This window comes from Bos mutus, chromosome 19, assembly GCF_027580195.1.
Source record: "Bos mutus isolate GX-2022 chromosome 19, NWIPB_WYAK_1.1, whole genome shotgun sequence".
Taxonomy (NCBI): Eukaryota; Metazoa; Chordata; class Mammalia; order Artiodactyla; family Bovidae; genus Bos; species Bos mutus.
This window is the reverse complement of record NC_091635.1, coordinates 24,353,936-24,424,934: the sequence shown is the minus strand read 5'-3', so window position 1 is coordinate 24,424,934 and position 70,999 is coordinate 24,353,936. Positions and strand designations below refer to the sequence as shown.

Sequence of the window (70,999 nt, the reverse complement as noted above, 5' to 3'; positions counted from 1 at the left end):
ACCCAGATAATCATGATGGTGTGATCACCAACCTAGAGCCAGACATTCTGGAATTCGAAGTCAAGTGGGCCTTAGGAAGCATCACTACAAACAAAGCTAGTGGAGGTGATGGAATTCCAGTGGAGCTATTTCAAATCCTAAAAGATGATGCTGTAAAAGTGCTGCACTCAATATGCCAGCAAATTTGGAAAACTCAGCAGTGGCCACAGGACTGGAAAAGGTCAGTTTTCATTCCAATGCCAAAGAAAGGCAATGCAAAGAATGCTCAAACTACCGCACAATTGCACTCATCTCACACACTAGTAAAGTAATGCTCAAAATTCTATAAGCCAGGCTTCAACAATACATGAACCGTGAACTTCCAGATGTTCAAGCTGGATTTAGAAAGGGCAGAGGAGCCAGAGACCAAATTGCCAACATCTGTTGGATCATGGAAAAAGCAAGAGAGTTCCAGAAAAACATCTATTTCTGCCTTATTGACTATGCCAAAGCCTTTGATTGTGTGGACCACAACAAACTGTGGAAAATTCTTAAAGAGATGAGAATACCAGACCACCAGACCTGCTTCTTTAGAAATCTGTATTCAGGTCAGGAAGCAACAGTTAGAACTGGACATGGAACAACAGACTATTTCCAAATAGGAAAAGGAGTACATCAAGGCTGTATATTGTCACCCTGCTTATTTAACTTCTATGCACAGTACATCATGAGAAACACTGGGCTGGAGAAAGCACAAGCTGGAATCAAAGTTGCTGGGAGAAATGTCAATAACCTCAGATATGCAGATGATACCACCCTTATGGCAGAAAGTGAAGAACTAAAGAGTCTACTGATGAAAGTGAAAGAGGAGAGTGAAAAGTTGGCTTAAAACTCAACATTCAGAAAACTAAGATCATGGCATCCAGTCCCATCACTTCATGGCAAATAGATGGGGAAACAGTGGAAACAGTGACAGACTTTATTTACCTGGGCTCCAAAATCAGTGCAGATGGTGACTGCAGCCATGAAATTAAGACACTTGCTCCTTGGAAGAAAAGCTATGACCAACCTAGATAGCATATTAAAAAGCAGAGACATTACTTTGCTAACAAAGGTCCATCTGGTCAAAGATATGGTTTTTCCAGTGGTCATGTATGGATATGAGAGTTGGGCCTAAAGAAAGCTGAGTGTCAAAGAACTGATGCTTTTGAACTAAGGTGTTGGAGAAGACTCTTGAGAGTCCCTTGGACTGCAAGGAGATCCAACCAGTCCATCCTACAGGAAATCAGTCCTGAATATTCACTGGAAGGACTGATGCTGAAGCTGAAACCCTAATACTTTGGCCACCTGATGCAAAGAACTGACTCATTGGAAAAGACCCTGATGCTGGGAAAGGTTGAAGGCCAGAGGAGAAGTGGACAACCGAGGATAAGATGGTTGGATGGCATCACCGACTCAATGGACATGAGTTTGAGTAAACTCTGGGAGTTGGTGATGGACAGGGAGGCCTGGCATGCTGCAGTCCATGGGGTCATAAAGAGTCGGACACGACTGAGTGACTGAATTGAGCTGATTTTTAAAATTAACTTGATTCGTATTCTGTTATTTGCAATCGGAGTCCTAGATGACACAGAAAGGAACATTCAGAGTAGGGTTCAGATCTCAGACCTTGAAAGATACTCTAAACTTGGCTGAGCTGGGCAGAGGGGTGCAAGAAGAATATGTGACCACAGAAAGGGAAGCTGATGGTCTTTACAATGTAGTAATGAAATGATTAGTTAAACTCTTCCCTGGTGTCTCTTTTCTTTTTTTGGTAGTTTCTTTTTTTAATTAAAGCATAGTTGATTTACAATGTTGTTTTAGTTTCAAGTATATAGCTAACTGACTCATATATTCTTTTTCAGATTCTTTTTCCATTATAACTTCTCACAAGATATTGAGTATAGTTCCCTGCGCTATCTAGTAGGCCTTTGTTGTTTACCTATTTTATATATGTTAATCCCAAACTCCTAATTTATCTTCCCCGGTATCTTTTGGTGCTCAATCCACGTGTTAACTGAGACCAAAGCTTCAGATAACCTTATAGCAAAACAGAGTGTGGTGGCCATTGTTTGTGGACTTCAGTAAGGTGCAGGGCATCTCAGGTGGCGCTAGTGGTAAAGAACCAGCCTGCTAATGCCGGAGACTTAAGAGACTAGGGTGCAGTCCCTGGGTTGGGAAGACCCCCTGGAGAAGGGCATGGCATCCCACTCCAGTATTCTTGCTTGGAGAATCCCCTGGACAGAGGAGCCAGTCCATAGCCTCACAAAGAGTCGGACACGACTGAAGAGACTTAGCACACAGGCAAGGTGCAGCCAGAGACAAGCTGTTATCCAGCAACAGTCCAATTGACAAAAAATGGTAAAATCCAGGGGGACCTGAGGTTGTTGTGGTCACGATCAAGAATTAGCCTTGGGGGGATTCTCTGGGGCCCAGTGGTTAGTACTCTGCTCTTTCACTGATGAAGGCCCTGGTTTGATCCTTGGTCAGGGAACTAAGCGGAAAAGGCAATGGCACCCATTCCAGTACTCTTGCCTGGAAAATCCCATGGACGGAGGAGCCTGGTAGGCTACAGTCCATGGGGTTGCTTTGAGCCGGACATGACTGAGCAGCTTCGCTTTCACTTTTCACTTTCATGCATTGGAGAAGGAAATGGCAACCCACTCCAGTGTTCTTGCCTGCAGAATTCCAGGGACAGGGGAGCCTGGTGGGCTGCCGTCTATGGTGTCACACAGAGTCAGACATGACTGAAGCGACTTAGCAGCAGCAGCAGCAGGGAACTAAGATCCCATAAGCCAAGTGGCTTATGATAAAATATGTTAGCCTTGGAATGGGAGTTTGGGACTAGCAGAAGCAAACTATTATACATTGACATATAGGATGAAAAAACAAGGTCATATTATACAGCACTGGGAAATATATTTAATATAGTAGTTTATGACAAACCATAATGGTAAAGAATATGAAAAAGAATATACATATATATGTATAACTGAATCATTTTGCTGTACATAAGAAAACACAATATTGTAAACCAACTATACTTCAAAAAAAAAAAAATTTTTTTAAAGAGTCTCAAATCCTCCTGAACTGTTGTGTCAGATTTTCTGATTCTCTATACTTCACCAACTCCCAGGAATGAAGTTAGAGCATTAATTAGAAGAATTGTAAACTCTTAGCTGTTGGAATGAAGGTATTGATTCATTCATTTAATATATATGTTTTGAGCACCTACTCTGGCCAGATACTGTTCTAAGCATAGTGAATTAACATCCCTGCCCTCAAAGAGCTCATGCAGGAAATAGAAAGATTTGTTGTTGTTGCTGCTGTTGCTAAGCTGTGTCCGACTATTTGTGACCCCATGAAATGCAGCACACCAGGCTTCCCCGCCCTTCACTATCTCCCAGAGTTTGCTCAAACTTTTTCATGTCCGTTGAGTTGATGATGCCATCCAACCATCTCATCCTCTCTTGCCCTCTTCTCATCCTGCCCTCAATTTTTCCCAGCATCAGGGTCTTTTTCAGTGAATCTGCTCTTCTCATCAGGTAACCAAAGTCTTGGAGTTTCAGTATCAGTCGTTCCAATGAATATTCAGGGTTGATTTCCTTTAGGATTGACTGATTCGATCTCCTTGCTGTCCAAGGAACGCTCAAGAGTCTTCTCCAGCACCACAGTTTGAGAGCAATTCTTTAGCATTCAGCCTTCTTCATGTTCCAGCTCTCACATCCACACATGCCTAGTGGAAAAACCATAGCTTTGACTATAAGAATGTTGTTGGCAAAGTGATGTCTCTGCTTTTTAGTATGCTGCCTAGTTTTGTCATAGCTTTTCTGCCAAAGAGAGAGCATCTTTTAATTTCATGGCTGCAGTCACTGTCCACAGTGATTTTGGAGCCCAGGAAAATAAAACCTGTCACTGTTTCCACTCTTCCCCCTCTATTTGCCATAAAGTGATAGGACCAGATCTTAGTTTTTTGAATGTTGAGTTTTAAGCCAGCTTTTTCAGTCTCCTCTTTCACCCTCATCAAGATGCTGTTTAGTTCCGCTTCGCTTTCTGCCATTAGAGTGATATCATCTGCATATCTGAGGTTATTGATACTTCTCCCGGTAATCTTAATTCCAGCTTGTGCTTCATCCAGCCCAGCATTTCGCATAATATACTCCGCATATAAATCAAATAAGCAGCCTTGACGTACCCCTTTCTCAATTCTAAACCAGTCTATTATTTCATGTATGGTTCTGACTGTTGCTTCTTGGACTGCATACAGGTTTCTCAGGAGACAGCTAAGGTGGTCCGGTATTCCCATCTCTTGAAGAATTCCAGTTTGTTGTGATCCACCCTGTCAAAGGCTTAAGTGTAGTCAGTGAAGCATAAGTAGATTTTTTTTTGGAATTCCCTTGCTTTTTCTATGATCCAGCGGATATTGGCAATTTGATATTTGGTTCCTCTACCTTTTTTAAATCCAGCTTGAACATCTGGAAGTTCTCAGTTCACAAACTGCTGAAGCCTAGCTTAAAGGATTTGAGCATAACCTTGCTAGCAAGTGAAATAAGAGCAACTGGGTAGTTTGAACATTCTTTGGCATTGTCTTTCTTTGGGATTAGAATGGAAACTGACTTTTTCCAGTCCTGTGGCCACTGCTGAGTTTTCCAAATTTGCTGGCATGTGAAGTGCAACACTTTAACAACATCATCGTTTAGGATTTGAAAAAGCTCAGGTGGAATTCCATCACCTCCACTAGCTTTGTTCATAGTAATGTTTCCTAAGGCCCATTTGACTTCACACTCCAGGATGTCTGGCTCTAGGTATGACCACACCATCTTGGTTATCTGGGTCATTAAGACATTTTTTGTATAGTTCTTCTGTGTATTCTTGCCACCGCTTCTTAATCTCTTCTGCTTCTGTTAGGTCCATACCATTTCTGTCCTTTATTGTGCCCATCTTTGCATGAAATGTTCCCTTGGTATCTCCAATTTTCTTGAAGAGATCTCTAGTCTTTCCCATTCTATTGTTTTCCTCTATTTCTTTGCATTGTTCACTTAAGAAGGCTTTCTTATCTCTCCCTGCTATTCCCTGGAACTCTGTATTCAGTTGGGTGTATCTTTCCCTTTCTCCTTTGCCTTTTGCTTCTCTTCTTTTCTCAGCTTTTTGTAAGGCCTCCTCAGACAACCACTTTGCCTTCTTGTATTTCTTTTTCTTGGGGATGGTTTTGGTCACCACTTCCTATACAGTCTTAAGAACCTCCATCCGTAGTTCTTTAGGTACTCTGTCTACCAGATCTAAGATCTATTCTGATCTTAGATTCAGAATATTAGATTAGATTTAGAATTTTCTTGATTCTAAATTCAAGTATAGATTCTCTTGAATCTATTTGTCACCTCTACTGTATAATCATAAGGGATTTGATTTAGGTCATACTTGAATGGTCTAGTGGTTTTCCCTACCATCTTCAACTTAAGCCTGAACTGTGCAATAAGGAGCTTATGATCTGAGACACAGTCAGCTCCCAGTCTTGTTTTTGCTGACTGTATAGAGCTTCTTCACATAGCTGACTGTATAGCTTCTCTTCTTCTCAGCTGCAAAGAATATAATCAATCTGATTTCAGTGTTGACCATCTGGTGATGTCCATGTGTAGAATCATCTCTTGTGTGGTAGGAAGAGGACAAAGATGGTAAATTGTAAACAAAGCAATTATATTTGTTTGCAACTTTCAGTATAGAACAGTATGACAGAATGTGTTGGGAATTTCCTTGGTGGGCCAGTGGTTAAGAATCCACCTTCCAACAAGGGACCTGGGTTCAATTGCTGGTTGGGGAACTAAGATCCCACTTGCCACAGGGCAACTAAGCCTGTACATCACTACTAGAGAGGCTGTGCAGTGCAACAAAAGATCCTACATAATGCAACTAAGACCTAATGCAGCCAAATAATTTTTTTTTTTTTGTAACATGCTGAGTACTGTGGAGGAAATAATGGAGCAGGGTAAGAAATTTAGATAGAGTAGGGAAGCATTGGTTGCAATTTTAAATAGAGTGGTCAGGGGGAGACTCATTGGAAAAGCAAGAATTGAGTAAAGACATGGAAGAAATGAAGGAGTGAGTTGTTTTTGCTTGTGCTCAGTCACTCAGTCATGTCTGACTCTTTGCAATCCATGGACTGTAGCCCGCCAGGCTCCTCTGTCCATGGGATTCTCCAGTCAAGAATACTGGAGTGGGTTGCCATGCCCTCCTCCAGGGGATCTTCCCAACCCAGGGATCAAACTCGCATCTCTTGCATCTCCTGCCATTGGCAGGCAGATACTTTACCACTGCACCACCTTGCAAGCCAAGTGAGTTACATGAACATGAAAGGGAAAGAGCAAGAATGTGCCTGGGTGTTCACGCAATAACCAAAAGGCTAATGGGGCTGGAGCAGGGCATGGGTGCAGAGAGTTGCTAGGCAGGTCAGACAGGTAATGGGGGAATGAGTGGGATGGAGTCTAAGTAAGGACTTTGGCTTTGACTCTGGGAGAAATGAGAAGCCATTGCAGGATTTTGAGCAGAGAAGTAATACAGTATACTTATATCTTAAAATAATCTCTCTGTTTGCTGGGTCAGATGAGAATAGATGACAAGGAAGCAAGTAAAAGCAGGACAAGTGTTAGGAGACCTCTGCAGTAACCCAGGTGAGAGAATGAAGGAGACTCAGGCTAGAGCGGTAGCACTGGAGATGTGATTAAGCGGTCAGATCCTGCATGAATTTTGAAAGCAGAACCAGCATGGCATTCTGGGATTGAATGAAGGGTCTAAGAGAAAACAGCTTTGTTTTTTTAAAAAAAGAATAAAAACCTGATTTCTCCAAACCATCTCCTATTGAGCCCCCTCTGCTGGGCAAATGTGAAATTGCCTCCCACTTTAAAAGACCAACATGCTGCTCCGGGACAATCCAGAGGGATGCGGAGGGGAGGGAATTGGCAAAACCACCACAATATTGTAAAGAAATTATCCTCCAATTAAAATAAATTAATTAATTTTTTAAGAAAAGAACTTCCTGATGGTTGTGGAATGCAAGGTTTGCAGGGATGACCTTCCAAGGCAGATTAGAGGAGGAAGTTAGACACCACCCCTGATATTCACCATACATACCCTGAAGCTAAAGCATTAATTGGAGAACTGGTATAACTGAGCAGACCCCCTAGGCAGTCTAGCTCTGCATCTTAACCAGGCCTGGATATTACCAAGAAAGACAAGATTCCTCGTTTGGACTTTTTAGCAGAGACTTCCCAAATGAAATGCCCGGGTCACCAAAATTTTATGGGAATTGTAGCACCAGGAAAAAAAAAAAAAAAGTGGTGCTGGCAAACAAAGACCTGAGATTTTCATAAACCAATGTTACAGGAAGACTCGGTCCCTAATCATAGAAAAAAGATACCAGGGGGGAAAAAAAAAGATACCAAAAATAGGAAGTAAATGACTCCCTAGAGAAGATCCTATTCACTAGTCTTCTTTGATGCAGACCTGAAGGATGCTGGTTATATAAGGGAAGTCTTCCAAGCAAGTAGATCACAGGGACCGGGAAACTCACTCCACTGCTCCAGGAAGTGTGTTATAGACGATGCCCCCAAGATTTGCGGTTCCATCACTTACCTATACAGATCTGTCCAGCAAGATACAGCACAGGTCCTGAACCACCAAACCCTTTTCTTAAGAGTAATTAATGTGATTGTCCTTTTTTTTTTCTTCCCCACTATTGCATATGAGTAGTGGTTATTGGCAGATACTACTAATTAGAACAAAGATTGGGATTTTATTGGGATTATTATATGGTCAATAATATGTAAGCAAATGTACCTTATAATTGATGTTAACATAAAATGATTGGATGGCATCACTGACTCAATGGACATGAGTTTGAGCAAACTCTGGGACCTGGTGAAGGACAGGGAAGCCTGGCGTGCTGCAGTCCACGGGGTCACAAAGAGTCGAACACAACTGAGCGACTGAACAAAAACAACATGAGTGCAGATGTTTAGGGATAGTTTGTGTTAGAAAAAAAAATCAATGAAGTTAGATGAGCATGTCTTGGTCAGCAAAATGCTGGAAAATTCAAAACTGATTTTAAAAGCAGATTGTACTATTTGACTTTGTTTTTTAATCATAAGAGCGAGGGAAGCATTGGGCTGGAAATTGGAAGAACTTTGTGCAAAGATAGTGATTGAGATCCTTAGACTGAAGAGGTCTACATTATGGACAAAATGGAATGCAATCAACCTAGTGCTCAAAAAAGGTCTTGGCCCTGCACCTGCATAAATGAACCAAGTGTTCATGAATCTGTTCTTATCCTTGCACCATCTGAGAACTTTGATGCATGTGAAGGAAGCACAAGTGAGATAGGTGGGCTCTATCTATTGTTTAGTCCATCAGTTCAGTTCAGTTGCTCAGTCATGTTCAATTCCTTGTGACCCCATGGACTGCAGCACACCAGGCTTCCTTGTCGGTCACCAACTCCTGGAGCTTGCTCAAACTCATGTCTATGGCATCAGTGATGCCATCCAACCATCTCATCCTCTGCCATCCCCCCATCCCCTTCTCCTCCTGCCTTCAATCTTTCCCAACATCAGGGTCTTTTCCAATGAGTCGGTTCTTCACATCAGGTGGCCAAATTATTGAGTTTCAGCTTCAGCATCAGTCCTTCTAATGAATATTCAGGACTGATTTCCTTTAGGATGGACTGGATTTCCTTGCAGTCCAAGGGACTCTCAAGAGTCTTCTCCAACACCACAGTTTAAAAGTTTAGTCCAGAAGTAACAGGATGATGTAAAACCACACCAGGGTAAGATAAAAGTCTGAACTAGAAGATTAGATAGACATGTCTGGGAGATGATATACTTGGGGAACAGCTGCTTCATGATGCTGCCTCTGGCTACAAGCTGGACATGGATGATTTTAACTTTGGGAAGAAGGTGAGTAGCAGTTGTCCTTGAAGTGGTTAGGTCATGCTTAGTGGGCTCATCTTAGGCTGTACAGGGAGAAAGGCAGGGGGGCTGGTAATTAGGATATAACTGTGGCTGATTCATGTTGATGTAAGGCAGGAACTAACACAATATTGCAAAGCAATTATCCTCCAATTTTAAAAAAAGAATGTAGTGGAGACCTTTCAAGGTATCCGCCTGGTTAATGGGGGTCTTTACTTCCTCTTTAGATGCTGCCCCTCAGTTTTTGATATGGACTCCAGCAGTCACATTTGAAAGTTTTTTTTTAATGTCTAAAAGCATGTTTCATAATGTTTTGATTTCTCATTTAATTATACTGTGGTCAGAGAATGTGGTCTGTGTGATATTGATTCTTTGGTATTTATTGAAGCTGGCTTTGTTACTTAGTAAGTGATCAATAAGTGTTCCATGCGTGCTTGAAAAGAATGTGTACTCTCTAATTGCTGAGAGCAGCGTTCTATATAAGTTCACTAAATGAAGTTAATTGCGTCATTCAAATCTTCTATATCCTGGTTCATTACTGCTCTGTAGATCTGTCAGTTACTGACAGAGCTGTATTATAGCCCACCATGATGGTGAATTTCTGAATCTCCCCTTACACTTCTGTCAATATTCACTTTATATGCATGTCATTAGAAGCACACACTTTAGAATTATATTCTCTGCATGAATTGAACCCTTTGTTACTGTGCATGTGATCCTTTTTTCTGTAGTAGTGCTTTTGCTCTAGAGGACATTGTGCCTGACATCAATACATGGTTATCTAAGGCCAGCTCCTCTTGGCTACTCAAGAGCATTAGTTCAGAAGTCCTCACTTTTCTTTCATCAGTTTTTTTTCCATCTTTGTTGGTTTGTTCCAATCACCATAAAATCATGTTGTTATTTTTTCTATTTAAAAAAATTTCATTTGACCCCACTTCCTCATCTAGCTATAGCCTAATTTCTCTGTTTTCTAAATTCTCAGTAGAATTTTTAGCAACATTTTTTGAAAGAATGATATTTAGCCCTCGCCTCCCATTCTCTTATTTTTCTCATTTTCAGTTTTTTCTGTTATGTTTTAAAATAATATATTATTTTAGATGAAATGCACAACATTGTAGACAATGTTGCTGCTGCTAAGTCGCTTCAGTCGTGTCGACTCTGTGTGACCCGGTAGACGGCAGCCCACGAGGCTCCCCCGTCCCTGGGATTCTCCAGGCAAGAACACTGGAGTGGGTTGCCATTTCCTTCTCTAATGCATGAAAGTGAAAAGTGAAAGTGAAGTCGGTCAGTCGTGTCCGACTCTTAGTGACCCCATGGACTGCGGCCCACCAGGCTGCTCCATTCATGGGATTTTCCAGGCAAGAGTGCTGGAGTGGGGTGCCATTGTCTTCTCCGAGACAATGTAGATAAGCAAAATAATATAGTGAAAAATTTTTGTTCTCACTATACAGAGAATATTAATCTTAGTAACTTAGCACTCCAGTAATAACTAGATCTTTTACATACATATTTTTTTAACATATGGGGTTTGTTTAAAACAAACTTTAAAAACAGCAAACTTCTAAAACAAACTTGCTTTTTATTGAGGTAACATTGGTTTATAACATTACATAAGTTTCCTGTGTGCAACATTATATTTGCACTTTTGTTTAGACTATAGCGTGCTCACCACCAAAAATGTAGTTTCTATCCATCACCAATATAGTTGATCCTCTCTACCCATTGCACTCACCCCCCTTCCCCTTCTTCCCTGGTAACCAGTACCCTGTTCTCTGTATCTGTGTGTTTGTTTTCATTTGGTTTGGTTTGTTCATTTATTTTATTTGCTTGTTTCCTATATTCCACATAGAGTAAAATTTGCAGCATTTGTCTTTCCTCATCTAATTTATTTCACTTAGCATAATACCCTCAAGGTCCCTCCCTGTTGCCACAAATGGCAAGATTTCATCTTTTTGGTGGCTGGTAGTCGTTTTATACATGTATATAAATGTATGTATAAAGAACATCTTTATTCATTCATCTATTGATGGGCACCTAGATTGGTTGCACATCTTGGTTACTGTAAATAATGCTGTGATAAACAAAAGGGTGCATATATCCTTTTGAATTAGCATTTTCATATTCTTTGGGTAAGTACCCAGAAGTGGATCAGTATCCCTTGCTGGATCATATGGTAGTTCTATTCTTAATTTTTTGAGGAATCTCCATACTGTTCTCTACAGTGGTTGCAAGAGTTTACGTTCCCACCAACAGTGTGCGGCTTCAGTGTATGGATTTGTAAAATGTTTATGTATTTGTTTGGCTGAGCCAGGTCTCAGTTGCGGCACACGGGATCTTTGTCTTTGTTGCAGCATGCGGGTTCCTTAGTTGCAGCATATACGATCTTTTAGCCGCAGCTTTTGAACTCTTAGTTGTGGCATGTGGGGTCTAACTCCCTGACGAAAGACTGAACGTGGGCCCCCCGCATTGGGAACATGGAGTTTTAGCCACTGGACCCCTGGGAAGTCCCTGTATGGGTTTTTTTTAAATCAACATGAGATCACATCATACATAGCACTTCGTAATTTCTCTTTATCAGTTAATCATCTCTGCCTTTCCAAAATGGAAATTTTTCATCTCATCTAACACCTAAACCATAATCACATTTTCCCAATTATCCCAAAAATGTCCTCTACAACTGATATGTCCATATCCTACTCAACCTATGGCCATACATTGCGTCTGGTCACAATCCCCTTTCTCATGACACTGACTTATTGAAGGCACTAGCCCATATGTCCTACCTTCTGGATCTGTCTGGTTGCTCCTTCATGATATTGTTCAGTCTGTTTCTCTATCATCTGAATTTCTTATAAACTGAAAGTTAGATCTAAAGTCTTAAGGGTTTTAAGGTAAATGACTTTGAATAAGTATACAATAAATGATGTATATTTCATTTTGCATCTCATTATAAAGCACAGTATCTAGTGACGTCGATTGTGACAGCAGTATTAGACACTGGCCCAGGGTGAAGACAGCCGTGTCCTTTATCTTAAATTAGATTTCCCCAATGTAACTAGAAAGTAAGCTGTGTGTTGTGACTTTGGCACTGCACAATGTCCAATTCCTATCTGCTCCTTCTCCTGATGGTTTTAAATCAATTCATAATCTTTGACAGAATCAGTAATTTCATAGAGTTTCCAAAATGACGATGCTGAAATTCTAGATTATTCAGGAAGGTTTTTCTTTATCAACTGAATCTATTTGATTATCCTAAAATACTGTTCCTACTGTAAAGGCAAGACCAGTGCTCATTTATTTTCCTTTAATTACCAATTTTCAAAGTACATTTTAGTTAAATGGTCATTTAAAATGATGACAAATAACTATGTTCTTAAACCCACTCTAAATCATCTTTCACTCCCACCAATCCACAAAACATCCCTTAAGTTCACAGATGACCTCCAAGTTGCTCCATCCAGAATTCAAGCCTAGGTCTCCTCTGATTGACCCATCAGCACCTGTTGAGACAGTGGATCACTCCCACCTTGAAACGTTTTCTTCATTTGACTTTCAAGCCATCACTCTGCCTAATTATCCTCCTACTGCCCTAGCCATTCCTTCTCAGACTCCTTTACTAGCTCCCCTCGTTTCCCTGACCTCTTAAGATTGATCTCCTCTATCTATACTCATTCTTTTTCAACTTTGAACCAAAAGGTATGTTTTCATTGCTAATTCATATATTTGATTTTTCAAAGTAAATGTATGTATGTTCATTATATACAATTAAAAGTTTAAAAAAAAAAAAAGATTAAGGCCTCTGTTGCTTATAACCTAAAAATCCACAGGCAATCATTGTTAACAGACGTATTTTTCAGATTATTCGGTTCTCTGTCTAGAAGTTGTGACAGGCCATTAAAAAGTATTTATAGAAATTCCCTGGCAAGTCCAGTGGTTAGGGGGCTTCCCAGGTGGCTCAGTGATAAAGAATCCACCTGCCAAGCAGAAGACTAGTTCGATCTCTGGGTTGGGAAGAGCCCCTGGAGAAGGCAATGGCAACCCACTCCAGTATTCTTGCCTAGGAAATCTCATGGACAGAGGAGCCTGGCGGGCTACGGTCCATGGGGTCGCAAAAGAACTGGACATGACTTGACGACTAAACAATAACCAGTGGTTATGACTCTGTGCTTTCACTGCTAAGGGTGATGGTTTGGGTTCAATCTCTGGTTGGGGAACTAAGATCCCGAGAGCCACAAGGCTTGGCCAAAAATATATGTATCTTAGTCGATCAATCGTGTCCCACTCTTAGGGACTCCATGAACTGTAGCTCGCCAGGCTCCTCTGTCCATGGAATTCTCCAGACAAAAATACTGGAGCGGGTAGCCGTTAAAAACAATTTATAACTATTTACATATCACTTGGATATATTTTCCTCCATCTTGTAGTGTGTGTGTTGTGTGATACACAATTTTTAGAAAAACAAAATTTTGCACATATGTATTTTTAATTGTGGTAAAATATACATAACAAAGATAACCATTTTAATCATTTAAAAATATACAAATTAGTGACACTGAGTACATTCACATTGTTGTGCAGCCTAAAATATATTTTTAAATCTCTTAAAATTTTTTCATAGTTCAATAACTATACGATTCACCCACTTGAAGTGTACAATTCAAAGGTTTTAGTTTATTCAGAGTTCTGCAGTCAGCACCAGTCAAGTTTAGAACATTTGCTAGAATTCCCTGGCAGTCCAGTGGTTAAGTCTCTGTGCTTCCAATGCAAGGGGCGTGGCTTTGATTCCTAGTCGGAGAACTAAGATCCATCTTGCTGAGGGGCATGGGGAAAAAAAAGAACATTTTCATTCTTCTGAAAGAAACCTGATACCCATTAGCCATCACACCTTCATCCCCCCGCCACTTGGCAACCACTACAGATTCTGCCTCTAAAGATCTGAATGTTCTGGAAAAATTCTATACAAAAAGAATCACATAATATGTGGCTTTTGGGCCTGGCTTCTGTCCGTAAGCCTAACATTTTCAAAGCTCATCCATATTGTAAAATTTATCAGTACATCATTCCTTTTTATGACCAAATAATATTCTAGTCTACGGATGTGCCGTATTTCATTTATCCATTCATTAGTTGAGGGAAATTTGGGTTGGTTCCACTTTCAGGCTATTATGAATAAAGTTGCTATGAATATTCATGAACGAGTCTTTCTATAGACATATATTGTGATTTCTCTTTCATTCTGGGTGTATACCTAAAGTGAAGTTGCTAGGTCATATGATAATTCTGTGTTCTGAGAAATTGCCAAACTCTTTTCCAAAGTGGCTGTGGCATTTTATATTCCTACCAGTAGTTCATGAGGATTGTAATCCTCCACATCTTCACCAACACTTATTGTCTTCTCAAGTATAACCATCAGAGTGGGTATGAGTTCAATTCAGTTCAGTCGCTCAGTCGTGTCCCACTCTTTGCGACCCCATGGACTGCAGCACACCAGGCCTCCCTGTCCATCACCAATGCCCAGAGTTTACCCAAGCTCATGTCCACTGAGTTGGTGATGCCATCCAACCATCTCATCCTCTGTCGTCCCCTTCTCCTCCTGCCCTCAATCTTTCCCAGCATCAGGGTCATTTCCAATGAGTCAGCTCTTCACATCAGGTGGCCAAAGTATTGGAGTTTCAGCTTCAACATCAGTCCTTCCAATGAACACTCAGGAATGATCTCCTTTAGGATAGACCAGTTGGATCTCCTTGCAGTCCAAGGGATTCTTAAGAGTCTCCTCCAACACCACAGTTCAAAAGCATCAGTTCTTCGGCACTCAGCTTTCTTTATAGTCCAACTCTCACATCCATACATGACTACTGGAAAAACCATAGCCTTGACTAGATGGACTTTTGTTGGCAAAGTAATGTCTCTGCTTTTTAGTATGCTATCTAGGTTGATCATAACTTTTCTTCGAAGGAGCAAGCATCTTTTAATTTCGTGGCTGCAGTCACCATCTGCAGTGATTTTGGAGCCCAAAAAATAAAGTCAGCCATTCTTTCCACTGTTTCCCCATCTATTTGCCATGAAGTGATGGGACCGGATGCCATGATCTTCATTTTCTGAATGTTGAGCTTTAAGCCAACTTTTCCACTCTCCTCTTTCACTTTCATCAAGAGGCTCTTTAGTTCCTCTTCACTTTCTGCCATAAGCGTGGTGTCATCTGCGTGGTAGCTTATTGCAGTTTTGATTTGTGTTTCTCTGATGGCTAAAGATTGAGCATATTTTCATGTGCTTACTGACCATTTGTGTTTTGTTTACTTTTGAATTTTATTTATTTATTTAGGCTGTGCTAGGTCTTCGTTGCTGTGCTCAGGCTTTCTCTACTTGCAGCAAGTGGGGGCTACTCTCTGGATTCTCTTGTTGTGGAACATGGGCTCTAGGGCACATGGGCTTCAGTAGTTGCCACTCCTCTGCTCTAGAGCACAGGCTCTAGTTGTAGTGCTCGGGACTAGCTGATCTGAGGCATGTGGGATCTTCCCAGATCAGGGATCCAAACTGTGTCCCCTGCACTGGCAGGCGAATTCTTAACCACTGAACCAACAGGGAAGTCCCTGTATATATATTTTTAATTTTGTTTGTTTGGTTGGTTGGTTTTGGCTGCCCCGTGTGCAAGATCTTAGTTCCCCAACCAGGGACAGAATCCATGCCTCAGCACTGGAAGCTCAAGTCAAGTCCAGTCTAACCACTGGACTGCCAGGAATTTCCCCATTTATATATCTTTTTTGAACAATGTCTCATCAGATATTTTGTCCATTTTAAAATTGGTTATTTGTTTTTTATTATTGAGTAGTAAGCACTCTTCATATATTCTAGATATGTCTCATCAAATATATGATTTGCAAAAATGTTTTTGCATTTTGTGGACTGTTTCACTTGATGTCATCCTTTGAAATGACATCTAACTGTCATTGATTATATCCAATTTATCTGGTATGCTTTGTTACTTGCATTTTTGGTAAAATATGTAAAAACAATTAGTCTAAGACATGGTCATGAAAATGAATGCCTCTTTTTCTTTTAAGAGAATTATAGTTTTAGCTCTTATATTTAGGTTTGTCACCCATTTTGAATTAAGTTTTGTACACGGTGTGAGGTAGGGGTCCAACTTCATTCTTTTGCATGTGGATATCCAGTTTTTCCAGCACAATCTGTTGACACTAGTATTCTTCTCTGCCCCCCTCCCCAAGTTGAGTTATCTTAGGTCTCGTGTTTAAAATAAATTGACTGTAAATATAAGGATTTATTTCTGGACTCTTAATTCTATTACACTGATCTATTATTGTCTAACCATATGCTGGTACCACACTGTCTTAATTCCTATAGTTTACAGAAGTTTTGAAATTGGGAGATGTTAATCCTCAGACTTTGTTCTTCTTTTTTGAGATTATTTTTGTTGTTCTGGGAACCTTGAATTTTCACTTGAATTTTAGCCTCAGCTCTTCAATTGCTACCAAAAAAAGCCAGGTGGGATTTTGATAGAGTTTGCACTGAATCTGTAGATCAACTTGGAGAGTATTTTCAATTTTAAAATGTTGTGTCTTCCAGCACAAGAACCTGGGATGTCTTCTTTCTTTCAATAATATTTCTATTTTTCAGCACACAAGCCTTATAATTAATTACTTTGCTATATTTGTTCCTGATAATTTTATTCTTTTTGATGCTATTGTAAATAAAATTTTCTTAATTTCATTTTTGGTTATTCATTACTAGTGTGTGGAAATACAATTGATTTTCATGTATTGCTCTGGGTTCTGCCACAATTGTTGAACTTAAAAATTTTTTTTATTTATTTAATTATTTATTTTTAGCAGTACTGGGTCTTCATTGCTACATGGGCTTTCTCTAATTGTGACAATCAAGGGTTACTCTCTAGTTGCAATCTGTGGGCTCCTCACTGAGTTGGCTTCTGTTTGCGGAGCACAGGCTCTAGAGCATGTGGGCTTCAGTTAATTGTGGCACGTGGTACTTCAGATTAATTCTAAATTAATTTCAATAGTTTGTAAAAACTTTACTTCACTATATCTTAATTCCCTCTCCTCTCCTTTGTGCTATTGTTATCATACAATAGCTATCATACAATAGTTATCATACAATAACATTACATCTTCAAGAGTCTCATGCTCTACCAACTGAGCTAGCTGGAGCTCCAAATTACATCTTTAGATGTAAGTAAAGTAAATTCCCTACATATGAACAAGTTCTGTTAAGAGAAAGCATTCATAAATCCAATTTGCCCATAAGTGCAGCAAAGTTAGCTTAGACACTCAACTAACACAACTGGCTATATCAGCTCAGTTAAGTCACTCAGTCATGTCTGACTCTTTGCGACCCAATGGACTGCAGCATGCCAGGCTTCCCTGTCCATCACCAACTCCCGGAGCCTACTCAAACTCATCCATTGAGTCGGTGATGCCATCCAACCATCTCATCCTCTGTCGTCCCTTTCTCCTCCTGCCTTCAATCTTTCCCAGCATCAGGGTCTTTTCCAAAGAGTCAGTTCTTCGAATCAGGTGGCCAAAGTATTGGAGTTTCAGCTTCAGCATCAGTTCTTCCAATGAATATTCAGGACCAATTTCCTTTAAGATTGACTGGTTGGATTGTAATAGGTTTATAATACTTTTCACACAAATAATACATTAAAAACAAACACAAAAGATAAAGAAAAAATTTTTAATCTTATAGTACAGTACCTTGAAAAGTACAGTGGTTCAGTACAATAGCTGGCATACAGGGGCTAGCACTGAGTAACCAGGCAAGAAGAGTTACCTACTGGAGGAAGGAGAGGATGGGGGACATGCTAGAGCTGAAAGATCATCAGCAATAGGATTCAGAGGACAAGCTGCAATTTCACTCACAGCTGATGATGATGGAACACATATTCGAATACTTGAAAGTTCCCAACTTGAAGGTTAGTATGTAGGGGATTTACTGTATTATAAACCTCATTAACACAACTTTATAACTGCTGCTCTATGTAATGGTCTCAGATCGGGTAGGAGAGGAAAAGAGCATGTAGAACTTCCCCAACCAAGGACTGAACCCATGCCCCTACATTGGAAGTATAGAGTTTTAACCACTGGGCCGCCAGGGAAATCCATCCTTACATTGTCTTTTATATTTACTTATGCACTTATATTTGCTAATGCTATGTATTTCTTCATGTGTATTTGAATTACTGTCTAATGTCCTATCATTTCCACCTCAAGGGCTCTCTTTAGCATTTCTTTTTTTCTTAATTTTATTTATTTCTTTTTGGCTGCCCTAAGTCTTCACTGTAGTGAGCTGGGGCTACTCTGTAGTTGTGGTACACAGGCTTCTCACTGCTGTGTCTTCTCTTGCTGCAGAGCACAGGTCTAGGGTGCACTGGCTTCAGCAGTTACTGCATGTGGCTCAATAGCTGCAGCTCCCAGGCTCTAGAACACAGGTTCAATAGCTGTGGCACACAGGCTTAACTGTTCTATATCATGTAGGATCTTCCCGGACCAGGGATCAAACCCATGTCTCCTAAATTGGCAGGCACATTCTTTACCACTGAGCCTCCAGGGAAGCTGTCTTTAGAATTTCTTGTAGGGCGATTCTGCTAGTGGTGAATTTTCTTAGTCTTTGTTTATCTGGGAATGTCTTAATTTCTCCGATAATTTTCAAAGGGTGTATTTGCCATAAACAGATCCTGGCTGACAGTTCTTTTCTTTCAGCACTTTCAATGTGTCCTCTCACTGCCTTCTGGCCTCCACAGTTTATAGTAAGAAATCAGCTGTTAATTTTATTGAGGATTCCCTTGTCCATAATCAGTCACTTTCCTCTTCCTCTTTTGAAGTTTCTCTTTGTCTTTTGACAATTTGGCTCTGATGTGTCTAGATGTGATATACTCTTTCTTTGATCACCTCATCCAGTCTCAGGGTGTTAAATGCCAACTATTTACTGATAACTCCCAAATATATATTTCAAGCCCAGACTTCTTCTGGACCCCAGACTCATATATTCAAACGCTGACTGTTGTCCTCACTTCAGTGTGTAACAGTCACCTCAAATTAATATGTTAAATTGAAATCCTAATTCCACCTTCAGAAAAAGAAATCTACTCTAAATATGGTCAAACCTTATCTCAGTTCATGGCAACTCCATTATTCCAGCTATTCAAGGCAGAAACCTTGGAGTCATCTTTAATTCCTCTCTTTCTCTCATCCTCGTCCATTAATGTGTTGTCTCTACTTTTAAAATAAAACCAGAACCCTATCATTTCTTACCACTTCCACTGCTACCATCTTGGTTCCAGCTACATCATTTTTCATCTAGATTATGACAGTAACCTCCAACTGGGGTCCCTGCCTGTCCTTGTCAGTATTATTTTCTCTGAATTACCCTTTCAAAATGTATGTCAGACTATGTCACTCCTCTACTCAAAACCCTCTAATGAGCCACCATTTCACTCGGAGTAAAAGTCAAAATTCTTATAAAGCTAATATTTACAGAGCTTCCTCTTCTACCCCCACGCCCACCATCATTATCTTTCTAACTGCATCTACCCAGTTGCAGCGAGCGGGGGTATCTGCACTTTACTGCCTCTTCTATGGTTGAGTTGTCATCTGAATATTGCGTTATCTGAAATTCTTGCTGTTTTTTAATGTTTGCTGATCCTTGCTCATTGTGGATTGTTTCTTAACGGAGATTACTTTTCAGTTATCATGAGAATCTTACACAGGTTCAAAGGAGTTTTATGTTGTCTCATACCAGGGACACCCCCAGCCTAGAATAACTTTTGATGTCAATTCCTTAGCTTGAGCATTCCTGGACCCAGGGTATATATCTGAATCCAAAACCAACATAAAGTATAATCTTGTAGTTATAAATTCTCAGGAAAGTTTTAGTTTAAAAAATATATATTATTTATTTATTCTTCGATGCCAGGTCTTAGTTGCAGCATGTGGGATCTAACTCCGTGACCAGGGGTCAAACCCTGCCCTGGGAGAAGAGAACCTTAGCCCTGGACCACCAGGGAAGCCCCTAGTTTTACTTTTTTGTTTTTCCCCACTGAGAGCCAGGAATAGGCAGACAAGCTTCTTTGTCACCTCCCTGTGGATGGTAGTCCACATTTAAGTCCACCCTTCAAAGGGTGTAGCCCTTTGATGATCTTAGGTTTATTTGGAAATTTCAATTCTAACTCCTCTTATACAGACTCCAAATCCTTTTCTCCCCATGGGGAATTAAAACTCAAGCCAGTTAATTTCTATAACTGATACCCCTTTCTCTATTCCACCATATTTCCAGACATGGCAGCTTCAGTTTAGTATACATGTTTACGGCTCTAATTTGCTTTCTCTCTCTTTAGGGTCTTTAAGCATGCTCCTTAATTTCTTGTGAGCTCAGCTATGCATTTAAAAGCTAGCATTTATCACCATGAATCGTCTCTCGCCTAACTACTCCCCTCCCCAAAAAAATCCTTTTATATTCGTTACTATTGTTGTCACAGAATATATCATCACCAGCTGGGTCATTTGACAAAGGAGGTTTTTTTTTTTTTTTCAGGCTGTGGGAAATTAGCAATTTGGATATAATATAGAATGTATTTTCTTTTAACTGTCAAAAACAAGGTTATGGGACTTCCCTGGTGGTCCAGTGGTTAAGAATCTGCCTGCCAATGCAGGGGACACAGGTTTGATCCCTGGTCCAGGAAGATGCCACATGCCTCACAGTAACTAAGCCTGTGCACCACAACTAAGCCCTCATTCTAGAGCCCGTGCTCAGCAACAAGCGAATAACGTAACCACAGTGAAAAGCCCAAGCACCGAAACTAGAGATACCCCCGCTCGCTGCAACTAGAGAAAGCCCTGGTGCAGCAATGAAGACCCAGAACAGCCAAAAATAAACAAATAAAGATTTTTAAAAAACAAGTCTATGCAATATATGTGTTATATTTTATGTAGTGTTTTTAGATCTCATAGCAAGAGAATTTTCAGAATACTTAATCTGGCCATATTGCCAGAATTGGAGTGTGGCAGTGGCACCCCACTCCAGTACTCTTGCCTGGAAAATCCCATGGACGGAGGAGCCTGGTAGGCTGCAGTCCATGGGGTCGCTAAGAGTCGGACACGACTGAGCGACTTCCCTTTCACTTTATACTTTCGTGCAGTGGAGAAGGAAATGGCAACCCACTCCAGTGTTCTTGCCTGGAGAGTCCCAGCGACGGGGGAGCCCGGTGGGCTGCCGTCTATGGGGTCGCACAGAGTCGGACACGACTGAAGCGACTTAGCAGCAGCAGTCATATTTCTGCTGTCCCAAGACCATGACTGATTAGTCTAAGTTTGGCTACACCAACTCTCCTGGGTCTCTACACATATTGTTCACTCTGGCTGGAGTATCTTCATCCATTCTCACTCTCTTCCTTGACATATCTAGGTAACCTATTTTATCCTCAAAGCTAGTCCAAGGCTTCCCTGGTGGCTGGGTGGTAAAGAATCCACCTGTCAATGCAGGAGACACGGGTTCAGTCCCTGATCTGGGAAGATCCCACATGTCACAGAGCACGTGGGAAAGCCAGCGCACGGCAATTAGAGTCACCCCCACTTTCCACAACTAGAGAAAAATCCATGCAGCAACCAAGACCCAGCACAACCAGCACTAACTAAATAAAATTATATATACGTTTAAAGAAAAGCTCAGCCAGAATTTTTTTTTTTTTCAGAAAGGTCTTCCTTGGTTCTCTCCAAATGAAGTTCTTCCCTCCCTTCGTTGTATTTTGCAAGTAGTTTTCTTGTGACGCTCATTAAGATACTAGTATTTAGTATTTATTTGCCTATGTATTTTCTTGCTAATTCTGAGATTTCTGCTAATCATTGGAAGGACTGATGCTGAAACTGAAGCTCCAATACATTTTGGCTGCCTGACGCGAAGCTCCGATTCATTGGAAAAGACCTTGACGCTGGGAAAGATTAAAGGGAAAAGGAGACGGGAGTGGCAGAAGACTAGATGGTTAGATAGCATCACGGACTCAATGGACATGAATTTGAGCAAACCCTGTGAGATAGTGGAGGACAGAAGAGCCTAGCATGCTACACTCCATGGAGTCACAAAGAGTCGGACACCACTTAATGTGCAAACTGGTTCTATTCATCCATATATTCCGGCACAGTGCACCACTTGAAGCTGTTAAGTGCTTTAAAATGTTTGTTACGCTGAATTCCTAAAGGAAAAGTGAAACTGGATTGGAAGGAAAAGAAAGATGATCTGAGATAAGATTCTGGGTGGAAGAGGTAGGTTTTGAAGAGTCAAAAATGTCTTTAGAAAGAGGGACCTGAAAAAAAGAAAAAGAAAGAGGGAACTGCTGGTATTGTTATGCATTAGTTTGCCCTTTGTCACTGTCATCTAAAGCTTTTTTTTGCCATACAAATGAACTTATTTACAAAGTAGAGATCTACAGACATAGAAAACAAACTATGGCTACCAAAGGGGAAAGTTGGGGGCGGGGAGGAGGGATAAATTAGAAGTTTAGGATTAACATATACACACCAAAAGAGATAACCAACAAGGACTTACCGTATAGCACAGTAGGTGCTTGTACTTGTATAGCCAATATTTTGTAATAAGGAAAAGAATCTGTAAAAGATACATATATATTTTTTTATAAAACTGAATCAATCATTGTGCTATACACCTGAAATTAACACAGCATTGTAAATCAACTATATTTCAATTAAATTTTTTTTCTAATAAATCACTTTGTAGCCATTAAAAAAAAGCTTTTTTGCCTACTATGGAATCCTCTTACCTCTCAGAGTTCCCAAAGAAGTTTGTGGGCTTCCTCCAAGTCAGCTGGTACAATCCTGAGATGTCAGGTCTGAATTTGAGCTTTCCTAACTACCTTCCACTTCCTATAGCTTCTCCTAGCTTACCAGTACTTTTTACTTCAATAATTAAATGAGCACCTCTACATGTACTACCTCATTTACTCATAACAATTCTTTTATAGATGATGACAGAGCCTTAGAGAGGTTAAGAGCCTTGCCCCAAATCACAAGGCAGTAAGTGGCAGTGCTAGGACTACTGCTTCAGTTCAGTTCAGTTCAGCTGCTCAGTCGTGTCCGACTCTTTACGACCCCATGAATCGCAGCACGCCAGGCCTCCCTGTCCATCACCAACTCCCGGAGTTCACTCAGACTCATGTCCATCAAGTCAGTGATGCCATCCAGCCATCTCATCCTCTGTCGCCCCCTTCTCCTCCTGCCCCCAATCCCTCCCAGCATCAGAGTCTTTTCCAATGAGTCAACTCTTCGTGTGAGGTGGCCAAAGTACTGGAGCTTCAGCTTTAGCATCATTTCTTCCAAAGAAATCCCAGGGCTGATCTCCTTCAGAATGGACTGGTTGGATCTCCTTGCAGTCCAAGGGACTCTCAAGAGTCTTCTCCAAAACCACAGTTCAAAAGCATCAATTCTTCGGCGCTCAGCCTTCTTCACAGTCCAACTCTCACATCCATACATGACCACTGGAAAAACCATAGCCTTGACTAGACGGACCTTTGTTGGCAAAGTAATGTCTCTGCTTTTGAATATGCTATCTAGGTTGGTCATAACTTTCCTTCCAAGGAGTAAGCGTCTTTTTATTTCATGGCCGCAGTCACCATCTGCAGTGATTTTGGAGCCCAGAAAAATAAAGTCTGACACTGTTTCCACTGATTCCTCATCTATTTCCCATGAAGTGATGGGACCAGATGCCATGCTCTTCATTTTCTGAGTGTTGAGTTTTAAGCCAACTTTTTCACTCTCCTCTTTCACCTTCATCAAGAGGCTTTTTAGTTCCTCTTCACTTTCTGCCATAAGGGTGGGGTCATCTGCATATCTGAGGTTATTGATATTTCTCCCAGCAGTCTTGATTCCAGCTTGTGCTTCATCCAGCCCAGCATTTCTCATGATGTACTCTGCATAAAAGTTAAATACGCAGGGTGACAATATACAGCCTTGACGTACTCCTTTTTCTATTTGGAACCAGTCTGTTGTTCCATGTCCATTTCTAACTGTTGCTTCCTGACCTGCATACAAATTTCTCAAGAGGCAGGTCAGGTGGTCTGGTATTCCCATCTCTTTCAGAATTCTCCACAGTTTATTGTGATCCACACAGTCAAAGGCTTTGGCATAGTCAATAAAGCAGAAATAGATGTTTTTCTGGAACTCTCTTGCTTATTCAACCCCAAATCTCATGTCTAAGCATAGTAATGAAATATCTGATTTCCAGCAGGCCACAGGATAAACTTGACAGTGTTGAAGTTAAGCTATGAGTAGAGCTATGTAACAAATCTGGATGTGGAAAAAAAAATACATGCAAAGTTAGGGATTTCCTCATGAAACTATAACTTGTCCTAGAGTAGTAACAGAAAGGGAACATTCACCAAATATCAACCTATGCCTGGGATTTGTTTTATCTCACATTTCTAAAAGGTGAATAGTATTAACACTGTTTTATAGGTTCTCCAGTTTCAGGGAGGTTCAAGAACTAATGATTAAGTGCTTTGGACCCAGACCTACCTGGACCCACATACTGACTTTACCTCTTACCAAATATGCCAAACTGGAAAAAATGATGCTCTGTAACATGGGGGTAATCTGTAAAATGGAGATAATAATATCCACTTAAAGGGATGTTGTAAATATTAAATCATATAATGGGTGAATGCACCTAACCCAATGCTTGCTATATGGTGAGGCCTCAGTAAACAGTAGCTTATTACACTAAAGCCAAAAGAGATTTGGTAATCTGCTTAGAGAGAGACATATCTAGTTATATGATATAGCCATGATGGGAACTCAAGTCTGTGTGATTTCAAAACTCCATATTCTTTCCATTGTACCATTTTGGCAGGATATCTTAAATCTCAAATCTCAATCTTAAAATATTTTTTCTAAGAGTCCAGAGTTCTGACTTTCTGGACTGGCATAATTGTTAATACATACAATCAAATTGCCAACACCTGCTGGATCATGGAGAAAGCAAGAGAGTTCCAGAAAAACATCTATTCCTGTTTTATTGACTATGCCAAAGCCTTTGACTGTGTGGATCACAATAAACTGTGGAGAATTCTGAAAGAGATGGGAATACCAGACCACCTGACCTGCCTCTTGAGAAATTTGTATGCAGGTCAGGAAGCAACAGTTAGAAATGGACATGGAACAACAAGAGTACGTCAAGGCTGTATATTGTCACCCTGCGTATTTAACTTTTATGCAGAGTACATCATGAGAAATGCTGGGCTGGATGAAGCACAAGCTGGAATCAAGATTGCTGGGAGAAATATCAATAACCTCAGATATGCAGATGACACCATCCTTATGGCAGAAAGTGAAGAAGGACTGAAGAGTCTCCTGATGAAAGTGAAAGTGGAGAGTGAAAAAGTTGGCTTAAAACTCAACATTCAGAAAACGAAGAGCATGGCATCTGGTCCCATCACTTCATGGCAGATAGATGGGGAAACAGTGGAACAGTGTCAGACTTTATTTTTCTGGGCTCCAAAATCACTGCAGATGGTGACTGCAGCCATGAAATTAAAAGACGCTTACTCCTTGGAAGGAAAGTTATGACCAACCTAGATAGCATATTAAAAAGCAGAGACATTACTTTGCCAACAAAGGTCCATCTAGTCAAGGCTATGGTTTTTCCAGTAGTCATGTATGGATGTGAGAGGTGGACTATAAAGAAAGCTGAAGAATTGATGCTTTTGAACTATGGTGTTGGAGAAGACTTTTGAGAGTCCTTTGGACTACAAGGAGATCCAACCAGTCCATTCTAAAGGAGATCAGTTCTGAGTGTTCATTGGAAGGACTGATGCTGAAGCTGAAACTCCAATACTTTGGCCACCTGCTGTGAAGAACTGATTCATTTGAAAAGACCCTGATGCTGGGAAAGATTGAAGGTAAGAGGAGAAGGGGATGACAGAGGATGAGATGGTTGGATGGCATCACCAACTCAATGGACATGAGTCTGGTTAAACTCCGGGAGGTGGTGATGGACAGGGAGGCCTGGCATGCTGCAGTTCATGGGGTCGCAAAGAGTCAGACATGACTGAGGGACTGAACTGAACTCATAAAAATATAAATCAACTTTATTACACCATCCAGAAACAACTATTAATATTGTTTTCTTTTCTTTTTAATCTTTTTCTTGTTTTTCTTCACAATGCTATACAACTCTGCATGTACATCCTTAAAATTTGTCTTACATCATCTAGATTTTCTCAATATAAAATGTAAAACCAGAAACATGATTTTACTGGCCTTGCCTCAATTTTTGATGCTGTTTCCTTCTTCCTGGCAGCTGCCCACAGGGAGGGTTCACAGAGGACCTGAAGTAGAGCTAGGCAGGAGCTATCTTAATGCAACCCTGGATCTGAGAGCCCAGAGGAAGGCTGGGAAAGTGGAGTGTTGCAGTGGAAAGAAAAAGAGAGGAATGAGTTTCTTTCTTTCCCTTTCCTGAGAAAAAAATAAAATAAAAAGAACAGTGAGCAGGCCTGAACATTCCTAGTTTTTTTTTTTTTTTAAACTTTAACTGCTCCTAGCTCTTAACTCCGGAGAAGGCAATGGCAACCCACTCCAGTACTCTTGCCTGGAAAATCCCATGGGCGGAGGAGCCTGGTAGGCTGCAGTCCATGGGGTCGCTAAGAGTTGGACACGACTGAGCGACTTCACTTTCACTTTTCACTTTCATGCATTGGAGAAGGAAATGGCAACCCACTCCAGTGTTCTTGCCTGGAGAATCCCAGGGACTGCGGAGCCTGGTGGGCTGCCCTCTATGGGGTCGCACAGAGCCGGACACGACTGAAGCGACTTAGCAGCAGCAGCAGCAGTAGCTCTTAACTCTGAATGCATGTAACTAAGTTTGCTTTTCTGCCCCCTATCCCTGCAGGAACTACACTTCGCACCTATTTTCCTTTGACTCTATGCTAAATGCATCCTGTATCTGGTGTTTACCCTTACAACACCCTTCCCCTTGTAGTTAATATCAGAAAGAAGGCCACAGAGCACCAAACTGCCAGACTCAATTACTGGGTTACTGACACCAGCCTGCAACAATTTTTGAGAAGATCCTAACACCTTTGTCCCTCATCACCAACTCCTGACTGCAAGCCATCATCTTATATAAGCCCCTATACCCCTCATGGAGGGTGGCACAGTTCTTGAGGCACGAGTCTACTTTGTTTCCTTCTCTGCCAGCTGAGAATTAAAGTAGCCTTTCTATTTCCTCCAAACCCTGTCTCTGTAATTTTTATTCGGCTTCAGTGGGCAGAGAAAGTCAAGATTTTGGCCAGCAACAGGAGTTGTAAGAATGGGGCCAGGGATTGAGACTTTGTCTTTTTGAACCCACCCTGCTCATCTCGGAGGAGTGAGCAAGAACCCAGGCTACATCAAAACTGCACAAGATCTAGGCAGCCCAGAACATCTCCAAGACAATTGCCACATCACACTAACATACCTACCTCACTGCCGACAACCTTGTGCTGAACTTACACCATGAAAATTTCACCCAGGGAAGTGACATCAAGGGTAAGAAATGAGCCTGGTGACCCAGAACTTGGCCTCCAGAGAAGTGGATCTGTTTTGCCCCCCGATTTTTGAGGAGACAGTTTGGGGTCCAGCACACCCCCCTCCTTCCCCCTAGCAACATTTGATGGCTCCCCTAGCATCTGTCCTCCCAGTCCTTCTTGGATGAATGAGGACCGACCCATTTTCAGAGAAACAACTTTTCCTCCTTATGTGGGCCAGGGATGTTGGGACTGTGTGATTTCTCAGTGATCTCCTAGGGCTCGCTCCTCTAGAGGTTGGGTGCCCACAACCACTATCCTAGGGTTTTTTGTTGTTGTTGTTGTTCATTTGTTTATTCGGCTGTGCCAGGTCTTAGTTGTGGCACACAGGATCTTTGATCTTTTTGCAGGATGCGGGATCTGGATCCTGGACCAGGGATGGAAACTGGGCCCCTCGCATTGGGTCCCCCATCCAAGGAATTCTAAATAAATTTTAATTAAACTGAAAGGAAAAGAAAGAAACATAATTTAAAATATCTGCTTATTTCATCAAGTGAAAATATGGCAATTTATTTAACCATTTACTTGTTTCCAATTTCAATAAATTCTTCAACATCCTTTGAAGAGAATCTTTGCATTTCTGATTTTTTCCTTCAAGATAGATTTCTATGAGTGATATTCCTGGGTAAAGGGATGGAGAGTTTAAAGGCTCTCAGTTCCTTGAGAATTTCGGGGTCAAAGATGGGCCATTCAAAGTCTGTCAACAAATATTGCCAAATAGCTTTCAAGAAATGTTCTAATTCATATATTCTCACCAGCAAGTACACAAGTACCTGGCTCACATTAGTAAAAAGAACTCTGCACTTTTGATTAGTGAGAAAAGTTGCATTTAAACTTCTACTTCTTTGTATGGTTTAATTGAAGATTCTTTTCCTTCAATTTATATTTCTTTCTGCCTGTTCCCATCGTTTTCCTATCAGGATGTTAAGTGTTTTATCCTTGTAATGTTCTTTTTACAATACGAAAATACTTTAAACAAACAACCAGTTGCTAGTCCATGACTGCTCAACGTTGGCAGTGGTCCACAAAGCTGCGCCAGCCCACTAGCGAACTTACAACTAGTCAGCCGGCCTTTATGCTTCATTGCGGAAGCAAGCCGCCCACAACTCTTGAGGGCGGGAATTGCTGCAAAGGCGTTGGCTCGCCCAGCCTGGGAGTCTCGCGGGATCTCAACCACCTTTGGGGCCTCTGAAGCGACTACAAATCCCAAAAGACAACGCGCCTCAGGGCCCGAGCGCTCGAATGAAGGCTAAGGTCCAAGGTCATGTGTTTGTCTGCGTAAGCCGTCCGGCCTCGCTCCCATGCCTTTTTCTTCAGCTTTCCACCTTGGCCGCCATTTTGTGGGGAAGGTTATGAAACCTCTTAGTCCAGCAGACTCTATGGTCGAGCACTTCAGAAACCGGCCAATCGGAAGCCAGATCTCAAAGGAAAACCCCGCCTTTGCACTCATGGAGGCGGGAACTGCCACGAAGCTCCTGTGGAGAGAGAGAAAGAAGTTCCGCAAGACCAATAAGAAAGGAGGACTAGAGGGTGTTAACCAATGAAGGCGCGGGGGGATTGCGGCCAATGAGAGTTGGGGAACCCCGGGACACGTGGGTCCGGGAGCAGTGTGCCGAGTCCTAGAGCTAAAGCCGGGACGTGAGTCAGTCACCTTGAGCCGGGCGAGCGCTGTGGTCTGAGCAGGGGCAGCAGGGCAGTGGGAGTACAGGTGACTTGAAACCGAAAGCCAGCAATCGGCAAGGATATGGCTGGGTTGTATGGAGGGGCATTTGTCCGTAGGGCGGGGAAAAGCGATGGGTATCTGTAACCTTAACAATTAATCTTAATTACCAACGGTAATGAGCGATTAACTGTCCCAGCTGAGGCGGGCGGTAGAGTGCTGTTTGAAATGGGCAGGACCCTGAACGGCATCTGTCTAGTTCCTACCTCCCCAGTCTATCCCGGAGATCATCCTCTTTGAACATCATTTCCCTGCTGGGCTCGGGCCTTCTTCTTTTACTTCCAATCTCCATGACCTTTCTTTACAGACCTGTCGCGCTGAAAGAGGTGGAACGGGAGTTTGCGCTGTCCCTCTGACCTCTAATGTTCTTCTCGGCTGGGGCATGGTTCGAGGAAGAGCGTGGTCCAGGGAGGACGGGCGGGGTGAAGGGGACGACCGAAGGTCACAACTGTAAGCAAACAACCAGGCTGTCAATGGATTTTTTTTTCCCCCCCTCTGCAGACTGAAAAAAATGCAGACCACCGGGGCACTACTCATTTCTCCTGCTCTGGTAAGCTGCGGCTCCTGGGTTCTCTGTAGCACCAGGTGTGGGAGCCATTCGTGTTTAATGAATGAACTGAGAGGAGCTTGCATCCTGATGATGTTGCTCCTTTAGCAAAGCAGTAAGATGGATGCAGTTAACCCCTGATTATTTGTGCATGTAAACCAAGCTATCTTGGCTTTGGAATGTGGTCAGAGTCTGGATCTGGCGTGTACCCCCAGTCTAGCTTGGCCACAGCAAGATTGCCCTCTAAAACAGTGATTCTCAACCTTGGCTGCACGTTGGAATCATATGGGGAGCTTTAAAAAACACTTGATGCCCAGGCTGCACCCTATGGGGATGAAATTCATGCATCTGTATTTTTTTTTTAGAACTGAGGTGATTATAATGTTCAACCAAGTTTGAGAACTGCCACATTATATTTCTTAAAGTAACTCAAGAAAGCTTTGTTACAGGAGTCTCTGCTTAGGTGACTGTTTCAGGAGCCTCACCAGGCTTACTGGCCCACTCCATTCAGGGTGTGTAACAGTGACTACATTTTTAGCAAAATAAGATTTTCCCTTTCTGATTCCTTTGGTGGTCTAGATACAAACCCTTCCTGTACTTGATTTGATGTTAGTGTGTTTTTGTTTTGTTTTTTCTATTCTGGGATACTGATTAAGGACTGTGCCCATAGAAGTGAACTTTGTTACCCAGTTTTAAACAGAAAGATTTCCACTGCTGACTGCACCAGGGTCTCTGGTACAGCCATGTCTGATAGAAACAGTAATGCATTGATTGACCTTGAAATACCTTGGACTTGTTTTATTTATAATATTTGTAATCTTTTTTGACAGAAGCTCAGCAGTTAGAGGGGTTTTTTCTTTTGTCTTGCCTGATTTGGAGGAATGTGTGTTTCTGATTTTATAGATCCGTTCTTGTACCAGGGGTCTGATCAGGCCTGTGTCTGCCTCCTTCCTGAGTAGGCCAGAGATCCAATCTGTACAGGTAAAGGAGAATGGGCCCTCTAAAGAATGTCCCCAGACTAGGTTCCTTTAAGTTTGCCTTTAAGGCAAAGTGGGAGGACAGTCAGAGAACCGGGTGCTTTAATAGTTCTAAGTACCCACAAAATGAACATTGTAGGTGAAACTAGGAAAACTGAAATTGAGTTTTCATGAAATTTCCCTAGCCCTGTCTGGAAATGGACCTTAAGACTAATTCTAATCACACCCTGCAGTCTGAGCATTCTGTACTTGCTAAGCAGCCTTCCAACAATTTCCGAGCTCAGGTGGGTGGAGTGAGGGGCGGAGTCAGCCACCTGTCCTTGAGCCTCACTATCTCCTTCTCTCTCCTTCCCTACTTCCCTCTGTTCCCCCTCCTTCTAGCCTTCCTACAGCAGTGGCCCACTGCAGGTGGCCCGGCGGGAATTCCAGACCAGTGTTGTCTCCCGGGACATTGACACAGCGGCCAAGTTTATTGGCGCTGGGGCTGCCACAGTTGGTGTGGCGGGTTCAGGGGCTGGTATTGGAACAGTGTTTGGCAGCTTGATCATTGGCTATGCCAGGTAAGGTCCAGGGTGGTCTAGAGCATCTCCTACTGTAAATTCCACCTTCAGCAAAAGATCCTTCTAGCTTTGCGTTGATTTCATCTACCTCCTATTTTCTCAGAATTTAAATGTTTCCAACTTGGCTCCCTTAAAACTTACCATGCTGATACTCTGCTTGCCTGTCCAGTCCCCAGGATATATGCAAGCTGGGCCCTCTCCCATTCAGCACCCCCTATTCACCTAAACTACTTGAGTCTTTCACCACCACCCATGAGCCATGCCCTCACGCTTTTCTTTCCCTGTCTCTGTGTCTGACAGGAACCCGTCTCTGAAGCAGCAGCTCTTCTCCTATGCCATTCTGGGCTTTGCCCTGTCTGAGGCTATGGGGCTCTTCTGTTTGATGGTCGCCTTCCTCATCCTCTTCGCCATGTGAGGCTCCGTGGAAGTCACCTACCCACCCCTGCTGCTTCGACTCCAGGCCATGCCCGGTGCTGGAGTGTGCTAACCTTTACCATTAAAAACAATGTTTCTCTAAACTCATATGCCAATGCCTCAGTCCTTTGCCCTTGGGGAGGGCCTTCATATATTAATAGAAAGGTGAGACAAGGAAGTAGGATTGGGGCAGCCACTGGTGGTTAAAACTCCTCAGGGCTGAGAAGTAGCACTGCTGTGACTGTAATAACATCTCCCAGAGGAGAGAACATGGATTTGCCTAATGATGATTGGTGATTTTTCAAATTTAGTGTAATAATATGTAACATTTTTGAGGGGCTTAATTTGCACCAAGCTCTTTACAGAATGTTTTGCATTTCTTATCTCAGCAAGCCTATGAATTATAAGTGTAGTGATTATACCTGTTTTGCAAATGAGGGAACTGAGGCTTAGGGAAACAAGATAACTTGTTCATCATCTCAGAGCTGGTAAGTGGCAGAATTAGGGATTCCCACCTCAGGCCAGCTTAAGCCTTTATCTGCTGTGTTGTCCCATCTATTTTCATTTTGGCCACACAATTAAGGTGGCACAGACAGGGAAACTGTCCTAAAGAAGTTGTATAGCACCTTAGAGGTGGGCCTCCATCTGCCAGCATTTGGCTCCACTGTTTCATTTCCATTCTCAATTAGAACATTTAGAGTGCCTAAATGTTCTTGAATAAAGCTGATGAGGGACATGGTCTGTGTTCCTGGAGAATTTAAAATCTTAGCTCTGCTGATAAAAGGATCTTTTGGCAGGAGCCAGTGCGGGGTGAGCAGGCTCCGGGAGTTGGTGATGGACAGGGAAGCCTGGCGTGTTGCAGTCCATGGGGTCGCAGAGTCAGACACGACTGAGCAACTGAACTGGCTGAGTGCGTGGGTGAACAAACTGCTTACAGACCTCCTCACAGTATCTTCCTGTGGTCTCAGTCTGTTCAGCCAGTGTCCCACACTTGGCCGAAGTGGACTTATAACCCAGGTAAAAGAAAGCTAAGCTGATATATCCACAGAATGAACTCAAGGGTGCTGGTAGACATGACCTGCCTCAAATATGAGACCCACTTTTTGAAAGTGGTACTTAAATATACTGTAAAACTGTGAACTAGAAACAATAATTAACACCTTCCAGCTGAAGGGCAGCTAGCAAAGGTTAAAACACCAAAAAAAAATGTGAGTCAATAAGAATGAATTCAATTTACATGCAATTTAAATACAGTCGTGCAGGTATTTAGGTGTTAAGCATTCTAGGAGTTTGGGGGAATGCTGAAAACCAACAGAGTGGAAACAATACTGAACAAGGCCACAAATTATCGGCTCTGTGGGTAGACAAGCTATGTGCTGAAGAACAGGGAAAGCAAGGAGGCAAGTGTTGGTTGTAATAAAATCAGCTAACATTTGGGCACTTGCATGACAGGCATATATGTGTGTGTTAATCGCTCAGTCATGTCTGACTTTATGACTCCATGGACTGTAGCCCCACCAGGCTCCTCTGTCCATGGAATTCTCCAGGCAAGAATAGTAGAGTGAGTTGCCATTTCCTTCTCCAAGGGATCTTCCCCACCCAGGGATCAAATCTGGGTCTCTTGCATTGCAGGCAGATTCTTTACCATCTGAGCCATCAGGGAAGCTTCATGACAGGCATCAGTTCAATCGCTCACTCGTGTCTTGACTCTGCGACCCCATGGACTGCAGCACGCCAGGCTTCCCTGTCCATCACCAACTCCCAGAGCTTGATCAAACTTGTCCATCGAGTTGGTGATGCCATCCAACCATCTCATCCACTGTCATCCCCTTCTCTCTTCAGTCCTTCCCAGCATCAGGGTCTTTTCCAAAGAGTCAGTTCTTCACATCAGGTGGCCAAAGTATTGGAGTTTCAGCTTCAGCATCAGTCCTTCCAATGAGTATGCAGAACTGATTTAAGATTGACTTGTTTGATCTCCTTGCAGTCCAGGGGACTCTCAAGAGTCTTTTCCAACACCACAGTTCAAAAGCATCAATTCTTTGGCACTCAGCTTTCTTTATAGTCCACCTCTCACATCCATACATGACTACTGGAAAAACCATAGCTTTGACTAGGCGGACCTTTGTCGGCAAAGTAATGTCTGCTTTTTAATATGCTGTCTAGGTTGGATATAGCATGACAGGCATGGTGATAAGCATTCTCAAATAATAACTTTAACATCCCTAGGAAATAAGTCGCTCTATTGGTAAGGAAAATGAGGGAGGCACAGAGCTAAGGAATCCTATGAAGGTCATTCAGCTGGTCATTCAAACTCCAGAACCTGTATTCCAATCACTGTGCTGACTCATCTAAGGTTAGTGACATGCTCAAGGTCATATAGCAGACCAACAGTTTCAATCCTAGACTACCTAACATTCAATAATCATGGTCTTCTCCCACAGGTTTGCTCACCTGGCACATTGGAGGTCAGATAATTCATTGTATGAAGATGTTTAGTAACATCCTTAGTCTCTACCGCTAGATGCCAGTGACAACCATCCCCTCCCCGATGGTGACAGCCAACTGCAAAATGTCAGATATTGACAAATGTCTTCTAGTTAGGGGACAAAATCACTCCCAGTTGAGAACTATTGGTCTACCATAATCTGCTGCTTGTACTCTTAGCCTTTTCCCCTTATGTAACAAGATTGTCCACAGCAACCCAGTGATAGAACCTAAAGCAGAGCCCAGGAATTTCAGGGCCAAAGAGAAAGAACCAGACAGGTTGAAGTGGTAGCTCAGGTATTATCAAGGGAGCAACTGATCAACTGGTAATGCTGTTGTGGAAATGGAATACAGTAACCTTTTGGGATGTCAGGCTAGCATCCTTGCCAGGTCACTACCCTCGGGCAGTAATCAAGGAGCAGCCCTTAGGGAAGATGGTTGCCTTTTCCTTCCTGTGAAGTTCTGGGAACCTATTTTTTCCCAAGGGGCTGGTAAGAATTTCCTTTCATCATGGGTTCCAATCAGCTTTGAAACTGCTGGGGTTTCAGATCCAAAACAGCAGGACTGGGAATGTGGTTCGTGAGCCCATGGAACCTTAGAGTCAAGAGAGAATGTGCTCCTAGCCTGAGCCAGGCGAATAGTCCATTACCGTTGAGGTTCTTTATCTAAGGTCTATGGCCCATGGGTAGGATCATTTTGCTTACAGCAAAATATCTGAGTGGAGACAAGGGTACATCGTTCTTGGGACAGGGTCCTTTGTTTTCATTATATTCTCAGAGGAATAATGACATTGAGTAACCACTGCCTTAAGCATGGTGGCAAAGAGCACGGACTTGCGAGTTAGAAGGGAGTGCAAATCTCAGCCCTGCCATTTCCTATGAAGTTAATTTTCTCTCCTGAGTCTTGATTTTCTCAGCTCTAAAATGGGGATGAGAACAATTCATGGTGGTTGTGACAACAAAGTAAGATAATACAGGAAAATATTGGGTTTCCCTGGTAGCTCAGATGGCAAAGAATCTGCCTGCAATGCAGGAGATCCGGGTTCAATCCCTGGGTTGGGAAGATTCCCTGGAGAAGGGAATGGCAACCCAGGCAATCCCACTTGCCTGGAGAAATCCATGGACAGACCATGGGGTCGCAAAGAGTCGAACAGGACTGAGTGACTAACATTGGCCTCTAGAAGGAATCTACAAAGACCTTTATTAAGATGTCAAAAATATCACCTTTTGCAGAAGGAAATGGCAACCCTGGAAGGCTACAGTCAATGGGGTCACAAAGAGCTGGACACAACTGAGCAACTATCACTCACTCACATATGCAAATGATAATACATGTAATATATACATGTACAGATTTTTAATATACATGTACAGTATTAATGTAATATAAAGATGTATTGATATATGTAATAACAATACATATTTTCTTTAAAATTTTTAATTTAGCTATTATTACCTATAATCAGAAGTCTCAAGATACCCAGTCCAAGCTGATTTTTCTGTTTAGTCCCCAATTTACAACCTGGGTGGGAGTTCTTCATCTGTTCCTGGCACCCCAAGACAAAAGGCTAGGCACTGGGGAGGAGAGGCACGCCAGACAGCAGTGGGACACAGGACCCTGGGGAAGGACCATCTTCACGACGTATCGATTTAGAGAGGGTTGAGGCACAGCAGTGACCTAAACTCCAGGGTACTTGCTGGCCTCTGTCCTGGGGAAGAGTTTGCCAGGTTGCCATAAGTAAGGTGCTACCAAACTGCTGCCCTAAGAGATGGCTCAGTGCAGTCCAGTGTGTTGGGAAGGAGAGAGGCTTGGAGCCAAGTTCCCATCTCCCAGTTCTCCCATGGAGACTGCTTGGTTGTGTCATCTATCCCCAGAGGCCATGGGACTGGCTCCAGAAAGCACTCTTGCCCTCTGGCCAAGCTGCCAGGGAAAAGCGCCAGGTACTGCCTTGAAAAAAGTAGCACTGGACCAAGCAAAGTCCTGCTAGCCTCTCCCTGGTCCTTCTTCTTCCCAGTTTATAGGCCTTCTGGAGTTCCCTTGGGAGTTAGTGAGCTGGTCCTTTAAGCAGTTGCAGCCCTTCAGGCCTTGAGTTGATGAGTCTTTGTACAAGGCTGGCCAGCCCTTTGGAAAGAAAACAGGCATTTCTGAGGAAAAGGAAGTGATCCATGATAAGGGGAAGAGCAACTGGCTACCATGTCTTAATTTCCATTCTGTTCACCATTTCTTCAATAATCACGGACTGTCAAGTCCTGGAGATGAAGGTTACTCCATGCTTACATCCCAGAGAATGTCATGCAGTAACTGGACAGATGAGTAACCAAACCACCAAAATAAAAAGCAGTATGTGCTGTAACAAAAATCTGAGTTACTTCAGAGGATGGAGTCATTTTAAATGGCTAATTAATAATAATATTAATAATATGCCTGGGGGTATTAAAGCTTGGAAGAGAAAGTAATATTACAGCCAGCCTTGACAATGAGTAAGAATAATAAGAATTAATAATTACTGAACACTTACTCTGGCCAGGTATTATGTACATTCGTTATCACATTATCTCTTCTTTACAGCTGCCGTTACTTTATCAATATTACTGATGAGGAATAGAAGCATAGAGAGTTTAAATAACTAGGATTTTGCCTAATGAAGGGAAAGAGTATTCCAGGTAGAGAAAATCATGAGCACAGGCTCAGAAAAGGTACATGGGCAAGTGTGGTGCCAACTATTTAGACAATGCTTACCACTTTGCAAAACACATCTTAACGGGCCATACTTAATCTTCAGAAAAACCCTGAGAGGTAATAATTTATCACCATTCTACGGATGCAGAAATTGGCTAAAAGAGGATATTTGCAGAGTGCTACAGATCAAAGGTTGAACCTCATTCTTCTCTAAGGTTGTGTTTTCTGTCATTGTCCCATTGCTAATGGACCTTATACTTGAAAACAATGTCCCAGTAATAAGGAAGAGACTCACTGAGGGTGAGAGGGAAGAGACTCTCACCCATGGGCCTCTGCAGTCTGTAGCCCTGGAGAAGGTATGGAGTAGTGTTTTTCTTTGTGTGAGGTTACCCTGTGAGTTGACTTTTGATCATCTAAGTAATAACCAAGAAAAATTCTGGAATCCTTTAAAAACAAATGAAATGTATACTTTGAATAGGCAATAGACACACAGCACATATAAAAGGTACAAGTGTGTGAATATGTGTGTGTACGTATGTATGTTGCAACCAAATCATCAAGCGGCAACCACTGTTGCCAGTTTCTTGAGAATCCTTTCACAGATATTTGGGCATTTTTATTATAGAGAGGTAAAACACTATACCAACAAAACACAAAATCTGTATAGCGTATCAATTCATTTTGCTTCCTGTTAAGTACCTAAGTTTATGACAGGGCCCCTGCTAGATTCATAGATAATACATGATCTAAAGTCCCAAGAAACAGGGGTGGGGAGTAGAAAGCAACAGGTATCAAATTAGTTGTACCTTTATATACCATAATTAGTACAAGGTACAATGTGATAGTGTGAGAGAGTTCCAAGCTATAACAATATGCCACCTATCAGAAGGGACTAATAACAATACTCACTTCACAAGTTTGTTGAAAGGAATAAAGAAAACAAAGTATATAAAGCCCTTGGCACATATTAGGCACTCAATAAATGTTTTTTTTTTTCTTTTTTCTTTTTACTCAGTAAATGTTAACACAACATTTTAATTCCCAATAAATGCTGGCTATTATCATTCAGCTTCACAGTCCCTTGTTGGAAAATTCACAAAACTGTGAAGACAGGACTTCCTTTTTACAAACAAATTTGGCGGCAAAAATATAAAGTGAAGCTATTCGTTTTAGTATGAATATTCATAAATTACCAACTAGTATGAATATTCATATGCTTTCCGGCAGAAATATCAGTATGGTTACTCAGTGCTGCCCCAGGTCCCGCTAGGAGTGTTAGATTATGATCCTGTACTCTTGCTAGGAAGAAAAGGGAAGGCTTTTATTTCTTGATAGCTTGTGTTCCTTAGCCCATGTGTTTTTTCAGCTTACATATCTCAATAAAGTCCTGACAAATCCTTCCAGGATTTAAACTCACATCCCCTTGAGTCCTGCATATTCAAAGACTTGTGGGAAGAAATGCTGAGCGTGGAGTCAGGAGGCTTGATTTTTTTTTTTTTTTTTTTTTAACCAAGCTTCTCTAGGTCTGTTTCAATATCCCTATGGCAACGCCTAGCAAAAGTGCCTGGCATTTAGCAGGCCCTTCATAAATATAGATCGAATAAATTCTAAAACGAGGTAGTTTTTCCACTCGCAGTTTCTGATTCCTTTCTTCCTTCCTCTTGCTTGTGTTGCAGGCAGGGGGCAATGGCAGCCCGCCCTCCGTGAGTGAGGGTGCAGGAAGGATAAATCACACAGACTTTTGGACAGGAAGGGCCCTAAGCGAGTCAACTCCTCTATTCAGCGCCTCCCCACAAAGAAGCTGGAGCCTCAATCCTCCCCCTTGCGCAGGTCTGAGGGTAGCGTTCCTAAATGTGGTAAATGGTCCTCCTCTCTTCCCCTTTCAACGATTGAAAACAAAACATTCCTCAGAGTTGGGCACCCAACCCACACCTAGGAGTTCCAACCGGCCTCAGGACCTACTCTCCCAAAGCGCGGGATGCGCGCAGGCCCAGTACACACTCTTGCCTGGCGAGCTCAGACCCCCACCCTCTCTGGAGGACTGTGGGTGGACGCTCTTGCAGAGCGCTTCTCGCTGCTCTGGGAGGGGAGGGGCGGAGCCAGCGCCGCCCGGGCCAGGGAAGCGAGGGTGGGGACACTCTGTCCCCGCTCTCGGTGGTGCAGGAGCGGGAGGGAGCAGCGGCCGCTCTGGTCGGCGGACGTGCTGCCTAGCAGTCCCGGAAGCGAAGGAGCGATGGCGGAGAGTCCGACTGAAGAGGCGGCGACGGCGACAGCAGGCGCCGGGGCGGCGGGCCCTGGGGCAAGCGGCGTTACCGGTGTTGTTGGTGTTAGCGGCAGCGGCGGCGGCTTCGGGCCGCCTTTCCTGCCGGATGTGTGGGCGGCGGCGGCGGCAGCGGGCGGGGCCGGGGGGCCGGGGAGCGGCCTGGCTCCGCTGCCGGGGCTCCCGCCCTCGGCCGCTGCCCACGGGGCCGCGCTCCTTAGCCACTGGGACCCCACACTCAGCTCCGACTGGGACGGCGAGCGAACCGCGCCGCAATGTCTACTCCGGATCAAGCGGTGAGCCGGGGTTTTTCCTCCCCCAGCCCCGAGCTCCGGGACTCGACCTTCCCCGCCCCCCCCACCTTTTCCCACTACCACCTCCTCAACCCCCGCCTCCTCCGCGCTGCCCTCGCGGTGGCCCAACTCCAAGGCCCACGTCTTGCTTACCTGGAGCTTCGGGATCCAAGTCCTCTTTCCCCTCGCCCCACAAGCACCAAGCCCCTCCTAGCCTGTCCAGGTCCGACCCCGCCCCTCAGTAACCTCTCTTGAGCCCTTGGTCTCCAGTCCGGACACCCTCCCCCACACCACCCGACCTCCCGCCCGAAACCCGACCCTTTCGCGCTTCAGTAACACCCCCTCCCGCCCTCTGTACCGCCTCACTCCCCTCTTCCCCACCCGAGCCTTGCTAGATGCTGCCGGGAGGCCCCACCCAGCGGTCCCCTGCGTCGTCTCCTCCCGAGCCCCGTTTGTAATACACACACCGCTTGCTTTGCCCGGGCTGAGACTCCAGGCCAGTCTGGGTTTTTATTCCCGGCCTCCTCAAACCCCCTCCTCAGAGTCTCCTCCCCAAGTCTAGGTCTGTTCACCCATATGCCCGCAGCCTTCCCTTGAACCACTTTTCTAGAATCCCAGAACTGTCTGCTCTCACACCTGTTCCAGGAACTCAAGCTTCCTTCACACCCAGCCCCCACCCCTAGTCTCACTTTGGCTTGTAATATCCCACTCAAGACTTTTGTTTTCTGTAGTCTTTCCCCTGAGTCATGTGATTTACTTTCTGAAGCCAATATACCCAATTCAAATATAGGAACAAAGGTCCAAGTCCCTTCTGTCCTTATTTCTTGGGTGACTGGTCTTAGATCATATCATTTAATAGATAATGTTTTTGCGAAATTGTTTAGTGTATAGTACCTATCACAGAGGAAAAGGGAATGCTTTTTAGTTACTGTCAATCCTGAAACCTGTTTGCTGACAATCAGATTCTCTCCCCATGCCCCCATCACAGTCATCCTCATCTGGGTAATCACATTCCCCACATTCCAAGTTCCTTCAGATGTTTCTACCTACTGATTGTTCTGAAAATTAAAGAGCATACTGTGTGTAAAGTACCTGGCCCAGTGCCTGACACAGTTTGCCAACTCCATCGAGGTTGCCACCACTAACTTAAATTCAGCATTCAACTCCTGTACTCCTTTGGCCATTTTCAGCCTTCCAATCCTAACATACCTCTCAGTTCTACCAATACTTCTTTTCCTTTATTCTGTTGCTTATTTGCACTTTTTAATGTCCCTGTGTATCCTCAGTTCAGTTCAGTCCAGTCACTCACTCGTGTCCTGACTCTTTGTGACCCCATGGATTGCAGCACGCCAGGCTTCCCTGTCCATCACCAACTCCAGGAGCTTGCTCAAACTCATTGCAAGAGCAAGTCCCTAAACTTTCCAACTAGAACGTCCTTCTGTAGATAGACCCTTGCTCACAACTGATCCATTCTAGTTCATGAGTTATGACCTAGAAGTTTTCTCTCATCTTATGTAGTAATGGTTACATGTCCTCTTCCACATGTGCGATTCTCAGCAATTTCAGAGGATCCCTTCCCCAGCCTGAAGACATTTGTACCCTATTAGTCTCCTGGGCAAAAAGGCCGTTATTGCTCCCTGTTAGCTCACTTGCTTCATATAATCCACATGCCAACAACGATCTACTATGTGGTTTATAGAATTGGATTTTTAATGGAATTGATTAAGCCTTCCTAGTAACTGAAAAGTCTTCATTTAGCATTCAGGAGTAGTACCTGGGAATCTCGGAGGAGGGGAGTGAATGAAGTGCCATGTGGGAGGATGTGAGAGTAAATGGGATGTGGCTTTTCCAGGGTGACATCTGATGCCATCGGGATCTCTGAATTTTTTTCCCCCCTCTCACTACCCTCCCCCTGAGGAAACAGTGCCCCTTTGATGATAATTTGCTCTCTGCTTGCCTGACAAGTACTCCCTCAGCTGAGATTTCTCAGCCAACAAGACAGTGCAAACATTTGTGGTACCAAGCACCACCTTCTCAAACCCTGGCCTCATTGAGGTGACAACTGTCCTGCTCAAGGGATTCCCCTTTTTTCTCCTCTCCCTCACTCCCTTCCACTTCCTCTTGGTGTTATACAGGGATATCATGTCCATTTATAAGGAGCCTCCTCCAGGAATGTTCGTTGTACCTGATACTGTTGACATGACAAAGGTATGTACCTTGGTGGGGTTTGGGGAAGTTGGGGCCATAAAGTTGAAAGAGCCTGAAAGAGATTATCCAGTTCACATCTTTGATTATACAGGTGAATAAATCAAAACTGCAAGAGAGTAAGTGGCTAGCCCAAGGTCACACAGTGAGGTGGAGCAGAGCCTTGAATAGGTTATTTGTTTTTGGGGTGCCAAAGGGTTCTAGTTGGCTTGGAAAATCCCAGTTTATGCCTATTGTCCAAGCCTAACTATTAATAGGGCTCTCTTTCCCTCAAAAATGGTCCAGTTTGGGTGATAAATTATATGAACATCCTATTGTACCACCCAACTCTCCCCCTATCCTGCCATTCTTGACCTTTAAGGGTGGTGCTGTAAATCAGATGGAAAGATGGTTGGGGATGGGGCAAGCTTGAGTGAGCAGTGTTTGTAGTTGCAGGGCCTTGTTTAGGCTCCTGTCCTTACTGATCCTTTTGAATATCCCTTCCACCCCAAAGACCATTCCTGTCTTGTCCACACACAAACACAGAGAAAGCTTAAATTCTCTGGCATAGATACCTAGACTTCTCTGTCACTGATTACTCTATCTTAGAGATGAATTTTCACTTAAACTGATATTAGGAAGAAATTGGATTACATAAATCTTGTGTTGTTTAAATGAAAATTCTATCATATAAAGTATCATAGAAATTTCCTAGTATAGAAATTTCCACATGTTTAACCTAGGCAAGTCCAAATTTCTTACTGTAAGAAATTAGAGTAAAAATTCAGATTTGGTATTTTTTGTGTGTCTCTTTTGTTTTAAATAGGTTTTCCTTTAAATTGAGATTTTCCTTTTTATGTGGTTGGAAATTTTTTCTTGGGACATCTTGTCCTTAGTCAAATATCAGTGTTATATACTAGTCCCTGGGACCCCAGAGTTGATGTCATGTTGATACCATTTGAGCTTGCTATTCCGAAGAACTGAAGGCTAAAAGAAAACAAAGGATGCCACCAGGACAAGGTGGGGACTATAGATGGAGGCATTGGATTGCAGGTTCTTTTTCCTTTTGCTGTTTAAATTCTGAGCAGACTTAAGTGCCTAGGAGCCTTTGCAGATGAAGAAATATAACTGAGTCAGTTAGGTTTTCCTCCCTTGGAGAAGAGAAATCTTGTTTGATAATCACAGCTGGAGGAAGAGAATTTAGTTCTAAGTGCTGATTTTTTTTATTATTATTTAACCTATGGTTTTGGGGGAAGTTCTGGGGATAGTCTGTGGCTCTGAGTGGACCCTGAGTTTCCCCATTTTTCTTTGTATCTTTCACACAGCTGGATGCTGCCTGAGCCACATCCTCTACAGTAGGTTTGATCCTCTGCAGAGGAAACAGATACCATAGGCCCCCATCACAAACCTCAGCTCTGCCCTGTGATTGGCACTGTTGTTGTGGCCTCCGATCCCTTTCCTCTTTTCTGCTCATCTACCTCCCCTTTGTGCTACATAACTGGAGGGTGGAGTTGCATCGTACACGTTTAACCTAGGCAAATCCAAATACTCGTACTCAGTTAAAAAGAAGTATTGATTTCTTAAACATTGCTAGGATAATATTTTACAGGTGTGTGTGATATTTTGTATGTTGGTGTTCTGTTTGTTACATAAAATGCTGATCAGCAAAGTCCAAATGGAAAACATACTTTAAGGGACACTCAAGGGTGATTTTTGGCTAGATCCAATGTTCACCCTGGGCTCTAACTTTAGAATGTAACCCCTGAGTAAGATGCCACTCCACTGTAGTGGGGGTTCGTAAAATTCCAAAAATATTAGTGTGAGTGAGCACAGGCCATTGATTCTGCATGGTGAGGATATGAAATATGGATTCAGATGAAGGTCCTGCTTCTGGTGTGGGTAGCAAGTGGAAGTCAGGAGGGTTTGGGATGGGACATCACCTCACAATTTTGAGATGGGGTTTTATTTTGCAGATTCATGCATTGATCACAGGCCCATTTGACACTCCTTATGAAGGGGGTTTCTTCCTGTTCGTGTTTCGGTGTCCGCCCGACTATCCCATCCACCCACCTCGGGTCAAACTGATGACAACGGGCAATAACACAGTGAGGTTTAACCCCAACTTCTACCGCAATGGGAAAGTCTGCTTGAGTATTCTAGGGTAAGAGGAGACTCCTAAGTGGCCAAGTTGGTTGTCAGCCAATACTACTCTAGGCCAGCCTTTATCAACCAGGGTTTCTCATCTGAATCACAGAACATGGAAAATAATTGGAATGACTGTTTCCTTAATTCTTCCCTGGATGGTACTTGATTATTATCATTCTAGATGCAAAAAACAGAATTTATGATGTACAATGGATGCCTTAGTGAAGTGGTTCACCCCGAGCAGCAGTAACACCTGGAAATTTATAGCCGTACAGAATCTGGGCCCCACCCTAGACTTAATATATCAAAAGCTCTGAGGGTAGGGCCAGCAGTGTGTCTTACAGGCTCTCCAGGTGATTCTGGTGCAGACTGCTGGAGAACCACTACCTTAGGGCATCAGGGCTTAATTCTTTTCTGAGCAGGTTGAGAAAGGCTGCAGACCCTGTGCCATTCAAGGGTGTGAATGTCTTATTTCTGAGTTTCTCGTGAGTGGCTTTGGAGGAAGTGGTGGTGGTGATGATGATTATTATATTTTAACAACTGAATAAAAAATGTTAGATTGGAAATCATACCAGATATGAAATGTTTAGAGTACATTTTTGTTTCTGGGTGATGCCAAGATTTTGTTTCATGTAGTTCTCATCCATTCCCTTTTAATCACCTTTGGGGGTTAAAAATTCAGAAAGAAAATATCTTCTAGCATATTCTGGATTGGTCTTTTTAGTGTGATCTGAATTTCCCTGAGTCAGAGAACAAGTAAAAACTGAAGTTAAGAAAGTTGCCCAGACTGGTGATACTGTTCTCTTTCTTCCTGTCCACTCCAGTACTTTTTAGGTTTGTGTAGGGAAAAGGCAGCTGAAACAAACTTCTCCTCATCCCCATTTCTCTCAAATGTAGGGATATGTTCCATGATTGTGGCAGTGAGAAAGTACTGTAAAGGAGATTGTCTTTAAAGAAGTCCTTTATCTCATTAGAGAATTGTCTGTGCTGGAAAGATGGTGATATGTGTGTCCCATAGTGGTAAGGAGATTTAGTTGTTGCTTCTGTATGGAAGCTGTTCTTGAGCATGTGTTTGTATTAAGTTTTCCTTCATTAGGCCAGTATAAAACTATTTTGAGCAAACATCAGCTCACAGTAGAAACGGGGGAAGTAAGAGGGTGTGGAGTAAAAGTGACACAGTATTGGATGGAAAGGAAAAGCAGCTACTCTGAATTTGAAAATTTGCCGTCAAGAATCAGAGGAGAATATTCCCATGCATACTTAGTTGTCCATTCACTTTATCACCATCATTCCTTTCCTCCTTAACTATAAAAAATATTGGGCTGACTTACAAAAGACATTGAAAGTTTACCCTGTTGACTTCAGTTCCCACATACTAGAAGCTTCAAAGAGTGTGATGTCTAGGGTTCCTGGGGGAGCAAAGCTGAGAAGTTGAGAGGCACTATTCCTCATCACTTACTGGCCTTTTCTCAAGACCAGCAGGGAGAAGGAAGTGGCCAGTTGACTTGAACAAGCCAGTACTGTTTTAGGTTATGTTCAGCTTCCAGCTCAGGTGCCATCTCTTCTATTAATTGAGCTAAAACATAAATGTCTTTATGTCCAAGCTTCCCTCCTCCTCCCAACATTCCATCAGGTTTATGAAAGAGCAGTAATTTTGGTGTTTCTCTGTTGTTGAAGATGTTATTCATGTATTACTTTCAAATCCTCCACGCTCTCGGAGTGTCCTTTATTTCCTTTCTGTCCTTTGTCAGAGTTATGTAGTCTTCAGAGAATTTGACAATCTTTGGAGGCTTGAAAGAGACTGGATCCCCAATCATCAGTCCCATCACATGGCCTCTATCTAACCGATGGCTTCACTCCCTTCTCTGCCTCTGTGCTCAACTTCTCTCTTCTCTGACTCCATCACCACCCATAAATAAATAAGCAAGCCCTTTGAGATCCATAGAGGTTAACATTTAGACTGTCTTTGGAGTTGTTCTCTTACCTTATTTCTTTCATTTTGATGAAGGGAACCTCCCCTGTCTACTGTTTCTCTCCTAGCCCTGAGAAAATCCCTTCAAAGTTACCATGCTTGCTTTACCCTCTTTTGTGCCACTTGATAAGAGGATTAGTCAGTTGACTGATTTCTGGTGAATGAGAGGAGATGGAGGCTGGGAAATTCCAGAGTATTCATAGTGAAGGAGAAAGTGAGTCACTCACGATGGTGCTGCCAGGCCCCAGGGCACTTGTACACTGGTCTTTCTGTGTGGCCTTTCCCGTCTCTCTGCCTCACGTGCTCCCCTCCCCTCTGCTGTGTTTTGCAGTACGTGGACCGGCCCTGCCTGGAGCCCAGCCCAGAGCATCTCTTCTGTGCTCATCTCCATCCAATCCCTGATGACCGAGAACCCCTATCACAACGAACCTGGCTTTGAGCAGGTAAGGCCAGGTGGGCCCAGCTCTGCAGTGCAGAATATTGAATATAGGGTTTTAAGAGATCTGAAAGATCTGCTTGAGGGTTTTTGTTTCATTTTTGACCTGGCTCAGTCCAGTGTATTAAACTTGTCACTGTTGGAACTGGCATGTGTGTGTCTTAATAATGAATTTTTTTTCTTACTAAATTACAATAACATTATCAAGTTATTTCCATTGACTTGGATTAATCTACCATGTGGAAGTTAGTGGAGTCATTTGGAAATTGATTTCCACATCTTCCTTGGAAGGTTGCAGCCAGTGGGTTCTTCTGTATGCCTCCATTCTCCAGTATCCCTTTAAGGTGCTCCCAAGTGACTGCTGCTGAGCCAGACTTTCTTCTGGAATCCTGAAGTACTGTTACCTACAGAGCCAAAGGAGCAGTTGTTGGCTAGAGCAAGAATATTTTAGTCAGTGCTGCCAAAGAAAAGGTGGAGGAAACTCATGTTTTCCAAAGGGGGTACCGTATGCCAGCCACTGCCAAACATTTATATGTAACTTCTCACTTAATCCTCATACTACCTTTGCAAAATAAATGTTATCCCCATTTTCAGCTGAGGTAGTTGTGACTCAGAGAAGTTAGTTAATTTTCACAAGGATGCACAGATCAGGATGTAGTCCCAGGAGCCCAAAGTTTTACATTATTCCAGAGACCCTTCCAGGGTTACTCGTGAGCACAGGAAAAGAATTCCACTGATATCTCAAAGGATAATAATTCAGTTTAGGTGATTAAAACAGCTTAATTCATTTTGAAACTATTTGAGATAATGTTAACATTGGTGATTCCTTGGAGACCTAAACAAAGGGAAATACCCTTTAAGAATGAACAAAAATTATGCCCTAAGCCATCCTTTCAAACATATAGTGAATGCAATTTCAGGAGTAGTAGAAATGGAAATGGACCCCATTGGCTAACCAAGGAGCTTATTTTTACGTATTGTTTGGAAATTCAAGACATGCGTGCTAAGTCGCTTCAGTTGTGTCCAACTCTTTGCAACCCTATGGACTGTAGCCTGCCAGGCTCCTCTGTTCATGGGATTCTCCAGGCAAGACTGGAGTGGGTTGCTGTGCTCTCCTCCAGGGGATCTTCCCAACCCAGAGATCAAACCTGCATCTCTTATTTCTCCTGCATTGGCAGGCAGGTTCTTTACCACTAGCGCCACTAGGAAGCCCATGTCACTTTCAAGACGTGACTTTTATTCTTTTTTTGTGTGTGTGTGAGACTTTTATTCTTAAGTCTACCAAACATTCTTGGTTCATTGAACCCTCTTGTCTTGATGGTTTTTCAGTTTCCCAGGCAGAAAGAAATGCCAGACTCTTCATTTGTTAAATAGTTAGGTCTAAATCACTTACTTCCTTCTCCGATGACTACAGTGACTTAATAATAGGATGTGTACACCTGTTGAGTGCCACACAACTTTTAAAATCATGGAATCAGATCACAGCCACCACCCTCATTTCTCTTCCCTCCTGTTTTCTTATGGTACTTGCTATTTATCAAAGTAGAGACTGAAAATCCAGCTTCACAAAAATAGTATGTCATCAACAGGAATGTAATACAGGTCAATATTAAAACTGAACTGCTACCTCAGGGTAATAGTTAGCATGGAGTTTGCACAAGTGTTGAATACTCTTGTTTTCCTCAAAAAGTTTACAGTATCCCACATTGCCCTTGTGATTTTTCTCTGATGCACATTGGGAACTGAGATAGTAGGCTGAAAGCACGTTTCTCTTTCCTGTTCATTTTATGTTTTGATCAGGGCCAAGGCTCTCATTGATTGATGGTGGTAGGAGAGAGCAACAAGGGAAGGGTTAAAGGTTGGGATACCATGCTCTCACATTTTCATGTCAGCTCTCTAAACCAAGTTTGGAGTTTTTCTTTTGAAAATTTCAAGTTCTACGTCTGATAGATAACAGTTGATTCAATGATGGTGGCACCAACAAGCATGTAAAGGAGTTAACCGGGAAGCATCCTGCTATCTATAGGTTTTTCAGGTTGAGACTCCTAGCATCATTTATAACTTTTTGTCCCACCATTATTCTTACATATGGTTATTTCCCACTTAATCCTTTCTGCAAGGCTGTTCATTTCAAGCTTAGGGAAATTCGATGCATCTGGTTTGCTACTTATAGTCAAGTGATCCATAGCAGAGGATGGGTGTTGGTATGCATGGGGAGAGGTGAGTGGTCTCACGTACTTAGTTGCTCCTCATGTCTGCCATGTAGTGGGAAAGGTATCCTCATAGTTAATTTGCTTGGTTCATATACCGTATACTAATCTAAAGTCTCTTCCCATTGGGTTTTCTTTTTACCTGAATTTTATACTTGGATACTGTGCTATCTGTCACATTATAGGAGAGACATCCAGGAGACAGCAAAAATTACAATGAATGTATTCGGCATGAGACCATCAGAGTGGCAGTCTGTGATATGATGGAAGGAAAATGTCCCTGCCCTGAACCCTTAAGGTATGTGTAAAGAGAGCCCACTTGATACTTGGTATTCCTTTTGGAGATTTAGCTTGTTCATACCTTTGGGGCAAAGTCCAGTGGGAGATTAAAAGGAAAGATGTGGTTCATGCCTTTAAAGAGCAAGTGACCAAAGGGTTATCTAAAAGGAAGTTCAAAGAGTCTCAGTTTTGAGAGAGTGCCAGGCCTGATGGGAAAGATGTAGTCCATGCCCTCGGGGAACCCTTGTTTGATGAGGACCTGGACATATTAAAGACATGTGACTGTTACACAGCCAAATGAGATGTAGAGGACTTCATAATAAACCCATTTCTTAGTGTTCATGTCTACTTCTAGGTGTTAAAACTAGATGAACAAAGAGTTAATGAAACAAACTTTTCTAAGATTTGAAGGGGCTACTTTTATTTTTTTTAGGTTGATATAGGGTTCATGTGGCAACCCACTCCAGTACTCTTGCCTGGAAAATCCCATGGACGGAGGAGCCTGGTAGGCTGCACTCCATGGGGTTGCTAAGACTCGGGCACGACAGAGCGACTTCACTTTCACTTTTCACTTTCATGCGTTGGAGAAAGAAATGGCAACCCACTCCAGTGTTCTGCCTGGAGAATCCCAGGGACAGGGGAGCCTGGTGGGCTGCCGTCTATGGGGTCGCACAGAGTCGGACACGACTCAAGCGACTTAGCAGCAGCAGCAGCAGGGTTCATGTACAGTGTTTCAGGTGTATCTAGGAGAATTTTGAATAAGCTTTGGGATTAGGGATGGCCTCTGGAAAACGATTGGGCAAGTCATGAGTTGAGGTTGGGGTTCAGGTGATCAGTATTAACAGTCACTCTCATCTTAAAATCCTTAAAATCTAAGGGAAATAAACCATGGGCAGTCAGTGGAAAATAGAGAAAGTAATCTCTATTTTCTATTCAAAGATTTTTGTAGGAAACCAAATCTGGTCATGGGAACTCTAGCTGCTTAATTTGGCATTAAAGTTAGATGGTGAAGCGGTGGTGCCTTCCCCTCTTGTGCCTGACTTCAACTTCTCTGCTTGTTTTCCAGAGGGGTGATGGAGAAGTCCTTCCTGGAGTATTATGACTTCTATGAGGTGGCCTGCAAAGATCGCCTGCACCTTCAAGGCCAGACTATGCAGGTAACAACAGAGCCCCTGCTGCTAGCTCCGGAGACCTTACAACAGACCATTTAAACCCCCCAACAAGGGTGATGTCCACATCGTCATAGCATTCAGAACCAAAAGGAACCTGATGCATTTGAGTCACTGAGACCCAAAGAGAGTGAAGCCATCTGGAGTTAGTTCTAGGTTCCTGGCCTAAAGTAGGTGCTCCTGAGTAGAATCTGAATCATTCTACTTTCTATCCTGGAACTCCTTCCAATCTTGGTGAGCAGTCTTTTCAAACTAAGAATATCAGCCCTCTCCGAATTTAGGGATCATAGAGTCAGTTATTGGAATTTCATCCCTAGTTCAGAGGGGTGCCAAGAGAAAGGATGGTTAGGGAAACATGGAGTGTGCAGTTGTTATTGTTGAAAGATTCCTGTTACAAGGATGGTAACCAGTTGTTCATTCTCTGCCAGAAATGTGCTTCTGCTTCCAGTAAGAATGTAGAATTCAGGCTTGTTTAAAGGAAGAGGTTCTTATTAAACTAAGTTGTAAATAGACTCAAATATAAGCAATAGGTTGAGAATCCTCCTGTCCTGAAGGACCAGTCCTGTGTTTTTTGGATCCTTTACTTGCTATAGAAAAGTGGTGACTTGGCTAAGTGACTAAGATGTCATCAGGTTTTTTCCAGTTCTTTTTGGTCTGTGTTTCCACACACCCAACACCACCAGCCATGGGAGTAAATGTCCTGTTTCCTCAGGTGCTCCTCAGAGATGGTAGTTTCCCTATACTTCCTTCAAGGACTTCCTCCCTGCCTGCCCCATTTAAACTCAGAAGACAGGGCAAGTTCAAGGTTGACTTGTTCCTGAAACTTTTCTAAGGGTACATTGAGGATACTGCATGCTGTAGCTTGTTCCCCATCAGGAATTCTCTTTGCTGGCATCTAGCAGTATTTCTAATAGTCTGTGAAGGAAAAACAATTTCTGATGAGGGAAGGGCAGGAAAAACAGCATCTGGGGAAGAGGAGAGTGGGTGGAAATGGAGCCAGTGATGAAAGGAGGAAGATTTGAGAAATTGACAGCTCCAGATTAAGTGTGAAGTTCAGCCTCTGGGGACCATAACCCTCACATGTGGAAAATGCAAGCTGTAGTCTCGAGACTGCTTTCCATCCACTGGCCCCAATCGTGAGGGTAGTGTGTGTACAGAAGTGTGGCCGGAGTTTATGTGGGAGAGGCAGGCGTTATGTGAGAGGAAGGAGCATATACTTTTTTGTAACTGCCAAGGAAAGAGGTCTCCATTTGTGTAAACTTTGGCCCAGCTACATTGCTGCCATAATCCCTATTTAGCATTTTTAATTCCTTTTTTATATTCTCCACCCCATCCATAGTTATTTTTGAGACTTTAAGGACAGTTATCCCCTTTCCACATGATGTTTGGTGATCTTTGATCTTGAATGACAAGAACTGGCTGCTGCTGCTGCTGCTAAGTTGCTTTAGTCATGTCCGACTCTGTGCGACCCCATAGACGGCAGCCTACCAGGCTCCGCCGTCCCTGGGATTCTCCAGGCAAGAACACTGAAGTGGGTTGCCATTTCCTTCTCCAATGCATGAAAGTGAAAGTGAAGTCGCTCAGTCGTGCCCGACTCTTAGCGACCACATGGACTGCAGCCTACCAGGCTCCTCCATCCATGGGATTTTCCAGGCAAGAGTACTGGAGTGGGTTGCCATTGCATTCCCTGGACAAGGACTGGAGTGATGCCCAAAAGTCTGGACAGGAACGTGGTGACTAATCCCTGGGGAGGAGGGCAGGTTCTTATCCAGAAGTCAGAATTCCTGAGTTCTCTACCTGCCTGTGATCTTAGAAAAGTAAATTTCCCTTTTGAGTATAGGGAATGAAGGACAGTTTTTCCCTTGTATAGTTTGTATGAAAGTGAAGTGTTAGTCACTCGGTCCAACTCTGCGACCCCCATGGACTGTAGCCCACCAGGCTTTTCTGTCCATGGGATTTCCCAAACAAGAATACTGGAGTGGGTTGCGATTTTCTTCTCCAGGGGATCATCTGACCCAGAGATCGAACCCAGGTCTCCTGCATTACAGGCGGACTCTACCATCTAAGCCACAGAGAACCTCTCATAGTTTTATGAGGTTACATTGAAAACATCGCCATACTTAATGATTCAGTCCTCGTCTTGAATTTCTCTTCTCTCCTCCTGTTAGTGTGTCCCCCTTTTGCATGTTTGCTTGCTTTTGGGGAATGCAAACACGTTTTAATGTTAGCCCAAGCCAGACCTGTCTGGTTGTTGAACATGCCACAATATTCCTTCCTCTTTCCCCATGCTCAGAAGTTGAGTGTGTACTTCATGTGGGCCTAAAGCTGTCTCTCTAGGGTGAGCCACCCAGACTTGAATCTTCCTTCCCGATTGTCTCCTTTCCCCCCCACAGGACCCTTTTGGAGAGAAACGGGGCCACTTTGACTACCAGTCCCTCTTGATGCGCCTGGGACTGATTCGTCAGAAAGTGCTGGAGAGGCTCCATAATGAGAACACCGAAATGGACTCTGATAGCAGCTCATCTGGGACAGAGACAGACCTGCACGGGAGCCTGAGGGTTTAGACCCTGCTTCCCTCTCCCCTCCCCCAACTCGAGAGTCCCAGCAAAGTCCCTTTCCCCCACCCCAGAGATGGAGAGGCACTGTGTATCTCCCTCCAAATGTGACGCCATCCTGCAAGATGGCAAGAACCAAGCAAGCTCGGATCCCAGGGTGTGGGAGAGGGGAGGCTGTTTCTGATCTGACCTCCTTGGCTCTCGAGCATCTGGGACTGTGTTCATCCCGAATCAGGGGCCAAGGTACCTATGCAGAAGCACCTAGGGCGACGGCCTCTGGCAAAAAAAACAAAACCAACACACCTCTCCACAGGGCCAGCTCCTTAGGGACAGGTGGGAGATGGAAATTGCAATTCCTAGAGGGAGTGTTCCCAAAAGATTTATGGGGATATCTGGAAGGGAGCTTGGGGTGGGGGGCTGTCTGTGACACTTCAGCAGTCTGGGTGGTTATCTGTCTGTCTGTCTGCAGTCTTGAAGCAGGGCTCCCCAGTACCCTTTTCCTCCCTGCCTCTACCCCCATTATTTCCCATGGGCCAGCATAAAAGTTTTTCCTAATTTATAGTCACTGTTCTAGACAGACCAAAGAGAAGGAACAGTGGTGGAGTCTAGGCTGCTGATGAGTAAGCTTTACCTAGCACCTGAGCACCTTTCTCCTGTGTCCCCCATTCCCTCACCCATTTTAGATTTAAGACAGAAGGCAAATGTGACTGGGACTGAACCAAGGTCGTGGTAAAGCCTGCACAGGCACCGTAAGAAGCTGAAAATGCCATTTGTTCCCACAATCACTGATTAGAAAAGGCCCCAACACAAGCAGCTGCTGTGTGTATGGGATTAGAGCCACTACGTAAAATAGTCTCTTTAACAGATTTTTCATAAATACTAGTCACAATGAGGGTATTTCTCCAGGGGGTGGGATACAGAGAGGAGGCTGATGCTAGTCCTGTTGTATTTTGTTTGGCTGTCCTTGTGTATTCTCACTTCAGCCTGTAGTCTCACCTCCTCACTTCAAAGCCCAGGGAGTTGTGGGGAACGAGGGTAGCCAATGGCAGAGGGGATGGGGGCTGGGACTCTGCAGACTCCTCCCCTTCTCCACCCCCCTCACCTCCAGCTGCTCTGTCACTGACTGATGGGTGTTTCCCTGGCTGTGTTGCTTCTCTTATCTGTATTTAGCTGCAGTGATCCTTTAGCTGGTTGGCTCAGAAAAATGTGCTTTAGGTGCCCTGTGATACTGGGCATCAAGGGAACCCATCCTTCCCGGTTTTGATGTATTCTCCTGTACTTTCCAGATTCTTACTGTTAGGGCTCCCAGTGGGCTAACAGTGAGCCGCATGACACAGGGCCTCAGTCAGTATCCAGCCACATGTAAAGGGGAGGATACTGGTAATTCGTACCTGCTCTGCCCGCTGCTAGGGAGGCCTCTGCCTTGTGGATCATGGGACCTCCCAGGGGTGGGGGGTGGGAGGGTGGGCACAATGGAGAATGTCCTACTTGGGAGGGCAGGAAGAAAAACTGGACAGTAAGTGGGCTTGGGGGATGGAGGTTTAGCTTAGTACCTAAAGGCTGGGTCTTTTCACAAGGAGACTCAAAAAGGGACCCTGCTTCTAATTTTCCCTCTTCCATTCCCAGCGCTAGTACAGGGCTTGGAAGAATGCCCTTGGTCTGTTGGTCCAGTGTCATCTGTCATCCATTTAAGTGTTCCCACTTTCAAGTGACAATCCTCCTTGGCCCTGCCATGAGCAGAGCATGTCTGGCATACCAGCCTGACTTTTACGCCCTAAATCTTGAGTTGAGGAATATATATGCACAGGAGTCAAAGAGATGTCTTTATATCTGACTGTATATAAATGAATTTTTTTTTTTCCTTTTTGGTGCAATAAAGTTTGTTTTGGCAGAAGGAGGAAGCGCCTGTGGGTGTGGGAGGGTTTGTATAAAAGGAAGAATGTGATCATTTTGACAAACTTTTCACCTAGGCCTGAAACTGTCGGATAAAGATAGTGCTCATCGGAAGCCAGAAACTTGGGTTACGTGATATGGTGTGGAAGCAGAACTGCTAGTGACAAGAAGTTTCCATCCATCAGAAATACAGTCCTTTTTTTGAGGCTGTAACTTTGGCAGGCAAGGAGAGGAATGCCACCTTGGTCTCAGTTGCTTCCAAAGAAATACCTATTCTGGAAGTGAACATGTCCTAAAGGACAGGCAGAGCTAGAGACAGGCTCAGACTATATATCCCCTTGGTAAGGGAAAGGTGTGTCAATGTGGATATCCCAAACCATTGGGTTTTCAGTTTTCTGACAGCAAACCAACCCTGGGGAATTTAGAATTAAAGACCATGAAGACAGAGCTTAACTTTGGCCACCCAGCTCATCACCTTCTCTATTCGCTATGGAAGGCTCTTGCTTTCTGGTACAGAGGCTTCTCTGGATTGACCATCTGTATAGGAAGAAATTAAATATAAAATCTATTAACCTGTGCCATGCAAAGCTAGATAAAGGCAAGTGTGGGCTCTGGGGTTAGTTGGCCTAGGCTCTAACTTGAGCTCTGCTTAAGGTGGTAGGTGGCCCCTGTCAATTAAGATTCCTCACCTGAAAGGTTAGGGCACCTACTTGACATTTACCATTGTGAGGACTATATAAAAGGTATATAAAACTGGGTGTCTCACGGGTGTTCAATAAGTGATTCCCACCAATAATAATGCTAGAGGGACCTGGTGGTCAGTATAGAAGGGAAAGTCAGTCAGGAATTTGAGACGTACCGTATCCACTATTGGTTGATTCCCCTCAAATTCCATTTTCTCTCCTCTAACAACCATTGACCTGTGTTTCCTTAACACACACAGCCGAGTCTGCGGCCATAAGCTGGAACTTCTACAGATGAAGCTGGAAGAGGGAAAGTGAATGTTTATTGGCCTATTAGGGTCTGCTCGTTTGAGATAAGGAACATCTTATGAGGAAGGGGTTGGAATTAACAGACTAGAATTTATGTTTCAGGGCTACAGAGACTAGACTGTCTTAGCCAGGAGACAAGACAGCCTTCATTCTAGGCCCGGCTCTACCGACCTTATAGTAGATGACCTGTGCAAGTCATTTTATATGTGCTCACTGTGTTCTGTTACTCAGGTTATCCTTAGTGGATAAACAAGGTTTTCTCCAATAAAAATGCAATGTGAAGGCACTTTAAAAAAATAATAAAGTAATAAATGAAGAATATTAGGGGAAGAAAAAAACTTGGAATTTTTTGGGGGGTTTTTTTTGGTTCTTTTTTAAAACAAAGTTGTCCAGGTTTTATTCACCACCAGCTCCTCCCTCTTCTCCCTGCCTGATGCTGTGCCCACTTCATTCCCAGTCAAGGGAGCGCTTCTCTGGCCTCCTCTGCTGTAATCTCCTGGGAGTAGAGGTCAGTGAAAAGAGCTGGCAGCCAGTAGTGGGCCTCCCCTGGGGCCTGCAGGTCCAGCCAAGCCAGCCCTTCCTTCAGCAGGTGTTCCTGGTGGAAAAAGGAAAAAGTCAGTTGAGAAAGGGGAGTTTCCACAAAGTAGGGTATATAACCCTCAAACCTATCTTGGCTTCAGTAGGGTTTTCAAACTAAATCTACAAGAGTGCCTTCACATATCCACACAGCCAAACTGGAATGATGTGTTTAACCTAGATCTTTTCCCCCTGTGTGAGAAATACTACCAAGTTGCTTAATCTGTGCTGCTGGGAAAGAGGATCATGACAAAGGGGGATGTTGTGGAAGGAAGGTAGGGCCACAGATACATTTGCTACATGGCCTTGAGTAAATCACTAACTCCATTCCCTAAAGCAAATGGAGATCACTAACTTTCAGTCAACTTACTGGGTAACAGACAGCTACAAGACAGGGAAACCCTTTTGGAAAAGTTAATGGAAAGTCTGCATTAGAATGGACTCATAGTTCCTGTAACTGGAAATATGCTCCAGATGGGTTGGTTTGACCCAATATTATTAAACAAATGTTTATGTCATCCCCACTTCACAGATGAAGTTAAGTCTTTAACTGCCTGGGTAAGGATACTGAAAGCCAGGGCTCCTACATGTTCATGCTACTCTCTCTTCACACTAGTCTTTGGTTAGTACCAGGAAACTTGCATATATAAAACTATATATAAATGTACTAATTACAGAAATCTAATATCATTAGTTAATAATTCCCTTCACTCTGTATCCACTGCTAATTTTAGTCAAACCACATTAACCATCTGACCAGGCTCTACAGGTCATGAGAGAAGGTGTTGGTGACTCCCCAGTGGCAGTGGCAGGCTGGTTGTACCTGTGTGCCAGTGTTCGAAGCCCCTTTGTGAGTTCTACCTCTCTGTGCCATCTGCAGAGAAACACTGGGATTACTTCTGTGTGGTAGCAACAGCCTTCAAGGCAAGAAGTTAGCAGAAAGAAGCTGCAGCCCTTGCCTGAGTGGTACCTGTCTACCCACCTCCTCCCATCTGGGGCCCATCTTTTCTCAACCATTCCAAAAGTCACGTACCAGCACTTGCCGCGCTCGCTCCGTCTCCCATTTAAGACTGGCCTTGATAGCACTGACAGTCACATAGCCATTTTTCTGAAGGAAGGAATGGGGACTGAGTTAAGTGTGTGCTTTCCCTTAGAATCCAGCATCTGCCCAGGGACAAGTAATTTATCCAGACAGTAGGGGGACCTGCCCTTGGGTAAAGCCTAAGGGAGCACAGAAAAGAATGTTTAGAGGTCCCAGCAGAGAGTAAGAAGTGATTTTCAGGATGAGAGAGGTAGGCAGACTGAGGTGCTCAGTCTTAAGTAGAATCCCTGGTACTAAATATTAATGTAGACTTTTATCAGCAAACTCGAGAGTATGGCAAAGATTCAGAATGATTAACTGATAGGAATGATGATCATCAAAACTGATCATAATTGAAAATAATTAAGAATTCAGCCCTTGTCCAGCCTCACCCGAACCATTCCCCAACCCAGAAAAGCCCCCTCCCTTGTTCAGTTCTAGTCTCCATTATAGCACTGAAAACGTGTCTTCCCTAAACACATGATAAGGATCTGAAGGAAGATGGTACAGCTTAAGGCCCTATTAAGGAACAGGACAAAGACATCAAAAAAATCTGTTCACCAAGGATATTCAGTTAGTTGTCTGCATGTCTGTCCACTACTCCACTAGAATGTGAGCTCTTTGAGAGCAGGAACTATGTGGTACCCATCTTTATTTGCCCCTCCAGCCTGGCCCAGTGCTTTGCACTGTAGCTGCTCAATAAACATCTGCTAAATAAGCACAGGTCTGAGTAGTGCATCCGTTAGACAGTTTCAGCAAACGCATGAGTGATGGTGGGGAGGAGATCAGAAAATACCTTGCTAGACTGTCATGCACACACATGCACATGCATGCGCGCACACACACACACTCTCTCTCAGAAGGCACACTAGTACCTCTGCCAGCTGCAGCACCACAGTGTGATCCATATTGAGCTCAGCAGGAACAGACTGAATGAGGTAAGTGCCACCCACAGGGATGATGCTGAAGCCAGTGCCGAGTGCCTTTAGTTTCTTGATGGCCCTGATCAGGTCGTCTCTGAGGTGAGGAAGAGCTGCATAAAGATCCCTGGCAGACCAGACCTAGCAACAACGCAGTTTCAGCTCTGCCCTAGGCAGGATACCCTGATGGAAGACTCACATGTCTGTACAACATTTAACTACATTGGTAAAAAGGCAGGGTTAAAGTGCACCAAATGGTGCCTGGACGTTCAAGGGAGATGGTAGAGGAGTCAGGCTTTCCATTCAGCAAGCCATTCCAACACCAGAGGTAAAAAAACATGCTTCCAGGAGCCCATCAGGACATGTGAATAAGCGAGCTGAACTTAATAGGGAGTAGTGTGAACCATGGCAAAATACAGAATGCTTATCCATTTGAAAGGGGGCAACCCAGCTGATTACTGCCATCTGGAAATTCAGACCCAGCAGTGTTCGATTTTCTGATTTCTTAGTTGACAATTAACTGAAATTAGAAAAGATAACCCACGTCTGAAAATGTGCAGACCACATATGCAGTCTACATACTGATTAGGTTTTTTCACCTTTTCTCAAATTGGAGTCATGTATAAAGGCTAGTGAACCAGGGCCATTTAGACCCCATCTTCTGAGCTCAACTCCTTTCCCCAGCCTTTCTCAGTGCCTGCTCTAATCTCCTTGACCACAAATAATGTCAAGAGTATACACTCCCTCAAGTATGTTTATTAAAAAAAATGTGTGTGCATACACACACATTCACATATTTATGCATGCTTAGAAGGAAATCTGTCAAAATGTTTGATAGTTATAATCTCTCAGCTGAGAAACAATGGGTGGTTTGGTTTTTTTTATATCTCTTTTCAGTTTTCTAAAATAAAAATGTTTCTTCTGATCATAAAGAGGAATAAAAGATTTCTAAACTAACCTAGATCTACAAACAGTAAGGAGAAAAGATTTCCACCTGATTTTTAAAGACCTTTCTATACTCCAAGAGGTTGGAAGACAAAACCTACTGGCTGACATCCTGGGCGAATTTGCCCCTTCCTTTTAACACCTGTTGATGCAGTTCCTCCAAAGTTATCAGACCTATTGGAGAGGGGGGACAGAAAGCAGTTGAAGGATTACCTTTATGACTTAAAAAAGTCAGCATCATATCTGAAAAACTATAAATGTTCTCTTGACACCAGGGCTGTGTCTACAGCCAATGATTTCTAACTGGTTTTAAGCTTTAAGACCATTCAGTATGCTTATTAAGATGACACCACTGGATGACCATTTTGAAGGTCACATTTTGGGTAGCACAGAGACTCCGTTGACATCACCACACCTTGGAGAAGCAGAGCAGGCCTATGGTTACTAATGAGAAAATCATAATCCAGACATATCATCTATCAGGAGGAAAGGCCTATTTTCTACCTCCCTATATGTTCTGTAACAACTAGAAGCTAAGCTTTCCTGACCAAAGACCTTTGGAGAATACAGAGAATCCTTGATGTTTACCGCTGGCCATGGAGACCAGCCATGAATTCAACTGCATGAAGCACTAATGTGCTTCTCAGGACCAAACAGCTTCTCAAGACCTTATTGGCCTGCAGACTGCCAGACTGGAAAGATCATTTTTGAAGACTTTTTTTTCTTTCTCAGAGAAACCCAAAGCCCAGTCCACAGGACTCCATTCAACCACCCTCACCTCCATTCCGGTGCTTCAGGGCCAGGCACACTTCAATAATCTGGACACCCAGCTCGTAATAGAAGTCTCCCACGCCTAGCATCTCAGACCAAAATCCTTTTCCAGCTAAAAGACAGAAAAACAACAGCTAGGTTATTCATTAGTTAACAACTTTTTCTTTCAAAGCTAGATTAAAACATCTACTATATAAGCAGTCTTCTCTGCCCAGTGTTAAGCCCTTCTGGACTCAGGATACTCAACACCATCTGACTCTTGGTTATTCCTACTAAACAACAGGTTCAGAAAGTTTTAAAGGTGGGCAATCTAAAAAGCAGTTCTATTTGGCTGATATCTCTGGCTCAGAGTCAAATACAATGGGATATATGGTCTAGACAAAGCTAAGAGTATAAGCAGACCTGGTATTCGAAAGTCCACTGGAGATATTTTATTGAGTAAAAAATGCAGGTTATAAAGTAGTAATTACAGCGTAATCCCATATATCTTTAAAAAATAATTTATAAATATGATGAAGTGAATATGATTTACTTTCTATGTCTAGAAAGTAAATATACCTTAACCATACTTTATCTCTGCAATAACAGGCAGGGTCAAAAGACTTCTTTCTCATTTTCTTTTATTTTCTTTGTTGACTGAAACACATACCACTTTTATCAAAACTAAAATTTTTTTTAATAAAGGGAAAAAAGTCATAAAAAAGTTTTAGAGCACGTCATTCCAGGGAAGATCATGTACACTGTCCACTCAGCCTGCACTCCAACCTCTCCATCGTTCCCATCAAACTGGACATTCAGTTATCCTGCTAGGTACTCCCTATCCTGCTAGGATCTCCCTGTAAGCCTTTACAGAAGATGTTCCAGCAACAGTGATGACAACTAGGTGAACTCTGTCCCTTAGCAACCCTAGAACACTGTACCCCTACAGATTCCTTACAGGCCAGAGGATCCACGCCAATGGTGGCACACATGTCTTGAAACTGCACCCGGAACTCAGGATTCTTCCGGATCTCCTGCTTGTGTTTGCTGGCAAATTCTTCCAGGTTGGTCTTGAACATGTCCAACTGCTTTGACATCTGCAGGATGAACAAAGGGAAGGTTAGGGGCAACCCAACCAAATGATAACTAAATGCCAAGAGTAGGTCCCCGGGCCAGTGGCACAGCAAAGGCTGAAATAACCTACTGTCTTCAGGACTACCATTATACTGTTAACTGTTCCCTTCCTTTTTTTTCCTGCCTCTCCTTCACAGTTCTGCTATAACAGAAACAAGATGCTGTAATGTTGCTTCAATTCTAAAATACACATTTTTTTCCCTACGTGTTTCTGTTCTAAAGTCAGTATGCATCTAACAATTTTTTCTTTCCCATTCTTTCTTTTTTAAAAAATTTCGTATTTACTCATTCGTTCACTTTCTTCCAGTTTTATTGAGATAAAATTGACTTATAGCACTGTATATATGGCATTATACGGCATAATTATCTGACTCACATACATCATGAAATGATCACAGTTAAGTTTAGTGAACATCCATCATCTCATACAGACACAAAATTAAAGAAATAGAAAAAAAAACATTCTTCCTTGTGATAAGAACTCTTAGGATTTACTCTCTTAACAACTCATTATATAATATGTTGTAAGTGCTTTTCTTTTTCCCGGGGGGGTGGGGAATGTTATTAAACTGAAGGACCTACAAACGAGGACCTACTGTATAGCATAAGGAACTCTACTCAATATTCTGTAATGACCTATATGGGAAAAGAATCTGAAAAAGAATAGATATTGTGTAACTGACTCAACATGCTGTACATTTGAAACTAACAGAACATTGTAAATCAACTATATGCCAATATAAAATAAAATCATTTAAAAAAATCTAATGAAATTAATTGAAGATGCACCTAATAATCAATTTTGCAGCATTCACACAGTGGGAAATCTTCAGCAACTGACAGAAAAGCTAGATAGGGGAGTAAGCAAGCCTGGCATGAATCAACATGTTGTTGAATCTCTGGGTCAAGGACCTCCTTGAGGATAACCCTGGATAAAGAATCTCTGAGGAAGGGTTTTGAGTCTACAGTCTACCACATTACATTCTAAAGCTACATTCTTTTTAGCTTCAGGGGCTATTCTGATTTCCTATTTGCATTACTCCTCTTTCCCTAATTAACAAAGCCTATCTTCAACCCACCAAGAATAACCACTCCTGGCCCAGCATCTCCTCTCATTTTCTCCTATTAAAAATGTGTATGTTGTTATAGTCACCATTTCCAGTTGATCTCCCTCTATGACTGGGACTTTTTGAAGAGCACAGCCTGTGTCTACCTTCTTTCCTCAGTTCAAGGGCCCCATTTCCCTGCCTTACTGCCTCCTTTTCTTCACCAGGAAAAATAAATGAGTACACTAGAGGGCATGTACAGAGAAGGAAATACTAGAGAAGGAAACTGTAGGAACCACACCCTCATCACTGTCACACACTTCTGGTACACACCTAGATGTGATGGTGGTGGGTGCCAGAGGTTAGGCAATATTTCCATGTTATTCTTTGGCATTTAAAGTAAAAACTCAAAAGACCCAAATCAAAGATGCGCCTAATAATCAAATTTGAAGCATTCACACAATAGGAAATCTTCAGCCACTGACATGGCTTAAGTTTTCTACCACTTACTTACCAAGTGAAATCTTCTACCACTTACTATCTATGTACCCTTGGATAAAGCACTTAACACCTCAGCGCCCTCAATTCTAAACTGCAAAGAACAGAGTTCTTTCTTGATAGAACTGTCAAGAGGAATGAAAAAGACAGCGTACCTAAAGAAAATGGACATATGCCTGGGATGCTGAAAGTAGGTAATCATTCAAAGATGTCAGCTATCGTTGTTATTAGCAAGTCACCTAAATGATCTGAGCAGCACAGAAATCAGGATTTGCCAAATACTCTATTTTTGGTTGATCCAAACACTCTGGTTTATATCAGAGGGGTCCTGCCCAGCCTCGTGGGATCTCTCTTGCTACCTGGAGCCCTCCAACCTACTCACCTGGGCCAGCTGGTCCTCAGCCAAGACAGTCCCTCGCTCCTTGTACTTGGCCTGTCAGGCAAAGAGACCAGGATGAGTTGAGAGAATGGATGCTGGGGGCTCCCACTTGTATCGCTTCCGCAGAAGTATGAAAAGAGGAGGGTCTCGCAAATGGTTTTTCTTAGGGAGAGGAGGGAACAGACGACTCCCTTGTAATCAAATTGAGGGGCGTGGGGAAAAGGACTGATGGGTCTGGGGATGGTGCCATTCCAATCCACTGGAAGCTGGAGAAACTCAGCTCCCCGGGATCCGAGAAGCCCGCGTCAAATTCTTTCGGGAGGCTATTTGAGGGTATAGAGCTCTGCTCGGAGAGATTTGTCTCTCGCGAGTCAGGGGTGGCTGTGGGTCCGCCTTCTTCCCCTCACCTCGGCAAGCTTCTTCTTGGCGATGGCGCCAGCTCCCACCCCACGACGGTGCATCCCCGCCGTGGCCCGCGGGCCGCCCCGCTGCCGGGACCCCGGGTCTCCACTTCCCGGGATCCGCCACCGGCTCCCCGACGCGGAAGCGCGTGTCGTACGTCATCTTCGCGCGACGGAAGTTACGTCCCGACTTCCGGCTGCGGGGCTGATATCGCCCACCGCCAGGGGCCCAGCGGCCCCGCCTCTTGCGCCAAGAAGGAGCTGCAAAACTGCGACCGGGTGTTCCCACCCACGTGTACTCCTCGGATCCTCTTAACTTCCTGTGGCCGTCCTCAACTGCCACCCCAGCTTCCAGGTGGAGGTCCGCCACTGCTCACTGGATGTCTGCCGAGTGCCATACGCTGAGTTGGATACCAAGGATTCCGTATCAAGCATACAGCAATCCGTTCTATGCTAATAGGGTTTACCTTTTGGAATCATTCAGAGCTTCTGACTGGGGAATGCCTTACAGTTAAGAATTTGGACTCTGAAATTAGTTTATCTAGCTCGTAGCTTCCACTACATATGATCCAGTTGTTTAGTCTCTTTAAGTGAAGTGAAGTCGCTCAGTCGTGTCCGACTCTTTGCGACCCCATGGACTGTAGCCTACCAGGCTCCTCAGTCCATGTAATTTTCCAGGCAAGAATACTGGAGTGGGTTGCCATTTCCTTCTCCAGGGGATCTTCCCAACCCAGGGATCGAATCCGGGTCTCCCGTACTTCAGGCAGACGCTTTACCGTCTGAGCCGCAAGTCGTGTGCTACTCGTAAGACCCCATGGACCATAGCCGGCCAGCCTCCTCTGTCCGGGGGATTTACTGGAGTGGGTTGCCATTTTCTTCTCCAGGTGAATCTTCCCCACCCAGAGATGGAACTCGTGTCTCTTGCATTGGCAGGTGGATTCTTTATCGCTGAGCCACCAGGGAACTTCAGGCAAATACCTTAATCACTTGTGTTCCATCCACAGTTGTGAAAGAATAATACCTACTCATGAAGTTATGAGACATAAGCCAGAAAATATATAACAAAGCTCATGAATATCAGCTGTGTTTGTTATTCATCAGGTCTGTGATACAATCAGTTTTCTTTGTGTTTAGAAAGCTCCATATGTGATTTCCAAGGGCTCTCCTTGTGGCTCAGATGGTAAAGAATCTGCCTGCAATGCAGGAGACCTGAGTTTGCTCCCTGGGTCGGGAAGATGCCCTTGAGAAGGGAATTGCTACCCATTCCAGTGTGCTTGCCTGGAAAATCTCATAGACAGAAGAGCCTGGTGGGCTACAGTTCTTGAGGTTGCAGAGGGAGACAGGACTAAGCGACTAACACTTTCACTTTTTTTTTTTTTTTAAAGTAGGTGATTTCCATAACATTATTGAGTCTTGCAAAGGAGGAGCCAGTAGAGGTTTGGAGGAGCCAATGGAGGTTTCTTAAATCAGAGAGTAGTAATAAATTTTTGTTATAGGAAAATTAGTGGCAACCTAGACTTAATTTTTGAGTCAGTTGTAGCAGTCCAAAGAAGAAATGGTAAGGGGGGAACTAAGATGGTGGCAGTAAGGATAGCGAGAATGGGACAAATTCAGGACATATTAAGGTGGGATGGTAAAACTGATAAGATGGGGGCACCGAGTGAAAGTTGCTCAATCGTGTCTGATTCTTTGTGACCCCCACGGACTATACAGTCTGTGGAATTCTCCAGGCCAGAATACTGGAGTGGGTAGCTGTTCCCTTCTCCAGGGGATCTTCCCAAACCAGGGATTGAATCCAGGTCTCCCGCATTGCAGGTAGATTCTTTACCAGCTGAGCTACCAGGGAAGCCTGAGATGGGGGCAGAGTGGGTGGGAAAACTTAGCAGGATGTTCAGCTTCCTGGCTTAGGCAACAGGGTGGTGCCATTCAGAGAGGTAAAACAGACTACAAGATGAAGTTGAGAAAATAACTGAGTGGTTTTGAAAATGCTGAAATTGAGGTTTGTGTGACATCACAGGAGAGATGGCCAATTGTCATTCAGATATACTGGTTTGAAGTTCTGCGCAAAGATATGGGCTGGGCTATAGGTCAAGGCAAAACCATGAATGTGACTAATGTTACCAGAGTGTTTTCAAGTAAAAGGATAAAAACAGGACCTGAGGGACTTCCTTGGTGGTCCAGTGGTTAGGAATCCACCTTGCAAAGAGGAGGATGCAGGTCCATCCTTGGTCAGGAACTAATATCCTAGATGCTGCAGAGCCACTAAGCCTTTTAACAAAAGAAGCCCATGGTGCCACAGTGAAGACCCAGAGCAGCAAAAAAAAAGAGGATGGGAGCAGGGACTTCCCTGGCGGTCCAGTGGTTAAGACCCTGTGCTCCCAATTCAGGGGGCACAGATGGGGGAACTAAGATTGTGGGTGCCACAGGGCACAGCCTCAGGAAACAAAGAGGATGGGAGCAGAGATAGGTGGCAGGATATTTAGTTGGCATTTGGGGCCTTGAGGGATGGTGGAGCATGAGCCCAAAGAGTCTAGGTCCCTGAGGATTTTATGGGACAAGCTGTCACACCAGCCCTAGGCTACCTGCTTCTAGGTAAAGAAATAATGCTCTATCGTGCTAAAAATATTTAGCACTGTTATTTTGTATTTTCGTCTCTTTTGAAGCAGAATGTAATGTTAATAGGTTCAAGGACTAAGGCTGAAACAGTTATTCAGGCTATCATAGTCATACCTTTAGGTTCATTCCGATGCATACCCTCAGATACTGAACATAGATAACATAAGCCCCCTTAAACACAAACTTAATTTCACAAACACAGATTTGTCCCCTCCAACACATATATTTGACACTCTTTCATACACACGCAATCCTCCATTATACCTACCCACCCCTGACTATGAAAAACACGCTAATCTCATACATACACACATTGATTTTGAGCTCATATTTTCATACTCTTACTATACCACTGCTTAACACAAAAGACTCAGTCCTTTAGATCCTCACTGATGCCATCTAGACACACTGACCTCATTTTTCACTCTGTGACTCCTTAACATGTACAAACTGACCCCCTCACACTCATTACTTCAGAGAACTGTGGTGTTGGAGAAGACTCTTGAGAGTCCCTTGGACTGCAAGGAGATCCAATCAGTCCATCCTAAAGGAGATCAGTCCTGGGTGTTCATTGGAAGGACTGATACTGAAGCTGAAACTCCAATACTTTGGCCACCTGTTGCAAAGAGCTGACTCATTTGAAAAGACCCTGATGCTGGGAAGGATTGAGGGCAGGAGAAGGGGACGACAGAGGATGAGATGGTTGGATGGTATCACCAACTCAATGGACATGGGTTTGGGTAGACTCCAGCAGTTGGTGATAGACAGGGAGGCCTGGTGTGCTGCAGTTCATCGGGTTGCAGAGTCGGACACGACTGAGTGACTAAACTGAAGTGAACCCTGGGTTGGGAAGATACCCTGAGGAGGGCATGGCAACCCTCTCCAATATTCTTGCCTGGAGAATCCCCATGGGCAGATGAGCCTGACGGGCCACAGTCCATAGGGTCACAAAGAGTCATACACGACTGAAGAGACTTAGCACACCTGCACCTTCAAATGCACGAATGCTTCTTGAAGTACACACTTTGGCCCTTGATAAACTTCATTGGCACCCATTAGCAGACATGCTTATTCCTTCTTCAGATACATTTGTTCTCCTCTATAAGAGAAAGTTTGTTGACCAATAATATGCTGGTAAATAATCACCTCTCTAGGTTGGAAGAGAGGTGATCTGATTTACAGCATTTGCCAATTTCCATAGTGTAAATACTCTAAGTATGCCCTTTCAAGCTATTGTTTCAAGTTATCAGTGCTTTTGCAACCTGCTCACAAAATTACTGCCAATTTCACAATGCTCTTAGAAGCACTTTGGTTCAGTACACCATTGAATGCTGACCAACCCAGATGCCCTCACTTGCTTTAAGTGACTAGTGAGTCTGGGTCTTACTGCAAAATGGCTTAGAGCATGGGCTTATAATTCTCTGCCTCATGGAGGCAGTATAGTGCGTAGTTAACAGCTATTACATTACCATTATCTTGAAGGATTGTGATGAGGCTTTAAATTAAATGAGATAACCATGATTTTTAAAAACTGATATTTACAAGTATGAACAAAAACAAGAGTAAAAAAAACACCAAACGTTGAAAAAAAAGATGTTTAAAAGTCCTGAGCACAAATGTCTGGCATTTGTAAGACAGTTGTACAAAATTTTTTAAAATAACCCTTTCAGATTCATTGACTCACAGAGACACCCAAGATTGCAGAAATACAGATCCAAACTCCTCCTCAATGCAGTCAGCTCTATCATGGAGAATCACTAAAATATATCCTCTGAATAAAGGCATGCTCTAAATTGTGTGATGCATACTTTTAGAACTCAAGGAGGTTAAAGGAAAGGAAACCCAAAATGTTACAACTGGAAGAGATTGCAAACTGGCAGCCCTGAGGCAAATTCAGTTCTCCAAGGAGTTTTATTTGGTCATCAGAATGCCTTTAGGGTCACATTTCTTTCCCATTTTCACAGTCCCAATCTTTCGCCTTGTTTTACAGGGTCCTCACTTAGCTTCGGAGAAGGCAATGGCACCCCACTCCAGTACTCTTGCCTGGAAAATCCCACGGACCGAGGAGCCTGGTAGGCTGCAGTCCATGGGGTCGCTAAGAGTCGGACACGACTGAGCGACTTCACTTTCACTTTTCACTTTCATGCATTGGAGAAGGAAATGGCAACCCACTCCAGTGTTCTTGCCTGGAGAATCCCAGGGACGGGGGAGCCTGGTGGGCTGCGGTCTATGGGGTCACACAGGGTCGGACACGACTCAAGCGACTTAGCAGTAGCAGCACTTAGCTTATTTGGTTTACCAGCCCAGCCATTCAGCCAATCCAGTTTCCCAGTCCCTGAATTTAAACTAATAACTTTAAGGTTTTTGGTTTTTTTTTTCGCCCCTACATGCAGCATGAAAAACTTCACTGTGCAGGGATAAAACCATTTACCTCTGCAGTGGAAGCACAGTATTTTTTGTTTTGTTTTTTTAATTATGAAAATATGATAATACATACAGGAGACTTGGAAAATACAGAACAAGGTTACATATAGATCCACTATATATTGAAATTAGTTTTTAAGTAGATAAATTAAGATTTTTAGTTGGAGTTTTAATATCAAACTCTCAAGAATTAATAAAATGAATATACAGAGAAGTAGAAGGATATAGTAGACCTGAAAAGCATTATGAACCAGTTCAACATAATTAAGATTTATACAGTTTTCACACAAGAGTAGGATACAAGTTCTATTCAAGTTCCCATAGACTAAAAACTAGGAAACACAGGAAAATATCCAGGGACATAAGACCAAGTGCAAAAACTTGATGGTCTAAATTCCCATTTTTCTTTTTTTTTTGCAACATAGTATTTCTTTATATTCTCTGCATTAGATTCGAAGTTTCAAGCCTCATTCAATTTTTTTTTTTAAATCAGTAAGATAATAAACTTTCCAGACTTTAATCGGTAATACTACTAGATACCAAAATACATGAAACTATATCAAAGTTTTGAGTGAATATAAATTAGAAATCTAGCATTCTATTCATATTAAGTCAAACAAGTAGAATCAAAATGTCATAAATTGTTTAGCTAGTCAAAGATTGTAAGTTTTCCAAAATGTATATTATATATATTTTTTATGTATACATATGAATACACAGAAGAACTATACAAAAAAGATGACCCAGATAACCACGATGGTGTGATCACTCACCTAGAGCCAGACATCCTGGAATGTGAAGTCAAGTGGCCTTAGGAAGCCCACTTGAATCACTAAGAACAAAGCTAGTGGAGGTGATGGAATTCCAGTGGAGCTATTTCAAATCCTAAAAGATGATGCTGTGAAAGTGTTGCACTCAATACGCGAGCAAATCTGGAAAACTCAGAGGTGGCCACAGGACTGGAATATGTCAGTTTTCATCCCAATCCCAAAGAAAGGCAATGCCAAAGAATGTTCAAACTACGGCACAATTGCACTCATCTCACACACTAGCAAAGTAATGCTCAAAATTCTCCAAGCCAGGTTTCAACAGTACGTGAACCGTGAACTTCCTGATATTCAAGCTGGTTTTAGAAAAGGCAGAGGAACCAGAGATCAAATTGCCAACATCCGCTGGATCATGGAAAAAGCAAGAGAGTTCCAGAAAAACATCTATTTCTGCTTTATTGACTGCCAAAACCTTTGACTGTGTGGATCACTATAAACTGTGGAAAATTCTGAAAGAGACGGGAATACCAGACCACCTGACCTGCCTCTTGAGAAATCTCTATGCAGGTCAGGAAGCAACAGTTAGAACTGGACATGGAACAACAGACTGGTTCCAAATAGGAAAAGGAGTACGTCAAGGCTGTATATTGTCACCCTGCTTATTTAACGTACATGCAGAATACATCATGCGAAATGCCGTGCTGGATGAAGCACAAGCTGGAGTCAAGATGGCCGGGAGAAATATCAATAACCTCAGATATGCAGATGACACCACCCTTATGGCAGAAAGTGAAGAGGAAATAAAAAGCCTCTTGATGAAAGTGAAAGTGGAGAGTGAAAAAGTTGCCTTAAAACTCAATATTCAGAAAACTAAGATCATGGCATCTGGTCCCATCACTTCATGGCAAATAGACGGGAAAACAATGGAAACAGTGACAGACTTTATTTTTTTGGGCTCCAAAATCACTGCAGATGGTGACTGCAGCCATGAAATTAAAAGACGCTTGCTCCTTGGAAGAAAAGCTCCAACCAACCAACACAGCATATTAAAAAGCAGAGACATTACTTTACTAAAAAGATCCATCTAGTCAAAGCTATGGTTTTTCAAGTAGTCATGTATAAATGTGAGAGTTGGACTATAAAGAAAGCTGAGCACCAAAGAATTGATGGTTTTGAACTGTGGTATTGGAGAAGACTTCTGAGAGTCCCTTGGACCGATGGAGAAGCTCTATACAGTCAGCAAAAACAAGACCAGGAGCTGACTGTGGCTCAGATCATGAACTCCTTATTGCCAAATTCAGACTGAAATTGAAGAAAGTGGGGAAAACCACTAGACCATTCAGGTATGACCTAAATCAAATCCCTTATGATTATACAGTGGAAGTGAGAAATAGATTTAAGGGACTAGATCTGATAGACAGAGTGCCTGATGAACTATGGATGGAGGTTCGTAACATTGTACAGGACACAAGGATCAAGACCATCCCCATGGAAAAGAAATGCAAAAGGGCAAAATGGCTGTCTGGGGAGGCCTTACAAATAGCTGTGAAAAGAAGAGAAGCGAAAAGCAAAGGAGAAAAGGAAAGATATAAGCATCTGAATGCAGAGTTCCAAAGAATAGCAAGGAGAGATAAGAAAGCCTTCCTCAGCGATCAGTGCAAAGAAATAGAGGAAAACAACAGGATGGGAAAGACTAGAGATCTCTTCAAGAAAATTAGAGATACCAAGGGAACATTCCATGCAAAGATGGGCTCGATAAAGGACAGAAATGGTAGGGACCTAACAGAAGCAGAAGATTTTAAGAAGAGGTGGCAAGAATACACAGAAGAACTATACAAAAGAGATCTTCATGACCCAGATAATCATGATGGTGTGATCACTCACCTAGAGCCAGACATCCTGGAATGTGAAGTCAAGTGGGCCTTAGAAAGCATCACTATGAACAAAGCTAGTGGAGGTGATGGAATTCCAGTTGAGCTATTTCAAATCCTGAAAGATGATGCTGTGAAAGTGCTGCACTCAATATGCCAGCAAATTTGGAAAACTCAGCAGTGGCCACAGAACTGGAAAAGGTCAGTTTTTGTTCCAATGCCAAAGAAAGGCAATGCCAAAGAATGCTC

The 70,999-nt window shown here is 43.1% G+C and overlaps 3 protein-coding genes across 4 annotated transcripts; 2 read left to right on the top strand and 1 right to left on the bottom strand.

The window, feature by feature from the left end:
- Nucleotides 1-29,152: 29,152 nt before the first annotated feature.
- On the top strand, nucleotides 29,153-31,899 carry ATP5MC1 (ATP synthase membrane subunit c locus 1). 2 transcript variants are annotated; one of them, XM_005890352.3, is made up of 5 exons: nucleotides 29,153-29,281; nucleotides 29,795-29,843; nucleotides 30,744-30,821; nucleotides 31,199-31,377; nucleotides 31,678-31,899. In XM_005890352.3, exons 2-5 carry the CDS (start codon nucleotides 29,805-29,807, stop codon nucleotides 31,790-31,792), a joined length of 411 nt encoding a protein of 136 aa, XP_005890414.1. In that variant the 5' UTR covers nucleotides 29,153-29,281; nucleotides 29,795-29,804; the 3' UTR covers nucleotides 31,793-31,899. The 2 variants fall into 2 exon arrangements, with proteins under 2 accessions (XP_005890414.1, XP_014332029.1); XM_014476543.2 differs by having other exon boundaries at nucleotides 29,216-29,309.
- Nucleotides 31,900-39,079: 7,180 nt separating this feature from the next.
- On the top strand, nucleotides 39,080-54,351 carry UBE2Z (ubiquitin conjugating enzyme E2 Z). The gene is made up of 7 exons (XM_070389726.1): nucleotides 39,080-39,510; nucleotides 41,643-41,715; nucleotides 43,665-43,852; nucleotides 46,140-46,251; nucleotides 48,640-48,752; nucleotides 49,800-49,890; nucleotides 52,296-54,351. The coding sequence occupies exons 1-7, from the start codon at nucleotides 39,188-39,190 to the stop codon at nucleotides 52,464-52,466; spliced, it is 1,071 nt and encodes a 356-aa protein (XP_070245827.1). The 5' UTR covers nucleotides 39,080-39,187; the 3' UTR covers nucleotides 52,467-54,351.
- Nucleotides 54,352-55,253: 902 nt separating this feature from the next.
- SNF8 (SNF8 subunit of ESCRT-II) lies at nucleotides 55,254-63,232 on the bottom strand. Its single transcript, XM_005911799.3, has 8 exons — nucleotides 63,079-63,232; nucleotides 62,675-62,725; nucleotides 60,573-60,711; nucleotides 59,643-59,747; nucleotides 58,966-59,038; nucleotides 57,875-58,016; nucleotides 56,952-57,026; nucleotides 55,254-55,937 (listed from the first exon to the last, which is right to left on the bottom strand). The coding sequence occupies exons 1-8, from the start codon at nucleotides 63,130-63,132 to the stop codon at nucleotides 55,800-55,802; spliced, it is 777 nt and encodes a 258-aa protein (XP_005911861.2). The 5' UTR covers nucleotides 63,133-63,232; the 3' UTR covers nucleotides 55,254-55,799.
- Nucleotides 63,233-70,999: the final 7,767 nt, after the last annotated feature.

Bases quoted from the DNA above. Each gene is read 5' to 3' on its own strand.
- UBE2Z (XM_070389726.1), top strand. From the start codon at position 39,188: ATGGCGGAGAGTCCGACTGAAGAGGCGGCGACGGCGACAGCAGGCGCC. The intron at 39,511-41,642 runs GTGAGCCGGGGT...GGTGTTATACAG, and splicing joins TGTCTACTCCGGATCAAGCG to GGATATCATGTCCATTTATA. The intron at 46,252-48,639 runs GTAAGGCCAGGT...GTCACATTATAG, and splicing joins ACGAACCTGGCTTTGAGCAG to GAGAGACATCCAGGAGACAG.
- SNF8 (XM_005911799.3), bottom strand. From the start codon at position 63,132: ATGCACCGTCGTGGGGTGGGAGCTGGCGCCATCGCCAAGAAGAAGCTT. The intron at 59,039-59,642 runs GTGAGGGTGGTT...CCTCTCCAATAG, and splicing joins CCTGAAGCACCGGAATGGAG to GTCTGATAACTTTGGAGGAA. The intron at 57,027-57,874 runs GTACTAGTGTGC...TCCTTCCTTCAG, and splicing joins TGGTGCTGCAGCTGGCAGAG to AAAAATGGCTATGTGACTGT.
- ATP5MC1 (XM_005890352.3), top strand. From the start codon at position 29,805: ATGCAGACCACCGGGGCACTACTCATTTCTCCTGCTCTG. The intron at 29,844-30,743 runs GTAAGCTGCGGC...CTGATTTTATAG, and splicing joins TACTCATTTCTCCTGCTCTG to ATCCGTTCTTGTACCAGGGG. The intron at 31,378-31,677 runs GTAAGGTCCAGG...TGTGTCTGACAG, and splicing joins TTGATCATTGGCTATGCCAG to GAACCCGTCTCTGAAGCAGC.